Source organism: Indicator indicator, chromosome 2, assembly GCF_027791375.1.
Source record: "Indicator indicator isolate 239-I01 chromosome 2, UM_Iind_1.1, whole genome shotgun sequence".
Classification (NCBI taxonomy): Eukaryota; Metazoa; Chordata; class Aves; order Piciformes; family Indicatoridae; genus Indicator; species Indicator indicator.
Genome location: NC_072011.1, coordinates 48,428,723 through 48,500,811, shown reverse-complemented (window position 1 = coordinate 48,500,811; position 72,089 = coordinate 48,428,723).

The window sequence follows — 72,089 nt, the reverse complement described above, 5'->3', positions numbered from 1 at the left end:
TGACTCTCCAGCTGGCGAATCAAGTTTTGAATGGGCACCAAAGACTCACGGTTGGTTCTGTATTGTCTGTGATGCACAGTTTGAGAAGCAACCGGCAGCTTTATATCCTCTATCTCATGTTGTCCCACAACTGCAGATTCATCTGAAAGTTCAGGTCTAGTAGAAAACTTCAATTTTCCTCCATCAATTTCTACAGTCGCTATTCCAAAAGCCCATTTGTAACCCTTAGGGTCTTTAAAACGCCCTTCTCTCAGAAAATCAATTCCCAAAATACAAGGTGCATTAGGACCTGTTCCAATAGTATATTTCTTCCACTGCTTCCCAGTTAAACTTATGTCAACCTCTATCTTAGACAACTCTTGAGATCCACCAATGACTCCCTGAATAGTTATAGATTCTCCCCTTTGATAATTTGATGGTATTATGGTGCACTGAGCTCCTGTGTCAACCAAGTCCCTGTACTTCTGAAATTTTGAAGTGCCAAGCCACTGGATGTACACATCCCAATAGATTCTGTTATCTCCATTATCCCTTATCTCCCCCTGGCGGAAGGCAGGGCACCCCTAATGGTGGGGATTACCTCCACATGTACCGCTGGCACAACGTCCAGCATCAGAATTAGGATCACTGTTGGAGCTATCAGAGTTGTTCTGGGAAACTGAGGAAGCGACAGCTACCCTCCTGATATTGCTACCTCGGGATCTGCCCCTCTGCAGCTCCCGTAACCTCTTGAAAAGATCAGAAATTGGTTGACCATCCCATCTGTTCATGTTCTCACCAAACTGATCACGCAGAGTTATCCAGATACTGCCACGTGATTGCCTCTGCTGTCTGTTTTGGTTTGACCTATTCTGAAATGGCCTTCTTGGAGGACATCTGTTCCTAACAGCTGAAACTTGTATCCATCTGGAGGAAGAGGAATCAGCATCATTCCCCTTCATCAAGTTGGATATGGAGGTTTTAAATTCCTCCTTCAGCTCTTTCATGCAATTCTTTATTTCTCCAGGCAAAGTTTCAATGGCTGAAACCAAAGAAGTACGTGCAAGACTATCCTCCAATTGCCTCATTTGGTCAGTGAAATGGCCAACAGTAGGAGGCACTCCACCATAATTTCTTGCCACAATCCTGCTTGCCAGAATAGTAGCATAATTAGGAGGAGCAAGTTTAATGAGCTTTTTGGCAAGGCCTGTTCCAACAGGAATTTCATCAGGATTCAGAGTCTTATGATCTCCATACATTACTTCTCTCACAGCAAATTCTCTCAGACGCTTGATTCCCTCATCTATTGTGGTCCAAGGCTTAGGGTTCCATGGTAAATCATCTCTGCTTGGGTACCTCAGCGAGACTGCCAATAGGAGGCGTGCCCACAGAGAAGCTTTACCAATGCACTTGCCTAGATGCCTGTCTATGCCTGTATCCTTTGAGAGCATCCCCAACTGAGAGGCCGACTTGTCGCCTACCACCAATGCTGGGGCTCCCATATCAAAACACCTGGCTAGCCAAGACAGGACTGGCTCATTATCTCCTCTAATGTAATCCTTCCTCACATGTCTAATTTCCTGTCTGGGTGCAATAGCTGACTGTATGTCATCCTCATCATCCTCATCATCATCATCCTGAGGTTGCTGCCCCCATAATCCTATTGTAATACTCCATTGAATTTCTTTGAGTTCAGAGGCTCTGCCAGCAGTTGCTAATCTACCAGGGTCTACATCCTGACCTACATCTCCATCATCCATGTGGGGTCTCAAGAGGTCTGCCAGAGTTTTAAGGATAACCCTCTCTTCCTCACCAGAAGGATCTTTCTTAACAGAGGGACCCTGAGTAGAAGGACCCTCATCTCCATCTGCACCAGCTCCTGCAGTATCTGCATCTCCTCCTGCAGCTCCTTTACGCTTTTTGCTTACAGTGGCCACCAAATTTACTGGCTTGGTTTTCACATTCACAGCAGAGTTGGAAGAGCAAGTAGCCTTATATCTTTCTTGACACAGTGCTATCAGTAGCCATATGATTATTCCAAGAAGCAACAAAATTAAGATTAGCACAAGATGTCTAAGGTACCAAAGAACCTCTGTAGCTGTAAGAGGAGTAGCAAACTCAAATGTGTCTGCTAGCCCAAGAAAAAGTTCAAATGTATTTTCTATATACTGAATTGAAATCACCTCAAATAATGCGACTGACATGTATTGATAGGGCAGAGAATTATATACATCTAATCTTCATATTTGTTCCTAACTCTAGGCCAAATGTGGTCCTGCAGAAGGTACCTCATGGCTTCTAATCAATACATATATATATTTTGCTACAGCAAAATACCTTACATTTCCAGATAAAATTACCAGGAGGATTTATTTTAGCTGAGTAGGAATTTGATGAAGAATAATAAAATAATCAGTTAGAGGTGCAATGTACAAAAGAAACTTATACAGGTTTTAACCAGACGCCTGTTAGGTGCCAAGGCTGTGTGAGAAGAGTTGAGCACATAAGCATTAGCTTTGCAAAGTCTGGCATAGTGCCTGGAGAAGTATCAAAGTCAGGCAAAAACACCTGTTGAGCACAGAATACTAGCTTTCCCTAGAGTTATATTCATAGAATCATAGAATTGTTAGGGTTGGAGGGGACCTCAAGGATCACCCAGTTCCAACCCCCCTGCCATGGGCAGGGACACCTCCCACTAGATCAGGCTGCCCAGTGCCACATCCAGCCTGACCTTAAAAACCTCCAGGATGGGGCTTCTACCACCTCCCTGGGCAACCTGTTCCCATGTCTCACCACCCTCATGGTGAAGAACTTCTCCCTAACATCCAATCTGAACCTACCCATTTCTATTTTTTTTTCCATTCCCCCTATCCTATCACTACCTGACACCCTAAAAAGTCCCTCCCCAGCTTTCTTGTAGGCCCTGTTAAGATACTAGAAGGCCACAATAAGGTCTCCTCGGAGCCATCACCTAGGCTGATGTAGCACATAAAAGAGAAAAATCAAGCAAAGAAATGCATGAACAGGGCTTTAAAACGAGGCTTACTTGGAAGAAGAATGCTAAAGATCTATTCCCTGCTTGATTTAAAATAAAATAGTGGACTAATCATAAAAGCAGTCTGCAATATTCATCTCTTCCCTTCAGTGTCAGTTCCCTAATCTCAAGGTCAACAGTTTAACAAGAATTTAATTATTCAACTAATTCCACAGAAATATTCAGAGCCTTCCTCATCCCAGATTTCCCCAAGGCACTTTCCAGAAATTTTTGGAGAGAGATATTAAGACAGAATTCTGCTGGTCTAAGGGAAAGAAAAAAAACAAGTTTTTTTCAGTTCCCAAGGGGTTGATCTAACCACTGAGGTGCTGGGCAAAAGTATTAAGGCAAGAACAAAGCCAGTGTGCTAAGAATAGTCAAGAACTCTGTAAATCTTCAGATCTAAACTTTTCATGAAACAAATGGCTGACTGAAATATGGGGACCACAGTCCCAAAGACTCCACTGAGACTTGTGGAATGGAATTTTGAATAGCAATTCTTTTAGCTCTTCTTTTTTTTTTTTTTCTTTTTTTTTGAGAGGGGGTGGGGGGTTGGTTTTTCTTTCATTGGTGTTACTGTTGTTAAACCATTTTTATTTGTAGCTATTGTTAAACTCTCACCCATCTCTTTATTTTCTTCTTAGAACTTTATTTGTTGCAGATGATTAGTACCAGATTCATGAGATTGTCATTTCCAGAATTTCTTTTTGCTTCTTGTAATTATGTAGTCTTGTTTTTTATTTGTTATCTACAAAATTATAATGTTTTTCAGACATTCTGCAAAATTTGAAAAATGGTGAAGTTGAGGATGAAATTTCTAAGGGAGTTCTAACAGAAAAAGGACTTGCCTTGGAAACTGCGTAATTATTTACAACCAGGATATTCCCATCAAGTATTTGTCTTAACTATGTTAAGGTATAAAAACTTATCCTGAAAGAAACTTTACAGCCTGTCCAGGAGCTTTCCAGAGTGGCAGAGAAAGACTGGAAAATATGAATTCTTAGAGGAATCTGATTTACAGAAGATGCATGCTCTGTCTTCCATAGAAATCACTGGCTTTGTTTTAGGTTCCCCTCAGCTAGCTAATGGTTTTACAGAATCGTTGGTTTTCAAAATCCCTGCACCAAATAACTTGCTATTGAGTTAGTTCCATTATTTAGTTCACTCATTAATTCATTCATTAGTTAGTATCATAGCCTACAGATGAAAAAATTGCTCATGAACAACAAGTCACAAGCAGGTAAACTATGAGTTTGGAGTTACCAGTCAGTTCATTCACTCCTCTGATTTCTCTCTACAATTTCTGGCTTTTGTTAAGGCATAATGGCAGGGATGGGGCAAGCTCCTTCTTTCTAGACCTTCTCAACCATTCTGTTTTAGTTGCAAAATTATATTTTGAGAAAAACTTTTGGCAAAATGAAAATAAAAATTAAAATACTGAGCTCTGACTGTTAGTGGGATAGAGTGCATTTTTTTTCTTACTGGGCACTGAAGATGCATAATGAAGAGGACAGAGCCTAACTGTAATCTCCTTATGGCATCTCCAGTCTCAGTAATCATGGCACCTTTGCTAACTATTGTTTAACCTTATTACCAGCTATTCTCCAGTAGTAGAGCCGGCACACAGTGCATCAGCAGAAGAGAAGGTTAGAAGGATAAGTACACAGTGAATTTCCCTTTTTCTAATAGGGAGGCATGCCTGTTCTGACTACTCCAAGAAGAGGTTCTCTGCTGCTTTTAGGCGAAGGAAAAAAAATATATATAATTTCTGGGAGCTGTATGCTCTTTTGGGGACTGGAAAGCAGCAACAACCCCAGATTTACAAAAAGATAAAAAGGACAGAGAATTAGCAGCTTTTTATAATGTAACAAATAAAAAATCAATAACTCATGTGAAGTAAGTAACTAGGCACAAAGGAATGTGGAAAATAAGGAAAGGGACTAAAAAATGATAAGGCAGTATTGTAGGCTTCGTTGTGCTGTACCAGCTCTTATATAAAATAAAACACCTAAATCTAATGAGAAACTGAAAAGATACACAGAAGGGATTTCTAGAGTACATGATTTAAATAATGGGGAAGGTAAATATCACTGGGTATCATTTTAAGTGGTTTGGGGTTACACACTGGATCAGCAAAGATGCTGTTGTGTGACAATGCAGAGGTCTAGTATTTTTGCATGAACCATTTTCATCCCGGGTAATTTCTTATTCAGATCTTTTTTCTTGTTTCTCACTGCAGAGTACTGCAAGCAACCAGACAAGCTACTGTAAGTTGTGGGTACCAAGCCAAAGTTTCAGTAGCTTCTTTTATTTTTTTTTAACATTGTTGTGTGGCATCTTCCAGTATATATGAAGTGCTACAGACTGTTGTTCAGCTGGAAATTCAATTTTCTCAGCCAAAAGAAAACAGTTAAGATACTAAATGGTAGCAAGAATGAATGCCTGTGAATTTCATGATCTGGTTACTGGGGCATCTTGCCAAGCACAAACAGCTTGTGAGGAATTCCTACAGATAATGTAGGAAGCTTCATGTAAGTACTTTGTTGTTGCTTATGGCCTCATTTTTTTGAGAACAAAAAGTTGCTAATGTTACTACCTCACAGTTCAGAGCAGCACCTATTTCCTCTTCCATGGTATTGGAAGATAGGTAGCATAAATACAATACAATGCTTTTCGGTTTCTATATTTAAATTGCAGATACTGAAGTTGGGTAAGGTGAGCCAACTGGATTCTATCGTAAAAATACAAAAATTTGCTTTCTCAGGGTCTGAACTACCTGAAAGAAATCCAAGAATTTTAAATTATTAGCACTGCTAAATAGTATCAATATTCTAATATTCAAAAGTAGACTTTCCAGATACAGAGGAATGTTTGACAAAGGAAGACAACAAATTTCCTGACTACTCTGTAAAATTGAAGCAGCAAAGACATCTTGGGTTGCCTGAACAATTGTAAGAACCAAATAGTCTGGAAAGTTTCATTTAATATCTGAAAAAGTCAGACAAAAAGTTCCTATGATCCAAAGTGCTAAATCTTCAAGTACTGCTTTTCACATGTCAGAATTACAATTGAAGATTTGTAAATGAAAAAATATTTCCTCCTCTCTCCCGAGGTGAGGAGAAAGTTCTTCACAGAAAGAGTAACTGGACAGTGGAAGGTGCTGCCCAGGGAGGTGGTGGAGTCCAGATTGGACGTGGCACTTGGAGCCATGTTTAGTTTAGTTGTCAGGAGGTGCTAGGTATTAGGTAATAGGTTGGACTTGATGATCTCTGAGGTCTTTTCCAACTTGGTTGATTCTGTGTGTGATTCTGTGTTTGTAATCCAAGACTCTGGCATTGTAAAAACTTTAGAGTAGCTTTTTTTGGTTGAGGTCAAATGAACAATTACCAATGGTTTTTCTGTGGATGACTTGTTTTATTTGAAGCCCTTTTAGTTTCAGATTTTTTGTCCCTAGTAAACTGTATACTTAACTCTTTCTTGAAGTGTGTTTTTCAAAATAGTATGGTTCAATACGGATCAGCAAGTTCCCTTCCCAGTCCTTCACATCTTTCCTACTAGCTACAAGCAGTAGTTTCAAAACAAAAAACCAAAACAATACAACAAAAAAAGAAGTCTCCAAAACACAAACAGTGTGTTGCAATCTTTCTTGAGCAACACGAGCCTTACTTAAATAAGCACTAAATATACTGGCTGCACTAAAATTGAAAAAAAGATAAATAATAGAAAGCTTAGATCAACCATGGCTTAGATCTTAATCCAGTTGCCTAGAGGATAGAAAAATCATCAATTTTATGGTAAAATTAGCAGCTTCAAATATTTTATGATTCAGAAAGGAACACACACAAAAAAGTATATATATAAAGGCACTCTGTCATTGTTTAGCTTCATCTGCTTCTGCCCCCCATGGCATGATATTATATTCCAGGAAAACAGTTTTTTTCACTCTTTCCCCTTGCTTCAGTATTCCCATACCTCTGATATTTTGTTTCCACTGATGCAAGAAAAAAAGGAAAGGAAAAAAAAAAGGAAACCCCCAATTACTCATATCTAAAATTATACAGGCAAGAAGCTAACAGTTAAACAAGAAAAACAGTCTCAGCTGTCCAATATCAAAGCGTTACCTTCACACTTCAGAGCCTGAGGGAAAAGGAAAGCTTCTTCTACCCCTCTCAGAATACTGAGAGGAAAATAGACATACACACTACAGATTTCTCCAGTCCACTGAACACTAGCCAGATTGTCGGTCAGGCTTTTTCTCCTCTTAGGGTCTCAACCCAGCCTTTTCTTTAGGACTGCCATGAGCACTACACAGGAGTTCCCTTGGATCTTTGTTTCAGAAAGATCATGGCTGTAACTTACTTTTGGGAAGGAGTTAGTAGCTGCTGCTGTTTGGAGACTTGTTGTCCTTGATTTCAGCTATAATTAAATCAGCATAACCCTGATTTCACTTACAGTCAGGAGGCCAGCAAAAGCTTATTGTCAGCCTCAAAGAATAAAAAAGTTAGATAGGTAAAGGTGTGAGTTAATTCATGTACCTCCAACTTCTCTGCTAAAAAATCCCCCAACAATACTAAAGAAAGAAACTGCCTAAAGAACGTAAAGCCTGAAGTACAAAGAGAAGGAAAATATTTTGACTTCTGCATTCTGCAGTTTAAAGAGACATTCCACAGTTTCAATTTTTTTTCTACAACAACATAAGCTAGAAATTTGCATTGCCACTTTAAGGAAAATTGAAATCTTGACTGATGAGACTCAGGTGAATGAGAACTAGAGTCACATGCATGATAAATAAGCCTTCTGCAGACAAATGGAAATTTCCAAGTTCCCCACTAGAAGAAAGTCAGAGAAGTCTATGTGAACTGTGGCTTGATTAAGGAATTTGGACAAAATTACTATGGAGGGATTGATCAGAAGATTATTTGGGCATTTGTATCTTAAAAAACTAATTCACATTATATTAAGCTTAACAAAAAAAAGAAATATACATATGAGAGAAGGGCAGAAAGCACTGTACATCTGGTCTTAGGGAAGATCACATTCTCAAATAATTCAAACATGTTAAACTAGGATGGTCAGCTTTAGTTTACTGTTGTACTCTAGGAACTCTAAAGCCTGCGACGGCATGTGACACACCCGGTGTTGTGGTGGGTTGAAATTCCCTTCCCACATTAACACCACCAGACTAGCTCAGCTTGGAAGCAAATGAAGCTGTATTTACAAGCAAAAAATACAGTCTGCAATGGAATGCAATGAATATATACAAAAATACACAGTATTTACAATATTTACAGATGTATACAATTAACAGAAACAGCACAAAACCCTCCTGGACAAAGCCAGGAAAGCTGCCCCCTGCCTCCTCCTTCCCTGCCTTCCCCAGACTCCCCTGGCAAAAGGAAGACAAGCAGAGAGGTCATTAGAACTTAGCTTTCAGGGTCAGTATGCAAGTATGTTATATCTGAAACAAAGTCAGAAGAGAAACGCAGAAAGCACCCTGCTAGACTGTCTGGCAGAAAAACACCAGACAGACAGACTGAACAATGTTTTGAGTACTGACTCTTAAACCTCTCTCTCCAGTGGAAGTGTCTAGAATAATCACTATGCTTTCTTAAATCTAATCATGATTTATTTACATTCTTTTACCTTTCTGCTTGAACTGTGTGAAAAGAAATTAAAGGCATAGCCTTAAAACCATCACACCTGGAACAAGGTTTCAGTTATGTGTTCAAGTAGCCTCTTTGGATGTAGAGGTATTTCAGTATGGCATCCAGAGCTCAGGGAATTTTGCTCCATGGATAAGGGCACTAGGATGTGTATTCCTGTGTATCCACAAGTTGCAGTGAAAACACATACCTTTCCCAAACAGGACTGACTGTTTTTGAAACAAGGCAGCACCATACCTCCATGGCTGTACAAGTATGATTATTTCATACAAAAAAGAAAATTGAACCCGTCCCCTATGTTAGAGTTACACAGACAAAGCCATCTTTTTACAGATCAGCTTTACTCAAAGGAAGCAGGGCTGACAACATTTTACAAACCAGAAATCTTATATATTTGGAATTTTTTTCTTGGATTGATTTTTATTTTGGAACATTATTTAACTTCAAAAATATTCTGACCAAGCTGTACCATATGACATGTTATAAACACAGAATCCTCAAGAACTGTTTTCATTCTTTTCTAAAAGTCAGACACTTTTACTTAGTGGGCAGATGTTTCAGTGGATCTAACGATAGCAAAAAGGGAAAAAAAAGAATAAAAAAAGAAGATTTGACAGTGTGAGCCTTTAGGCTTTTAGTGTGCACTACTAGTACATAAAGCCTTGTGTTCTGACAAGGCATTGAAGTTTTGCTGTACTAACATGAAAGCAAACTCTGGTTTATAAACTACAAGGAATTGTGAGCTAAATCAGTGGGTGACCCCTAAGGCTGTAAAAAGCTATAATAATTAAAAAAAAAGTGTGAAGCAGTAACTGAACATAGAGCAGAATTAAAACAAGGATCTGTTTTCCATAGCTCCCAAAGAATTTTTGTAGTCTCATCAGTTTGTGTGGTGTCAAACAGGGCATCTCTGTTGTGGTTAGCAAACATTAATGTGTTGCCTTCATAATCCCATCCATGGCTTGAAGTAAAAGCGGTCTGATGTCAAAAGTCTTCCATATAATGCCTCTGCTGACTCTGTAGATGTGGGTTTGCTCAATTTTGAGGTCCTGGCATCCTCTTAAACATGCTTGTACTGCAACAGTACCAAAGTCAAACTGTCTGTCCCAACTGTTTCCCAAGGTATAATCTCAACTCCAGAAGCCAAGAAGGGAGTAGGAAACTCAATGAGTCCCCTTGGCCCTTGGAAGTCACTTCTTTCTTGTGTGGCATTTATGTAAGCACTTTCAGCCCAGTCTTCAGCCTTCCCCAGGTTACAGCAGATAGCTGCAGAGCATCTTCTATATTTAGTTGAACCAGAGCTATTTACAAAGCTAAGACACACTCTGAAAAAAAATAAGTCCCACGGAAAACTATTTTTTTCCTGTTGTTAACTATTTCCGTAGTTAATGAATCCACAGTGACTATGCTTCTGTTTTTAGAGAGGTGTAAAAATTTTGTCAGATTACTGGGGTGTTTTCAGCTTTTTATTCTCATTACCTAAGAAGCTTTAAGGTTAAGCCATTTTCATTTTGATCCAAATCCTTCCTGAAGACCATTTGAGCCATACCTTACTGTTACGCATTCTACATCCTTTCTTTCTTGGGAAATGTGGGCTTATCACACATAAGAAATTCCAGCGGTCAGTTCATTAGGAGCCACCTTACTCTTAACTCTGTAATACAGAGTAGAATAAATTCTCAGCAGTGTTTTGAGTGATGCTGATTTTTCAAAAACATTTACTAGGATGTTTTACTGAACATTTTTGAATATACATCTCCTTTCAGATTTTAAATGATCAACTCTGCTCATGAAAAATACAACTCCTGACGACTTTGCCATACTATATAAAAAGAAATATTAACTTCACTATTTTTGAAGCCCTGAAATACAGAATATGAATTCCTGAGATACTTTAGCTAGTCAAAACCTGACTATTTCTGCTGCAGCTGATACAGTATGAAACTTAGCAATTTATTTTTTTAAGTTTTATTCTGTCATAGTAGCTGTAAAGAAACCCTAACAAATTTTCACTACTTCTGGTTTCACTTTTCCATGTGAATGAATGCACTCTCCATTCAATGGTAGATTATCCAGTTACCAAAGCTTTAAGCATAACCTAAGGCCTTCTCAAAGTGAGGAATCTCAGGCCTGAAGTAACTGCACTGTTGTGGGCTTAAGACTGGATGTCTTAACCATACAGTCCTCCAGGGACTAGATAGCCCAGGAGGTGGACACAGGAAAATGTAATCTTTGTTATTTCATTCCCATCGTCCTACACCCCTATATAAGCGATCATCACAGGTTATTTTGCACTTTTCTCCCTCTCTCCTGCTCCCGGTGCAGACTGCTATCTCTTTTTTGGTACTCTGGGGAGGCTTTTGTCCTTGAGCAGCCTGGCCAATTTTTGCTGTGCAATTTGGGCCTGGGTAGGGAGGTATTGGGCAGGGGTGAAGCACTGAGGCCTGGTTTTTGGCCTGGTTGGAGGGAAAGGTTTGGAAACTGTTGGCCTAGTGAGGTTTTGGTAAAGCCCCAGTTGGAGACAACTGGGCCCAGGCTGAATATGAATTTGTGTAGTTTGTATGGTTTTGTATGTATTTGTGAACAGCATTTCCATTTAGCTTTCCAATTGAGCTTTTTTATTTTACTCCTTTGGGGAAGAGTAAAGTAGCTTTTGCCTGCTCGACCCAAGATATTCACTTCACTATCTGATAATGAATTCCTCTTTGTAATACAACAAAATGTGATTTGTTAAAGCAAAAAAATCCTTTCATTAGTACTCAGAAAAAGAATGGATGGTACTGAGTGGGTTTACTAAGTAGCTCTATTAAAAAACAGAAGAAAGAAAAGCACATGGTCTGGAATAACTAATATCACCAGACACTTTTTTCAAAAGGAAAAATTGTTTCCAGGGAAGTCTTAAGATCTTTTTCTGCTTTCTTTAGTGGAAATTTAATGAAGAAAAATGTATCTTTCAAAATAGTCTCTCCTGGGGATGAAAAAAAAAATGGAAGAGCATATAATTAATGAAACTATCCTATTTTAATACTTTATTAAGGTCCCATACAAACTAATGTAAATTATTTGGGAATTTGATATGCACTATATTCTGTGTAATGTTTCTTTATAAAGGTTCCTGCATGCCACAGACCAAATATAGCTTCATCTGCTGAATTCTGGAAAGTGTCCAGAGAAGGGCCACCAGGATGATTGGAGGACAGACTGAAAGAGTTGGGGCTGTTCAGTCTGGAGAAGAGAAGGCTCTGAAGTGACCTTATTGTGGCCTTCCAGTATCTAAAGCGGGCCTACAAGAAAGATGGGGAGGGATTTTTTAGGATATCAGGTAGTGATAGGACTAGGGGGAATGGAATAAAGCTGGAAGTGGGGAGATTCAGGCTGGACATGAGGAAGAAGTTCTTCACCATGAGAGTGGTGAGAGCCTGGAATGGGTTGTCCAGGGAGGTGGTTGAGGCCCCATCCCTGGAGGTGTTTAAGGCCAGGCTGGATGAGGCTCTGGCCAGCCTGATCTAGTGTGAGGTGTTCCTGCCCATGGCAGGGGGGTTGGAACTAGACATTGTGAGCCTCTCATTTTTACACCGTCACTACCCACCTGAAAGACCAGAAGTGGGTAGTAGTCTGAAGGACTCACGAGGTTGGGAATTTTCTCTACAGTGTCCTTTACCTGGGCACCAGGGAGGCAGCAGACCTCTCTATGAAGTGGGTTCAGTCTGCACATTGGGCCCTCTGCTCCCTTCAGTAGGGACCCTTCAAGGTTTCTTTCAAGGATCAGTTTTGATGGCTGCCGTAAGGCAACCTGTCATTGGTGCAACTTCTGGCCTTTTTGAATCCTCAACCTTGCTGATGACCTGTTGTTCCTGCAGAGCCTCACACCTATTCTGCAAGTGCACTGTAGGCAGTGCACTGCTTAAAGTAGGACACTTTCTCCGTTTGCATTTGTTCTGTTGGGCAGAGACCTGTTCCCATTAACCTTGCTCATGTGGGTTACTAAATGGAGGATGAGAGGCTTGCTGATGGGACGATATCAAACCCCATGCTCCACTAAGAGTTAACCTCTGTTCTGGTTTTGTGGAGATTAGATTATGGAAATAGTCAATTTCCTTTTTGCAGTCTCTTATAGTTCTTAGTCTTTCCACCTCTTCTTTTAGTTCAGCCACCATGTTCATCAGATCTCTGATCTGCTCACACCTAACACGGGTGCTGTTCCTGCCATCCTCCATATCAAGTGCCAGGTTCCAGCATTCACTGCAGCCAGCTCCCTGAACACCTACATGCTTGTGTGTGGTCTCTCTTTGGGTGCCCACTGTTTTTCTACTAGCCTTTGTCTGAGTAGTAACCATATCTTCCAGTAACCACTCTCTCCACCCCGCCTTTTTTTTTTTTTTTTTTTTTTCCCCTTTTTACTTTTTTTTTTTTTCCCTGTCAGTGAGAAGGCTAGCTGAGCTGGTCACCACTGCCTCCTCTCCTCACAGCCACTCACCAGGTTCTGTTTGGTTGTCATGCGGTTTCCGCAGCAACCCCTCTCCCTGCTAGTTCACTCCGCTCAGGCACATAGGCAACTAGAGCCTGCTGCCCCTCTTCCCCTTTTCAGGAGCTCCCGAGTGGGTAACCCTTTTTCACCTGAAAAAGAAAGGAAAGAAAAGCCAAAACAAGTGCCCAGAGCTGAGCTGGTCACTGCTTCCTTCTCTCCTCACAGCCATGCACCAGGTTCTGTTTGGTCAGGAGTGTGTACTTAGGTCAGGGTTGTGTACTATTTGATCATCTTTTTCTCTTTCTGCAGCAATAATTGGAGTAATTTTAAACATTCCTACTACTATTCCTAACTGAATTAAGATGGACTCAAAGTGAGATATCTGTGGAGGGGTGGTAGAGCACTTTTAGTCAAAAAAAAAAAAATCACTTTCAGTCTTGGCCTGCTATTTCCTGTGGCCTGAATACATTAGTCAGATTCTTAGTCATTATCATGGTAGGGCCATGACATGGCCCAGTACAAACCCAGAGAAGCCTTAAGATGTCTAGACATCTTTTCTCCCCTCCTTCCTGCAGGAAAACATGGCAATGGGAAAAAGAACAAAGGGGACAGGACTCCTGCCTGTCTGGTAAACAAGATGTTTATCTGGGGTGAAAGCACGTAAGCTGACCACTGCTCCCGCAGAAACAAGGTCTTTGCTTCTGCCTTTTGTGGTTATAGCCTGGCAGAATGCCTTTCCATTGGGCAGCTATACATTAGCTTCAGTGCCCCGTTGGACCAATCAATCTCTGGCAATTTGTATATATACAAGTGACTTGGTAGTCAGCCTTGCCTTGCTTCAAACCTTGCTTCAAGCATACTTGGACCCGTCTCGTAGAAGCTGGCTTGAGTTGCCCTGCCTGCCTCGAGTGCCTGGCCCAGAGCCTTGGATAAAGCCACGAGCCATACACATGCAAGCTGGAGAAGCCACAAGACTAGAAGCCGGATCCACCTAGCCTGCTTCCCCTTGCTACTAGAATCGTGCCAGGCCTCAGTTTACCCAGAAAACAAGCAAGCACCCATTGCAAAGAGTGTCATTAACTGCCTACCATCTGCTGAAGCCAGATCAGCCTGGGACCACGCGGTAAACTCTCACACAGCAGCAGCAGCAGCAGCATTCCCGTGTGGGTAAAACTAGCTGTGAGTAATTAATTCATTGCCCTTTGGGTTTAAAGGTTCTTATCAAGGCTCCCCCCCACTATAATTGAGCACTATCTGCTCTTGGGGACTTTCTCTTTCCAAGTTATTGCCACCTAATTTGCATTGAATTGTTTATATTTGCCCTAAGACTGCATATTCTCATTGTAAATATATATTCCAACTGTACAACAATCCTATTTAATGAGTTTTGGCATATTTTATTAATAAAGGGTTACTATTTTTATTAATACCCATTTGCCATATCGTTTATTAATTGTTGTGAGGGTAATAATAATTCCCCCTTTGACCACAACAGTCATGTTGGAAAAAATTTCTAAGGAACAGAAACGAATCAGCCAAACAAGAACTGGAAAGGGGGAAAACAAGGAGTTTCCTCTGTTTCTGAGAATGCAATATTTCTATCTCTCACACATTATTCTACTGAGTTTTATTTGTATTATCACATGTTTCCAGAGAACAAGTCAACTTAAATTTAGTTTTAAATGGAAAATGGGGAAAACTTTCTCTCTCTGTACATATATAACATGAAATACAAAATTTGGTCAATTGAATACAGTATAGAAATAAAAATATTTGAAAACACATGGGTATTTTGCAATCTGCTTGGCTTGAAACAATACCCCTACACTATCTTGCATGATACCTGAAGAGTTTTTCCTACAGTGTCTCTCCACTTCTTGATGATCTGAAGTATGTCTCAGAAGTACAGATCAGAGCTTTATCTGGCACGTTAGCTTCCGTTTGTTCCCAAATCGTTTGAAATGTTGATAGGAAGCCCAGTCACACATCGTCCTTCCCTACGCAGGTAATCAAGCTTCTTTTCTGAATAGATGCCTCTGTAAACTTAAACTTACTGAGCAATTTCTACTAATAAAAAGGTAATTGTCAAGTTCTATGGGAAAAGTGAAGACAAAAGGCAAGGAAACTTCTGACAGGAATACAATATTGTATTTTACGTTATGATCCAGATCCCTCTCTGGTTTGATAATGAGAACAGTAGTTAGTTTATTTACAAATGATGAGTGAAAATTCTCCTTTCTGGTCCTGAGCTATTGGTTAGCAAAACAGAGTAGTTTTTCCAGTAAGCTCAACATAAGCTGAGTGGACTAGAGAGAAAGCTTACACCAATCAAAGGTGTGTGGTACAACACAGAGCAGATCAAAAGGCTGCTATACATTTTGTTTGCATCATGTCACTTCAGACTCCTGCATCTATAATATTACAATGTTCTAGGAAGAACTCATACATCTGCTGTTGAATTGAAAATGGTATTTTCACACAGCTGTAATGAACAGCTTAGAAAACTTAATTATATGCCTTATATGCATTCGATTCTTCCTTTCTCTATATTTTTTATTTTGTTTGGGGGTTTTGGGTGTTTTTTTTTTCCTGGGCTTATTTTGATAACAGTACAGAAAATCTTCTATCATTCAAGAATTCAACTTCAAACCATGTGCAAGCACAAAAGCTGTAGTTTTCAAGCTTACAGAAATATGCCTTCATCTGTTTTTACTACACAGGTGTTAAAAATGCTTTAAAACTCAGCCTTTATCGTTCTGGATCATTAGAGTATGTCAAATAATGCGTGATGTAGAAGTTGCTATAGCAACTATTCACTTTGGTTCGAAAAGTGAAATAAACAGTTGGCATCATATTTCACATGCTAGACAAGGCTGTGATATTAATGTATTTATGGAAACTAAGCAATGCTCAGACAGTTATATATGACATAGATTAGGTTGAGAATAACTGAGAATAGAATATTAAAAGTATATTAGTCAGCTTCTGTTTAACTGTCATTAAATACTACACATAATTATGCTGAATTAATCTAATTATACTTCCAACTTAAAAGGATTTCCAGTTGGCTGAAGTTTTACAGAACCCATTTTGTACATTCCAGTAACCATTAAATTTTTCTCTAAGAAGGTGACCCTTTAAAAGATGCCCCACTAATATCACATACATTATAGTCTAACCATAATCTGCACTCCTGAAAGGTCAAGAATTTCCATCATCTTTCAATGTTACTAATATCTTGGGCAGACTTTGCATTTTTCAAGCAAAAACATGTTTGATGAGCTGCTGCTTCCTTCTTTGTTTCTGTTTTCTGAATCTTGAATTATTAATTGCTTATGTAGTAAAGATGAAGGAAGTCCAAGAAGATATTCTACACTTCAGACAGGATTTAACTTCTTCCAGACAAATGGTATTCTCAGAGCCAACTTCTGTGGTGTCCAGTGGGAATATTGCCCATCAATAAAAAATATACACATATGTCTGTATAGGTGTAGAGACCATATTCTAGAAGTCTGTGTGAAAGTTCATTTTAAAGAGCTGTTTAGAAATTAAAATAATCAGTTATTTTGTTTATCATAAGACTGTTCAAAATTCTTCTACAAACAAAGACTTTTAAATTGATTTTTATAGTTAAACTCTCAAGCCTCTTTTTAGATCAAACAATTTTTATTTCATAGTCCAACAACAGAATTTCGTTTTCTTTCCAGTCCAACAACAGAATGATGCAGGAAGTGTAAGATTGCCTAAATAATTTCTCAAGTCAGGAAGATGGGATACTGTGTACATGAACTGTCTAAGCATTCAAAATGCAGGACCTTTAATCTGTATAGAGATCTGATCTTAGCCTATGATATGTACCTTCTGATTTTATTCAGGCTGCAATTATCATAAGGCTGATTGCAAGAGAAAACTTTGGGGCTTTTCATTGCATGGAGAATTACTTGAACAAAGCGGTGCCAGTTCAGCACATTGCTCTTCTGTAGCAGTGGAGTTTACTAGTAGCATTTACCAATAGCCTGCTCACTGTGGAAACTAGTGTTTCCCAGCTGACTTACAAGCAACTATATTGTTCATAACATCATACGGTTGGCCACGTACTACTCTCTGCTGTGCTTTTACTCTATTCTATTTTTTTTACACCATTGAATTTAGGTTGTAGAAAATATTTTTTAAATCAAGGATGTACTATATACTATATGATTTGATATATGACTGAGGCAACAGCAGAGTGGCTAATATTAACGAAAATTTACCTTTGTAAAAATTTGAGATTCCACTTACCCATTCCTCCCACTGTTTACTTCCAATGGCTAAATAAACCTGAAACTCTGCTTGCAGAAAATCTGAGATATAGCAACACATTGCATCTCTTTCTCCCATCCCCTCAGTAGGCTACATTTGGTAGAATTATTCCTCTGAGTTCCCATTAGTCATTCTGGAAAACAGAGAGAAAAAAATTAAGGGGAAATTGTAGAAAGTACAGTCCCAGGGATAGCCCAAAATCAAAATAAAACAGTATGCTAAATATAAATTACATTTTGGAATCTTTCAATTTCCTTTATATGAAAAACAAAAATCATCAAGATACAGGTATGCAAATGAATGAAGAAGAAATACTTTCCTGATGACTATTCACACCTTCACTGGGTGGAAAGCTGTAGCTAGCTTTTACTTCCACCTGCTTTCTTTTTCCTAGTGTCCAACCTCCTTCTTAAAGTATACTGAACTTTGAGATCAGATCAGGTTACTTAGGGCTTTATTCAAACAGATACTGAAAACTTCCAAGGACAGAGACTGTATCTTTTCTATACTGGGGGTGGGGCAAAACCACACTGGAGCTCCTGCTTGAGTATTCTGCTTAGACAATCTGGTCTAGTTCTCTTTCTGTGTATTGGGATGGATCGCTCCTGTAATTGAGGATACTGACATTAAGGATCTGTGAACTTTTCTGAGTCCCTTCACTCTTCGGAGTTTCCACCACCCCTTCCCTCTTATCCCCCTCCTCCTCCATGTGATCTCATCTACAAGTTTGCAGAATAAGCCTAAATTTGCTCTCTTGAAGTTCAGGGTTTGTAATCTGTTACTCTCCTTCCTCAGGTTCTTGAACTCCTGTTTCATGGTCACTAACGCCAAGGCTATCACTGATTACTACGTATCAATAGTTCTGCCTTGTTAGTGAATAGCACATAGAGTTCTGTGTCATCACTGTTTGGTTCACACCGTACCTGCTTATGTCCTACCTTGCTGCCCTTCTGTCAGATGACAGAAAAAGCAAAAGCCCCCCATAAGAACCAGGGTCTGTGAGAGAAGGCTTCACCAACATCCTTATCCTAATGAGGTAGTCAGTAAGACAATTCCAACACAGTGTCACTTTTGCTGCCTTCTCCTTTGGCTGTTACCCATAAGCTCTCAGCTAGATTGTCATCCATCTCATAGAGGAGCTCCATATATCCAAGTTTTCAGTGCACTTAAAGGGTGACACCCCCATTGTTTTCCTTGTCTCTTTGTACTGAATATTGTGTATCCATCCATAATAATGTTTCAGCCATGTGAGCTGTCCCACCACAGTTATTCCAGTGATAACATAGTTTGGTAACAATAACTAGAGCACTACTTCCTCCTGCCTTTTTCCCTGGCTGTAGGCATTTGCATACACAACCTGGAAATGGGCCTCTTTTTGTCCTGTTTCATTGTTCCTGAGGTCTGTATCACCTTAAGGAGTCAGCTCATCATTAAAACTAAGCAAGGTGGCTAGACGAAAGCTGTAGCATAGGTTAAATACATGTACAGATGATACAGCTATGGACAGACACAGACGTTGCAGATTTAGATAGTTGTGTGCATAAGTGCAAATGAACACCTTTGGAAGACAAATTCAGCTGTATGCCAAAGGCTATCATGACTGAGAACTCTCTGAATGTGCAGATATTGTGGAATGCACTGAGAACAGAAAATGGAAAACTCTATTTCAAAACATGTAAGTGGAGTGTGATACCTTCATGTACTGTTTCTCAGTTAGGAGATACTTTTTTAATAATACTAGCCACTACAATAAATTCACCTGTTAGATGGTTTGGTGGATGTGGCAGAAAGTAATTTCTTTTAAATCATATGTATAAAGTATCACAGAATTACAGAATCTCAGAAGGTAGTGGCCAGAAGGGACCCAGAAAGATCATCTAGTCCATCTCATCCTGCCAGATCACACAGGAACTTATCCCAGTGAGTTTTCAATATCTTCAGAGAGGGAGACTCCACAACCTTCTGGGCAGCCTGTTCCAGTGTTCCATCACCCTCACAGTGAAAAATTTTTTCCTCATGTTTACATGGAACTTCCTGTTCCTCAACTTCTACCCATTGCCTATTGCTCTGTCATTGGGCATCACAAAGAAAATCCTGACTCCATCCTCTTGGCAATCACCATTTACGTATTTATAAACATTGATGAGGTCACCCCTTAGTCTCCTTTTTTCCAAACTAAAGAAACCCAGCTCCCTCAGTCTCTCCTCATAAGGGAGATGTTCTACTCCCTTAATAATTTTTGTGACCTGCACTGGACTCTTTCAAGCACTTCCCTGAGGTCTTTCTTGAACTGAGGGGCCCAAAACTGGACACAACATTCCAGATGCAGCCTCACCAGGGCAGAGTAGAGGGGGAGGAGAAGCATTCTTGACCTACTAACAACACCCTTTCTAATACATCCCAGAAAGGCAGTGGCCTTCTTGGCCACAAGAGTACATTGCTGGCTCGTGGTGAACCTTCCATCCACTAGGACTCCCAGGTCTTTTTCCCCTTCACTGATCTCCAACAGGTCAGTCCCCCCATCTATACTGATCCATGGGGTTGTTATTTCCCAGGTGCAAGATTCTACACTTGCCCTTGTTGAATTTCATTCAATTTCTTCCGGCCCAACTCTCCAGCCTGTCTATGTCTCACTGAATAGCAGCACAACTCTCTGGTGCGTCAGCCACTACATCCAGTTTTGTGTCATCAACAAACTTGCTGATAGTACAGTGTTCCTTCATCCAGGTTGTTGATGAATATATTTAATAGCACTGGTCCCAGTACTGACCCCTGAGGGACTCCACTAGATACAGGCCTCCAACTAGATTCTGTCCCATTAGCCACAACTCTCTGACTTCTTCCTTTCAACCAGTTCACATTCCACCACACATCCTCAGTTTAGTTGCAAAGATGCTGTGTGAGATGGTGTTAAATGCTTTACTGAAATCAAGATAAATCACATCCACTGCTCTACCATCATCCATCCACCTGGTTATATCTTCTTAAAAGACTATCAGGTTGGTCAAACCTGACTTCCCCTTGGTAAAACCATGTTGACTGCTCCTAATGATCCTCTTGTCCTTGATATGCCTAAGGACAGCCCCAAGGAAAAGTTGCTCCATTACCTTTCAGGGATGGAGGTGAGGCTGACCAGTATATAGTTACTGGGGTTCTCCTTCTTACCCTTTTTGAAGATTGCCTTCTTTGAGTCCCAGGCACCTCTCCAGCCCGCCATGACTTACTAAAGATGGTGGAGAGTGGTCTGGCAATAACCTCCACCAGTTCCCTCAGCACCCATGGATTTATCTCAGCACCTATGGATTTATGGATGCCCATATTACTTAACTGTTCCTTAACACAGTCCTCATCAACCAAGGAAAGCAGACCTCTTAATGGTATTTGAGTTTTCTACTTATTTTCCTCCTTTTTACCTTACAAATGTTACAAAGTCCATTTTGTGTCCTAATTAAAAAGCTATGACAGCTTTTCCATGTTTTAAAATATTACTGAGACTAGTACTGTTGAAAATATTTAATCATTGAGTTAATTACAATTATTGCAGTTTCCTAAAAATAATTCATCAAAATAAATCTCTAATATGTTGTTATCATGCACATAATTGTAGCTGCTTGGCCTATATATCCTCAGCTTTACATTTAAACTTCATACATTTACTTCTTTCACAGTCACCTGTAGTTGATTTCTTTTGGCTGATAATAGGTTTGTGTGCAAGATTTAACATATTAGGGAATAATTTGCTCCATTAACGGTTCTACATTAAAATAATTTCAAGGATCTGATTATCTTATCAGGCAAGAAGAGAAGACACTTCTGGCACAAGTATTCCTAACAAAAGTTAGTGATCAGCTAAATTTAGTTAATCTGCACTTGGGACAGACACTTGGAGTTGGAATGGGGTAAAATAGAATAATAAGAGATGACTTTTTGAGGTCATACCCTCCCTTTGGGTTCACTTTTATATTATCTAATAATATAGTGGCAGTCTTTTTGAGTTTGAGAATATAACATGACTCTTCTGCACTAAAATCTCTACATGATCAAACATGAAAAGTTTGCAGATATTAATTTGGCTTGTAATCTATTTGCAGCACTGGATTTGCTAGCATTCTTGCTATATTTTACAACACTCTTCAAGGCTAAACAGCTGAAATTATTGTCTTTTGTCTGCCTGTCTTTACTGCTCACACAATGAAGTCACTAAGTGCGAAATTAAGTCTACAAGTAAAGCTCTCAAGCAGAGGATGTGAGCAACATGAATAATGTATTGCTCAGAACTTAAACTGAATCAAGTGCACTGTCTATCAATATGACTGCAGAAAAAGTGCAGTAAGAATAGGAAATTCTTACAGTGGCCACTTTCACTATTAATGGAATTAAAATTGTCATCAGACATGGTAGTTTCATTATTGCATTTCTGAGTTATTCCCATTCCCAAATAGTGAGTGTAAACTGAATATTACACATTATGGAAGCATTTAATCACTTAATGAGAGTGAAGAGTGTTCAGTATTATTGCAATCTGGTATGAATGCCAAATGCTTTTAAAGTTTTCTACAAAATTTTTAACTAATCCTCTACCAAAGTAATGGCTATCCCTGTTCTGTTTCATAATCTCAGCTACTGAAGAAAAAAAAATCTCAGGCTACCCAAGAAATGGGTGCTGATAGCAAAGTTTCAGTTGCCTCTGGCTTTCTGTTGCTTTTGTAGGCCTTTGGACTACTGAAGTAGTCCACAAAGGAATTTACTCAGAATCAAAAGGTTTTCCCAAAATTATCAAGACAGGATGATTACTGAAATATTTTAATGCCTGTTCAAACCACAGAGCAACATGGGTCTTGGAACACAAAGTGTATCATCTCATACATCATAAAACTGCCAGCACAGTCAGCTATCAGTGCTGACCATTGTGCATGATTACAGTATAAAAACAAATTAGGATAAAAATTGTAATAGTAATAGTTAAAAGGCAACTCTGAAATTCTTGCCACTTTAACTTTGTAAACTAGGAGACCTAGATGTGCAATGTAGAAGTGGGAAATGGCAAATAAATATCTATATCTTGCCATTATTATCTTCTCTATTTATCAAAAGCAAAAAATACTGCAGATCACGTGTTTTGTATTTTGATCTTACTGTGATTCATTAGAGGATTGTTTTGAAAACCATCCATATAAAAAATTCATGCTGCCTAGCTGAGTTTCTTTTGTTACTAATAGGTATAATGTTACTTTTCATGTCTTTAAGTATCTCATCTTAAGAGATCTTAACCTTTTTAGAAGGGCCAGTAAAAGATGAATAGAAGTGGGGTCTGTTTCAAAAACCATAACCTCATTATAACACTGACCTGATATTCATGCTGTCTTCCCAGTGCTTATTTATTTCCCAGTGTTTTTATTACTAGTGTGTTGGGTTGAGCAGACAGAAGCTCTTCTACCTCTCCGCAAAGGAGCAAAAGAAAATGCTCTATACAGGATTGGAAATAAATGGAAATTTAAATGGAAATACTATTCACAACTATATACAACAGTACCAAAATACACAAAATGCACTGATTCATATCGCCTTTGCCCAGTTCTCTTCAATCTGGGCTTTATGAGGACGGTGAGAGGCCTCAAACACAAACCATACAAGGAGAGGCTGAAGGAGCTGGGATTGTTTAGCCTGAAGAAGAAGAGGCTCAGGGGTGACCTGGTTGCTGTATACAACTACCTGAAGGGAGGTTGTAGCCAGGAGGGGGTTGGTCTCTTCTCCCATGCAATCAGCACTAGAACAAGAGGAAACAGTCTCAAGCTGCACCAGGGGAGGTTTAGGCTCAAGGTGAGGAGAAAGTTCTTCATGGAAAGAGTTGTTAGCCATTGGAATATGCTGCCCAGGGAGGTGGTGGAGTCACCATCCCTGGAGATGTTCAGGAGGGGATTGGACATGGCACTTGGTGACATGTTTTAGTGGTCATGAAGTCTTGGGTGACAGGTTGGACTTTGATGATCCTTGGGATCTTTTCCAACCTTATTGATTCTGTGGTTCTGTGATTTACCAAGATCTCATTAAGCCAGAACCTTGCCAAAACCTTCCCCCTGAAACAGGCTTCAATGCCAGGCCTCAATGCCTCCCCCCCCCCACACCTCCCTACCCAGGCCCAAATGACACAGTAAAAATTCTCTCTGCCAAGGCCACAAACCTCTCCCACAAGAGAAAAGGTCTGGATGATGTAGGGGATTGTCCAGAGTCAGGACACAGACTCAATATGAGTCAAAGTCCTGCTCAGCCAGAGTCAAGACATAGACCCAATATGAGCTCAGAATCTTGCTCCTTTATTATTAAAAAAGTATATTTTCTCTGCAGGTGAGCTATTTTTGGGGGGGTTTTCAAATTAATTTTTCCCTCTCTTCCTTTTCCCTCCCCTGTGATAGAAGATAGATCTCAAGGCACTCAGAAGAGAAGAAGTTTATCAGGAGTAGTCAGCATGGACTTACCAAGGGGAAATCATATTTGACTGATCTGATAGCATGCTATGATGCCATAACTGAATGGGTAAATTCAGGGAAACCAGTGGATGTAGTCGACCTTGGCCTTAGCAAGGCCATTGACATCATCTCCCATGACATCCTAGTGAGCAAGCTCAGGAAGTGTGGGATGGAAGAGCAGACATTGAGGGGGATTAGGAACTGGTTACAAGATAGAGTTCAGAGTGGTAATCAATGGTACCAGGTCCAGCTCGAGAGCTGTAACTAGTGGAGTCCCCCAGGGATCAGTGCTGGGTCTGGTCCTGTTCAACATCTTCATCATTGACATTGATGAGGGGACAAAGCGTCTGCTCAGCAAGTTTGCTGATGATACCAAACTGGGAGGTTTGGCTGATATGTCTGAGGGCTGTGCGGCCATCCAGCGAGACTTGGACAGACTGGAGAGCTGGGCAAAGAGGAACCAAATGAGGTTCAACAAGGACAAGTGCATAGTCCTGCATCTGGGGAGGAATAATAAACTGCACCAGTATAGATTGAGAGGTGGTCTGCTGGAGAGCAGCCCCATGAAGAGGGACCTGAGAGTCCTGGTGGATAGCAAGTTATCCATGGGACAGCAATGTGCCCTTGGTGGCCAAGAAGGCCAATGGGATCCTGGCATGTATTAAGAAGAGTATGTCCAGCAGATCAAGGGAGGTTCTCCTTCACCACTGCTCTGATGAGACCTCGTCTTGAGTCCTGTGCTCAGTTCTGGGCTCCCCAGTTTAGGAGGGACAGAGACCTCCTGGAGAGGGTCCAGGAGAGCAGAGGGATACAAGGATGATTAGGGGACTGGAGCATGTGCCTTATGACAAGAGGCTGAGGGACCTGGCGGTTTTTAGTCTGGAAAAGAGAAGACTTAGAGGGGATTTAATAAATGTTTATAAGTATCTGAGGGCTGGGTGTCAGGAAGGAGGGGTCAGGTTCTTCTCACTTGCTCCTTGTGATAGGACAAGGAGCAATGGATGTAAGCTGCAGCACAGGAGGTTCCATCTCAACACAAGGGGGAATTTCTTTACTGTAAGGGTCAAAGACCACTGGAAGAGGCTCTCCAGAGAGGTTATGGAGCTTCCTTCTCTGGAGACTTTCAAGACCCATCTGGATATGTTCCTCTGTGACCTGAGCTAGATTGTATGGTCCTGCTCTGCAGGGGGTTTGGACTCAATGATCTCTTTGGGTCCCTTCCAATGCCTGACATCCTGTGATCCTGTGATCCTGTGAACTCAAATCAGCCATTCTTTCCTATCATGCATACCCTCCCTTCCTTTTTGTTTGTTTTTTTTTTTCCTGTGTTGTTCTCCAGCCAATGGCTATGTGTAAACAGGATGTAGGAGCTGTACTGAAATGTATTCAAGTCCTGTACACGTCTGTCCTCACCTCTGGCTTCAGTGTGCATCCTACCTGGAACGTCTGCTTCAGACAAATATAGGGAGAGTTCAAGCTGTGCAAAGAAGGGCATGCCCTAGAGTACTTCATCCAGTTTTCTCTTGTCATCCTTATTTTTTTAACTTTTTTTAAATATGGAAAAGCATTTTACTTCTAACTGGATATTCCTAAAATATCACTGTTGACTATTTGTATGTAACATACCGTCCTACATTTAATAATTGAAAGCTATTCTAAGTCCTCTAAGAATAATATAACTTGTTTGTTTATTTATGAGTTCTAATAGTGATAAGTTAAAGGTGAACAATCATATGCTATTGATACCCTTGGTATAACATGGATTTTTATGGGTGACAGTGCAGTTTTTTAAAAACTGACTTTGATGATAATACAGCTAAAATAGATCATAGGGGTTTCTAGTGCATTCACACAAAAAGGGAACTTGACAGATTGAAAACCAAAATGTTTGCTACTTTTCAGTAGATTTCAGGCACTCTGGGAGATCCATCCAAACTACCATGCAGGTTGTCTTGATCCTCTGTTCATCCAAACTACTTTCCCCTCTGCAGAGGAGGGCAGCTCTGTTAGGGGGTTATTTATGTGACTGCCAGCTCAGTCTGGGACATCTCTGAACACGAGAACAAATCTGTATTTAGATGTCTTGGCTATTCTGCAGTTTAAAAGGGCAGCTTGGAGTTTCTATAACCAGGTAGCCTAAGGTCATCTGCCCTTGGCAGAATTTAGACATGTTTATCAATGGCCTTCATCACAGACATCTAAGTAGGCAGCCTGATTTTTAATATTAAATCTTCTGATATAGAAAAACCAAACAAAAAGGCAAAAAAGTCAAAATGGTTCAATGTTACAAAAAGGTATAATATCCTTATTTATTCCAAGAGTAACAAAGAAAGCAGTATATCAGGACTAAAAATACCTGTATGGCCATACTTGACATGTCCATGAGAACATAGACACATACATTCAGCAGGATAGCTCCAGTACCAGCAAGAATGATCACTGGGGCAATTGCTGCAACTGAGAGGTGCATAAAGGTACACCCTCATTTACAACTGAGAAAGAAAAGTGGATTAAACCCTTTTTCTCAGCTACATGTCAACAGTTCCCCTCCTCTTCTGGCCTGATGTTTAACCCTTCTTGCTGTCCCAACCATGGAGCATAAGAAATCAGTTCTGTCCCCATCCCATTAGTACTGCCTCTACACACATGTACACACACATACACACACATGCACAGATGGACACAAACAAGAACAGGGCTGTTATGACTATGATTTATGAAAAATTAGAAAGGCAAATATGATATTAATAAAAATGCTAATTATTATTTTATTAATATGGAAAATGGTCCAAAACTTACTAATAGGTTTGATATACACTGGAATATATATTTACAATGTGAATGTACAATCTTTAGGCAATATTTAACAATTTAAACAATTTTAAGCAAACCAGAAAAATAACTAGGAAAGAGAATTCACAGTGGAATATGGTGCTTGACCAGTAGGGGAGACTCGACAAGAATCTTGCAAAACAGTGAGTCAGACAGACAGAACTGTTAACAAAGAGGTGAGATAAACTAATTACTGACAATATAATTTCTCTGGAATTCTCTCCAGGGCTGCAATATAGACCAGATTACACAGGTTCCACCCAAATGGAGAGGTGCTGCTGCTATGTGTTATCCAGTAAGGCTTTTGAGGTGCTCTTGGACTCCTTGTATGGCAAGAGACTGGTGCTGGTTGCTGTCAGGGATGCCACGCTGTCTCGATGGCCGGGCTGGCCTCAGCACAACGGCGGTCAGCTCTTGAAGCTTCTTCCCAGGATTTCACAGGCTGTCCTGGGGTTTCAGACTCATAGACGAATAGCCTGTTTTGATGTCTTCACAACAAGGTCTGGTTTTGCAAAGTGAGAGATTAGGCTTGTCGTGAAGGCATCACATGCCCAGAATTCTGCCACCAGATACCAGTTAACTTGTCCCAACATGTTCTGGGAAGTCCCCCCCTTCCACCCTCCTTTCAGGAGAGGAGGAACAAAAGGCTCAGGTGCCAGCCTGTCTCCTAAGGAGCAAACAACTGCAGACACCCATCTCAATGGCATGCCTATGCTCTTGCCATCTACGGGCATAATTCTAGCTTCACTTTTTCTATAGGTGGAAGCAGGTTGTTGGCGAGTGTGCCCATTGGCCAGCTCCAGCCTTGAGAATCTATAAGTATTACTCCATTTGTCTGCCATGTTGCTCTCTCCTTTTGCTTTCACTCATCATGCAACTTGCGATTGCGTAAGCTATGAGCCTTCCCACACGCAAGCATACTGGAAGCCTCTGCGAACATGGAAGCCAGCCCACTGAGTGTGCATCGAGAACCAGCAAAGGATGATCCCGTTGCCGAAGGCACCGTAGACCCAGTCAAAAGGGACTAAGGGAAGCCCCCAAAGAGGGTAAGCTGTAATCCAAAGGGGGAAGGACTAGCCCATGCCCGGCAGTCCACATTTGCTGCAAGCTAATTAAGTAGCCACAAGCAGCCATAAGCAGAAACGCATCTTGTGTAACCCCGCCGTCCATGATAGAGAAAGGGAGCCGCCCACTGTAGCCGCTCCGCAGCCCGTATCAGGGCAAAACACCTGGGATTTCCCCGAGGAAAATGAGAGAGCAAAAGATTAGCCTCTCCATTGAAGTCAAGGCAATGACTGTACCATTATAATTTAAATAGAAGCAGTCGCCTAGAGAAGCAGCAGTCATCTCACCTCAAGCCAAGCCGAGGGGGGGGAAGCATCGCGTCACCGCACCCGCACTGAAACCTGCCTACTGGAAAACTGCCCTCTAGCGTAGGGCCGACCACTGAAAGGACCTGGCTCTCCTGAGCCGATCCTCTGGTCTGGGAGCCAGCCCTTCCCCGCAGACCGCAGGAGGAGAAAGCCAACCTTGCCTCCCCCCCCCCAGAGCCAGGAGGGAGAGAGAAAGCCGCCTCCTGAATGGGGCCAACCTCGGGCAGAAGCAGATACCCAGCGAGCCCGCGTGATCCGGCAGTTTGTCTCACTGCATGTATCTTTCATGTGTATAACATTTAGTAATGTTCTATCCAAAGCGCCTGTGCGTAGCCGCGTGATATTTCCAGCTTAACCTGCCTCGTGATAACATTATAAATATCTCTATACCTAGCTAGCAGCTGCAAGGGCCTTGTCGAGTCTCCATCTGGTGGACAAGAGGCAGAACTGCACCCTTTCGTTCCCTTAATTAGAAATTGACTGTAAATATTATCATTGGGGTATGATTGTAAATACTAAATCAGTTATGGTCTATATTTTTACAACAGTGCATCCAAATCAATATATATAAAGTTATTAATCGAATATCAATAATAATAAACAACAATAATTTCATAACTCATATTTTCATAATTCATAATTAATAATCACCATCCTCCATCCCTATTCCCTCTCTCCACAACAAGGTTGTAAGTGGTTTATTGTTGCAGGGCACGATAAACTCACCCTGGCTTTGTCCCTTCTGCCTGGCCAGACATTTCTGTCTGTTCCTGGGCTTTTACAATGCACTACTGTGAAGGGCACTTGCGTCTTTCTGGGTAAACTGAGGGATGGCACAGATTCTGATTTGCAGGGCAAGGTAATACTTGGCTTCGCTGAGCTGCAAGGCAAGGCTTGGCTTCTCAGGTTTGCAAGGTAAGGCTCGTGGCTTCTTTCCCAATCTTAGACAAGGCAATTCAAGGAAAGGCAAGACAAGGTGAATACAATTTGGCCTGCATTTATGACTTCCCTGAGATTCAATTTGGCCAATAGGGCAACTGAAGCAAACAGAACAGTTAACCAATAAAATGGGATTCTGCCAGGCCATGACCATAAAAGGCAAAAACATAGGCCTAGTCTAGGAGAGGCATGGCTAGTACCTGTGCTGTTTTACCATAAAGGGAGAACATATCCCTTGTTTACCAGATTTTCTGGTGCCTGGCTCATTTGTCTTTTCCCTACGTTTCCCTGGACACCTGCAGGAGGGAGGGGGAGAAGGGGACCATGCCTGGACATACCAGGACTTTTTCTGGGATTGTTTTGGGCCCGTTTGGCCCCATCACCACAAGGCCTCCATACAGAAGGGAAACAAAGACTCAATTAGAAAAGAAGTAGAAAATAACAAACAAGAACAAATCCCCATTTAGAATTTGACTGACTTAAGGATAGACATTTCCAGAGATAATAAAGGATGACTAGAGACTTCAGCAGGCTTTTGATTCAAGCCTTAATTTAACTTTTCGCACTGTCCCTTAGACATTTATTGTCTGAAGCTCCTGTACAAGTATTTTAGTCAATTCATCTGATCCAACACTGACATCTATAACATCACTGTCTACATTTGGATTAACCATCTTCCTTTCCTTTGTAATGAATGGACACAAATAGTTTTTCTGATGTACCATTCATCTCCTCTTAAAATAGATCTCAAATAAGTCCAGTGAACATCAAACTAAATAAGCCTAGCCTTAAGGTACTATTTTTTTCAGGGACAAAAGCCACACTTAGGTAGCTACACTGGAAATGTCTTGAAATATTTGAGATGTCTCTCACAGTTTGTGACAGCACCAGAGACCACCCAATGCCACTGGAGAGGACTCTGTTCCCCAGCTGTCTAGGGAAAGCTGCAGCCCATACTCTCCTCTGTCCTCTTGACTGTGGAGTCTCCGTCTTTCTCCTCTTTTGAGTGACTCAACATAACCCTAGTCCATGCTTTTTGTTTGCAAACAGATCGGATCTAGTTGCTCAGCTGAGGTCAGCCAAGGCATTCATTAGGCACAAACAGGAGACAGAGACAGTAAAACTGTGATGGTACTACCACGGCATGATGATAAAGAATGAAACTGGGACACGGCATGCTACAGAGATTTATTTCTGGCTCTTACATAGTTTTCCCAGATTTACATTCAAAGTCAACTGACTTGGACCCTCTGGTTTCTGAACGCTATTACAGCTGCAGTGGCTTATGAGGATTATGACACAAGGATGTGTAAAGAAGTCAGAGGAAGGCAGATGAGACGTGGAAGAAAGAACTAGCACTGGGACAATAGAATTGAAGATAAGGAGAAAAATAACAGAAAAAAGAAAAGTGGGAGGTGGAAGGGGCAGGATATACCGTCCAGAGTAAAAGCTTAAAATGTTGTCGGAATTTCACTCTAATTTCAGGTGAGAACCTAATGTAAATGACAGCAGTAATTTCAGGAAAGTGTAAATGTTACTGTGCAGTCCTGGATTTAGAAGGGCCATTTTGGAGCCTCAGATTTTATATTTCATCCTGTGCAATATATAATGTTTCCCTTTTTAAAACACTCTGTAAACTTCACCATTTTTTAAAACAGAGCTCAACATGCAAAGGATTGTTGCTCTGTCCTACAAGAACACTGTGTAAACAGTACTGGAGATGATGGTGTTTATAGCACCACTGCTAGAATCAGAGTTACTGAAACACATGTTGAAAGAGAGAAGTGGTTGAAGAAGCATTAGAAAGTGAACCTGTATAGAAACAGATGCAAAACATAGCTGCAAGAGCTTTTTGGTTAGTTTTGTTTATACATAGTCAGTTAGGAATAAGACTTATGAACCTATGCATTGTACTACTCAACATGTACTGATGTACGCTAATGCTTCTGGAATTTCAAGGAATTAATTCCAACACTCTTCATGCACACTGGGACAATGACAGTGATTTTGGATGGAAGGATATGGGAGAGAAAGTTTTCTTCTATTTTAACCTGCCACAATCCTTACAACGGCAAATTGTTATTTGAAAGCCTGTCAGGCAAGCTTTTTTGAGAGTTGCTTCATCTTTTGCAAACATTGCTCTCTTTCATAAGAAAAAAACCCCACAACTGTAGTTTCTTCTATTTTTAAATTTAGGGTTTTTACTCTTAGAATTTTAAAACAGAAGTGTTTATTTGCAATTGAGTATCCAAATGACTGTTAGAAATATATCAGGTGACATCATGCTGCAACTCTACAGTACAACAGATTAACTAATAGTAAATACTTCTGTTCTTTGATATTGTCCTTTTATAGATCCCATCACTTGCAGAGTAAGTCAAGCCATGTCTTTCAAACCTGCTGATATGAAATGTTGCTTTGCCATCATGTTCATATGTTCATATTGTTTCTATTGAATAACAACAGGATTTCATTAAAATATCATAAAAAAGAGTACATGATTGAAAGATAGCCAGCAAAAAGATACATGCTATTGCACACAGTGGATTTATTGTTTAAACTTCTCTAGTTGTGTGAGATACTCACTGAGTGACACTTTTTTTGAAGTTAGCTGAATATAAAGAAACAAAGCTTTGCTGCATATTCACAGGATGCAATTCACAGGATTTTGAATGTTATTAGGTGTTAGACACCAAAAAATAATTACATTTTTCCAGTGTTGTTCTCTGTTTCTCATAACCAAATAATGACATGAAAATTGCAGGTTGTAACCTGTAGTAAGTCATGTTATTCCACTGCACTTGAAGAATAGCTTATAAATCATAGACCAAATGAAATATCAAATAGAATCATAGAATTGTCAGGGTGTGGTGGTTTGTGCTCTGACTGGAGTTTAGGAGCTCGAATGATAATAGATTGAAATTCCTCCCCCTGCCCCTCTCCCTTTCTCTCGGCAAGGTGGAGAGAGAGAGGAAAGAAAAAAAAATGGGTAGGGGAGAGGGGAAGTAAATTTGTGAAAGAAATAGTCTGAAGTTGGTTTGGAAGTAGGAGAAGTAATTTTTCTTTTTTACAAAAAAGGGAAAGAAAGAATAATTTTGTATATATATATATATCAGTAATCGGGGGGAGGTGGGGGTTCACAGAGGTGAGGGATGAGGGTAAGTGGGAAAAATATACAAAACCAAGCCTGGATGGCCTTGTGTTCCCTTGGATGTCAGTGGATTCAGTTGGGAGAAAAGAGGCCCCAGCCACGTAGTCGAGTGCAGGAGGTAGCCGCATCAGGAAGTGATCTTCTCGAGAGGACGAGGCAGGAAAGAGCATGAGCAGCAAGATGTCTGCCCTTTTTATAGGCTTGCTGGAAGGGGGAGTGGAATAGACCACCTTTGAGTCAGGGGACCACCTTGTCCCAGCAGGTGAGAGGCCAAGTCCCCCCCCCTGCCCTGGATTAAGTTTCTTTTGTCCACCTGGGGCTGGGTTCTTTTCAGACCCATCCAGGATGGGTGTGCCCCAGCACTCAGGGCTAGAAGGGATCTCAAAGATCATCCAATTCCAACCCCTCTGCCATGAGCATGGACACCTCACACCAGATGAGGTTGGTCAAAGCTCCATCCAGCCTGGCCTTAAAAACCTCCAGGGATGGGGCTTCTACCACCTCCCTGGGCAACCTATTCCAGTGTCTCACCACCTTCATGATGAAGAATTTCTTCCTAACACCCAGTCTAAATCTGCTCCATTCCCCCTAGTGCTATCACTACCTGACATCCTAAAAAGTCCCTCACTAGCTTTCTTGTAGGCCCCCTTAAGATACTGGAAGGTCTCCTCGGAGCTTTCTCCTCTCCAGACTGAACAGACCCAAATCTCTGAGTCTGTTTCCATAAAAGAAGTGCTCCAGCCCACTGATCATCCTTGTGGCCCTTCTCTGGACATGGTCCAGCACATCCATATCCTTCTTGTAACAGGGGCTCCAGAACTGAACACAGTTCTCCAAGTGCGGTCTCATCAGAGTGGAATAGAGTGGGAGAATCACCTCCCTTGACCTGCTGGCTACACTTCTCTTGATGCAGCCCAGAATACAGTTGGCTTTCCAGGCTGCAAGCAGACACTGATGGCTCATGTTGAGCTTCTCATCAACCAGTATCCCCATGTCCTTTTCTTCAAGGCTGCTTTCAAGCCAGTCACTGCCCAGCCTATATTGGCACTTGGAATTGCCCAAACCCAGATGCAGGAATAAGAGCATTGCTTATTTCAATTAATACAGCTTTTGTGGGTTCTAATTTATCCATAAATCCGACTTTAATACCTTCTGCACCCTTACCCCCTGGAGGAAGGTAAACTTTCTTGAGATAGTGCTTGGTGTAGCTGGACTGGTCATCTACACGCAGAACCTCATGGGTACCCCAACAAGGTAAGGGTGGGCACAATGACCAAGGGATGCTTCCCAGTTGCTCTATATCATACTCCTTCCCTGCCAGCCTCAGCCATGTTAGAGGCTGTGCCAGCTGGTTTCTTGAACTGTCCTGCTCCCCACTTTGCAGACAGAGAGGAAACTTGGAGCTGCCTTCCCCTCAGTTGATACTGAGGGCCTGCAAGCAGTTTGCCATGTTGTTCCACATGCCTGGCCTGCTTGTGAGGAGACTGTCAAAACATAACATGCCAGTGATCCAGTATGCTCCACATCCTGACAAACTGTTTCATTCCTATACACACAGCCATATCTTGCAGTGTTCAGAAAACAATCTGGAATCTACATTAGCACTGGGTACCATTGCTGCTGTGGCAGTTTAACAGGCTGGGGTGGAGGGCACTGTTTCTAGCACATTTCAACTGACAATGGCTGGGATGCCTCCACTCTAGCAGCTGCTTTTGCTGTGCCCCCAGCATCACCTTTCTGTATGGAAAGCTTTGTTTTGGCTAGGAATGGGTTTGTTGAGCTTTCTTGCCCATGGCATGTGACCCTGACAACCTATAGGCTTGTATCCTCAATAAAAAACGGCAGTTAAAAAAAAAAAAGAGAGAGAAGAAAACGTAAAGGTTAATTAACCTCAGGTCTGTTCCCAGCAAAGCAAGGCTGCCATGGATAAGTAATAAAAATAGCTTTTCAATGGTTCTTGTGTCTGTCAGAGTCCTACTCTGTGATTTTTCAGTCAAAACCATGAAAGCTGGAAGGGGAGGAGAGGCTGATTCGCTACTGTCCTTTTCTTGTGCTTGTGTTCCCAAGGCTGCCCTGGTCTGTCCTTCATAATCATCTCCACCAGTAAATCATTTAGCTCAATCTGTCACCCTCTGCCATTGTGAGAAGACAAAAGCTTCTCATTTAACCCCAAGCATCGCTGATTCACACGGCAGGGAAGACAGCCTTACTAGAAGGCTAGCAGGGAAGGTGGCAGTTGGGTTGGATTTCATGTAGACTGGTGCTGGTTTCCCTCTCTCTCTTTTATTTATTTTTTTCTCCCCCTCTGTTATTTTAAATTATTAGCACCTTTCGTACTGGGATTGCTTTTTCAAAAATCACATTTGTCAACAGAGCTGTTCTGCTTGATTAATTTGACCCCATCCTGGCTTCAAATGTTTGAAATGGCAAGAAATACATGTACTCATATCAGCATACACCTATTACATACCCTTTCACCTGGGCAGCTTTTTGGACAATTTTTGTTGCTATGAAAACAAGTGGCAACAAAACACCCAATTAGTCACAGGGAACCAGAGCTATTACAGTCAACCGTGTATTTCAGGAAATCTGCACTTCAATTATCAGGTTCATTTCACCTGAAGTATTGCTTTAAACCATAAGCTAAAAGTCTGCTACCTTGGATCATAACATCTACCCAAAGTCTGAACCTCAGATGGACATCTCTTTTGTTGCAACAGGTTGTTCTCTTTGCCCTGATATTTTAAAATTTAAAGTTAGTCCTCTGACATAGAAATCATCTGTTAAGACATCTTTTCCATAATTACTGTGGCTAGCATTCATGTATTATATCCTACCTCCAAACAATCAGACCCTTAAAGAACTAAACAGGCCACCAGGGACCAACAATTACACATGCTGCAGATAGTAAAATGAAATGTACAGAGAAACAAGCAGTAGTGCAGATAGTTTCATGATTTGTTCCTTTCCCCCACCAAATTCCAGAATACCTGCAGTGATCACAGAATCTGCCATGAAGAAAATTGCAATTTATATATGAAATATACCTGCAGATATCTACATTTTTTTTTATTTCTAATGATATAGTCATTAATCCACAGGATAATTCTTCAGTAATTATGAACCAACTGTACTGGTAAGGTTTAAGAACCAAGCACTGCAGGTGGGCAAGACTCACATGTGCAAAATGCACATCTATGCTTCTTTAGGGTTATTTCTGATTTTTTTCTTATGCATGTGAGACCCATAAAATGTCTATGTACTACACATTTTTGTAATCTTTTTAATGTACCTTTTAACAATAAGCAGTTCAAGGTGTACTTATTGCTTAATGTATTAAACATATTTACTGTCCTCTTGGCTATTTAAAATGCCTGAAGTTCTCTTTTCACCATGAATTGTGTATCAAAATGTTGGTTTGGATATCAAATCCTCTCCTAACCCTGTGATTAGGAAGATTTTTTGTCTGCTTGAGTCACTATTTTCATTCTTTTAGCTTTTGTATTCCCCTGACAGGTCTATCCTGCACCTTTCTAGCTAGCTAGCAGAGCAAAGTGGAGTCAGGAAAACATGTTTTGCACTATTGAGTTTCCTGTCTCACCATACGCTTTCTCACATATTCATCTTCAAAGAAGGGTGGAGGGCTGGAGGAGAAAACATGCTTTTCCCTGAGACTGCGGGATATGTGAATTGCCTTCTCTTTCAGCCTATGGGGCAGCCTTCACAGATTTCAGCACAAATGGTAAAAATATCTGATTTTCTGTTCCATCTGGATTCAGTCTCTTTCTTCCTCTTTGTATAGTTTCTTAGAGACATTATGTAGCTCACTGGAGGGGCTGTTTACGCATGACTATGGCAGCACTGGGCATAGTGCCAGAATTTCACTCCAGGAGGCTGCAACAGGAATCTTTGATTTACTTGAACCAAAACTGAATGGCAAAGAGCAAAAGAGTGGGGGTGGAGAAGGAGAGGAGGGAGGGAGCAGAAAATAATGTTTCCCATACTAGAATGTCCATTTTAAGGCATGATGTGACATGATCATAATGTTGCCCCTTATATGTATTTACTAGAGCATAGGTATTAATTTCTAACTTTTGTCTTATTTCGTAAATTTTGCCTTTCTTTTTATTCATTAAATTAATATCTGTGATTGCCTCTTGCACAACATAGTGACCATTATTCCTTTGACTCTTATGTTAACATGCAGTTTGAGTCTATATAGCTTCTAAAATTTACAAGATTCTAAATACAAGATGACTGCATTGCCAGCATCTTGAACACTGCAAAACTACACTGTAGTGCTGCAACAGTGTCTAGCCTTTCCAGACATTGAACAAAATCCTACTCTGCTTGGCATAGTACTAGTATGGTATGCCCCTGTTCTCTAAAGTTTACATTCTAAGCATAAGCAAGAAATAGGTATAGGCAGATGAATAACAGAACTACATAATGAAATAGCATTTTTCATTGTTGTGAAATGATTTTTAAAAAAGAATGGATAATATTTCACACTCATTTTGCAGAAATATGCAAAATGCAAGACAGTAGAAAATCAGGCCTGAAATACCTTTCTCACTTGAGCTCAAGGGAATGAGTTGACCTGTCCATTTCCTGGTTAAACATGTTACAGTATAATTATTCTAAATGCAAAACTAATGGTGATTTCATGCATATTCATTCAAGTGAGTTTACGATGAAGGTTCTGATACTGTTCTAACTAATGAGGCTCAGTCTCTCAAACATCTGTAAAAACAAACATAGAAAGGACTTGTAAATGCTCAACATGAACTTATTTACACATTCAAAAGAATATTCAAGCATGAATCAATTTGCCACTTGGTGGTTTGGAGTGTATTAGGTTTGCATCTTTGGCTTAATGACATCCTTAAAAGAATCCAGTTTGTGGTATCTCTGATGTGAACCAACACATGGTAGCTGTTGACAAGCAAGAGATTCACTTTGAAAACACAGTCCTGATCCACAATGAAATGCTAATATGGACAAACCCAAATTCCAAGGAATTATTTTGTTCTCCTATCCTTAATTTCCAAAACAAATTAAATCAAAAAAGTATTCTTGATTTCCTGTTTTAATCTGATGTTCGGTACTCCTTCCTAAAAAATTATGACAAAGAAATTATACTTCACTGCACGGTAAGAAATCATGTACTTGTGAAGTATAGTGCAAAAACCTGACATAGAGACAAGCTCCAGAATTCCCTCAAAACTGAAAAGTTTTCACAGAGGCCTGGGGTTGTGTCTTCCTCAAGTCAGTTCCTCAAGTTAGGAGTTGCTGACAAAGAATTTAAGAATTGTTTAATTCGTACATAAGTAATAGGTAGGTGAATATATATACAGGGAGACATTACCAAAACACAGTCAGTGAGAAATTGAGCATATTTACTGAAACCTGCGAAGAGTGAGCATGATAAAATTGTTCTCCACCTACTTATTAGCATGCTGGCTCATTCTGTATTACATATATAATAGTAACTGTTTTAAACATATTAAGATGTTACATATTTCACGTCAACTTTCTGTTAGAATTTAGAAATTCTCTTTTCTATTGAAAAGAAGTCTATTTTGAACAGTAAATGACTATTAGAAAAATATGAATACATCTAGTCCCAACAAAAATGCAGTAATCATCACTAGAAATGTGAAAATCATAAAATCCCTTGAGTTGAAAGAGATTAATTTATGGGAAGACTCACAGACATTTTTTTCACAAGCTGACATCCCCATGCTCTGCAAGCTTTCATTCCATGGGAGCTGGTCATGGGTGTGCCAGTACTGCTTTACAGATTGTTTATTCTAATAAATAAATAAATAAATAAATAAATAAATAAATAGTATATCTGAGAATTCTCACAGAACAGAATTCAAATTAAATCTCCTTATTAATGATGTATGGATTTCTTCCATTGTTTAGGAGGCCTGTGAGCAGTTGAAAGAAATGAGAGTGTTCAGCAATGGGCACTAACAGCACCATTGTGCTTGCATGGAAGCTCCTGGCCATTCAGTGTCACAGGGTCAAAAACAATCTAAGTCCCCACACCAAAGCAGTCTGTAGAAGGTTGCACAGACCTCAGAATACTGATCCTTTTGAGTTTGGTTGGGGTTTTGTGAGTAGTATGTTAAGTTCAGCACTGGGTGTTAAAAAAGAAATTAATTTTTATTCAAGTTCAAACTTCCCAAGTCTATTTTTGATTTTCTGAGTTAGTGAAGAAGTTAAAGTATGAATTAGAATTGTTACTAGACAGCCCTCTTTTCTCACCCTTTTTCTTCTGCTCGTCAGGCACCTCTTTCTTTCAAGTATTGGGCATAGTGTTACTGCCTTGCAAATAACAGCTATATAAATCATAGAGGTATATAAAGCAGAGGGAGTGGGGAGAGGAAACAGGGCTAGAAAAAGAATTTATTTGACTTCATGAACCTTATGAACCAACATATTTAATTGCCAAAAAAAAAAATAGATGAGCCCCTTTTTTATCCATTCCTCCTCTACTTTACCTACATTTTGCAATGTATGACCTCTTTAAGTTGCAGATGGAAATCAAAGAAGTCTCGTGTGCTTCAGAGGGAAGCTGACTACATATTCCCTACATAACTACTAAATTCTCAGCAAATTCTCTGTTTTTCTTTGTATTATCAGGCACAGATTACAGATGTATATTGATTATATACATACAGCTCTACCATCTGTACAAGTATGAAATTGTTGTGCTGTTAAAAAGCACACAATTTATAATGATTTGTTGTGTCAGTGAAAAGAATCTGATAACCTGCAGGTCCCAAATATTGCCAAAATAGCAATATATTATAAAACGTTCTTTTCTTTTCAAAAATCTACAATCAATATTCCTGTTCCAAATGAATGTGCAGCACGTTGAATTTTTTTCTGAAGTTTATAATTTCATTCATGAAGAAGTGTTACTTGCCTCTTGGCTTCACAATTTTGGCAAGAATTTGCTATTACCCTAATGCAGTCTCTAACACAGGAGTTTGAGAAAATATTTTTTATTTCGAGGTATTCAGAGGTATTACATTAAAAAAAAAAAGTTTCAAACTCACGACTGAACAGTAGGCATTCAGAAGCATAGCGACCAAAGTTAGTAACTGAAGACTTCTGTTTCTGACTAATTGTTTAAAGAATGTTTACCTTGTAATTTGAGTGAAACTAATGGTAAACTACAGTAGATCTGTTAGTGTTTTGTACAGTGATGTTCCTAGATTAGAAGAAAAATTTCTCTGTGAGGGGCTAACAATACTGCTTCACTGAACTGGAACATCCAGTCTTTTCAGAGCACTTACACATTAGGTCATGAGATTACTTTCACTATAGCAACCTCTCTTCTTCTTTCTCTTTTTTTTTTTTTTTTTTTTTTTTTTTTTTTTTTTTTTTTTTTGTCTTAAAAAGAAGGCACTATAAATTAGATGTGACACTAACTATTCTTTTCCCCAACACCTTCTCTGCTTTTTGTTCCTAAACTTCCTCCACTATCATACCCAATTTCAGTTCAATTTTATTCAGGGTTTGGCTTCTGCATTTCAGTTCATAGAAAACGTTGATATTTTGCATAACTGAGCAAGGACAAGAATGTGATGCTCTTTATCTTGCAATAGCAGTAAATGTTAAATTAGAAAATCCAAGGCTTTTCCTGATCACTTTGGTAGTTTCTCTGAAAACTGGGCTTTGTCTAGTGCTGGGGAAGTTGTGACTGAAAAGTAGATATTCTATAAAAAGGTTTGAATTTTATGTACCTGATGAAGATACTGTACTATTGCAGGTGTCAGAGTAAAATTAATCAGCTGGTTTCTCTGTTTTTCCACATAAGAAGACCTTAAATGATGGCATAACTAAAGACTAGGGAGTGAAAAAAGGTAAATCTGCAAGAAGTCTTTGAAAGGCCAAAGAGTCTGACCAGACACAGAGAAGATTCAAGGCTCATAGATCCAGTACTAGTATCCAAATTCATCTGCCTGCTGACTGGGGAAGAGGAGCCTCATCTGTGATCTTGTATAAATACTTACTTGCAGTTTGTCAGTGACCAGATCCATAGGGACAATGACCTGTACCTGTCCTGAATATACCTGTTCCTGAATATTAGTAATCCTTTGTCTACAGAGATTCTTCAAAGGGAGAAAACAGGATAGAATGTAATTTATATCACTGTTTCTACTTTTGACACAGACTCAGAAACCAAGAAACCTGATAATTTTTATGGCTCTTCACTGGACCTTCTCTAACAGTTCCATGTTCTTCTTGTGTTGATGGTGCCAGAGCTAGACACGATACACTAGGTGGGGTCTCATGAGAGTGGAGTAGAGGGAGACAATCACCTCCCTTCAACCTGCTGGCCATACTTCTGTTGGCTTTCTGGACTGCAAGACTGTATTGCCAGTTCATATTGAGTTTCTCATCAACCAGTATCCAAATTCCTTCTCTTTAGGACTGCTCTCTGTCCATTCTCTGCCCAGCCTGCATTTGCACTTGGGGTTGCTGCAATCTAAGTTCAGGACCTTACACTTAGCTTTGTTGAACTTCAGAAGTCTGTCACTGGCTACCTCTCAAGCCTGTCAAGGTCCCTCTGGATGGCATCCCTTCCCTCTATCATGCTAATTGCACCACACATCTTAGAGTTGTTAGGAAACTTGCTGAGGGTGCATTCAATCCCACTGTCTGTGTTGCCAATGAAAATGTTAAACAGCACCCTGCTTTGCTGTTGCTGCTGCTGCCTAGATCATACATTTGATCTAGATCATAACTTTTACCTAGATCATAAATTTGAGTTGTTTATAACTTAGAGATGCAAAACACCATTAGTAATGGAAGTTTTCTTGACACAGAACTCTAAGGGATTGTTTTGCCACACTCTTCATATCCCCTCTCGTAATGATGTGGCTCTATGATTTGAAAAAAATAAAATAAAATATGACCATAGTAGAAATATTGTTGCATTTCAATAGGATCTACAAAATGATTTACAGCTAGGTTGAGAATATTTTAGGGTTTAACTGTCAGAAATTATTCCATGCTCTGAGCCTAAAGTCTTATAAGAGTCTTATAAGAGTCTGATTGCATGCACTTGAGAACATGTAGTCGGTCACTTAGAAGCACAGAAACTGCAGCCTCTGGTAATGCTCCAGCACTCTTACAAATGATCTATTGTACTTCCTACTGTTTACAAACAGAGCACATGTGATGAAGATGTTATTAGTTTATGAATTATGAGTTATGAGTTATGAAAAATATTTTTATTATTACAATATTGATTAACCAATTAATCACTATTTTATATATTGATCCCATAACTGGTGTAGTATGTAGGATTTGACCCAATTAGAATATTTACAGAATTAGCTTCTAATTAAGGGAATGAAGGGTGCAGTTCTGCCCCTTGTCCACCAGACGGTGACTTTAGGCAGCTTTAACTATATACAAAGAAATTTACAATGCTATTAAGACGCAATTCAAGCTGGAATATCACGTGGCTAGGTGTGGCTGCTTTGAACCGAATGTTAGTGAGTGTTGCACATGTTAAAAGATACACCGTGTCTTTGTTTGTAGCAAAGCAAGTTGCTGGGTTATGCTGGCTGGCTGCTGTCTGTCTGCCCGGGGCTGGCTGCTGTCTGTCTGCCCGGGGCTGGCCCAGGGCTGGACGGGGGGCAAGGGTCCCAGGGCTGAGGCTGCGGCTGAGTTACTGGTGGGCTGCGGGGGGGGCTTTCCTCTGGACAGTGACTTTCTTTCTCCTCCCGCTTCTGTGGGAGGAGCAAGGCTTTTTGCCAATTGGAGGCTTCCCGTGGCAGGGTGATCCCACAGCACAACTGCGGCAGATGGGGGCTGGAAGGACCCGTGCTGGGGGTGGTCCTGCATGGCAGGGCCAGGTCCTTCGGGGTCGGCCCACACAGTGGGGCAGGGCGATGGTTCCCAGTAGCCAGGGTCAGTTGCCTCCAATCCCGAAGATGATGGGCTTCTGGGAAGGGGCACAGCTACGCAGAGCAGCAGTTCCCCTTGGCTCAGCTCAGATTAGCTGACAATACCGACTCTTGGTGACTGCTTCCTTGTTTAAAGTTACGATGCAGTCCTTAGCTTGAACTCAAAGGAGAGGGTGTCTCTCTCTCTTTCTCTTGGGAAGTCTCGAGTTATATTACCCTGACAACACAGGGCTGCGGAGCTGTGATATTGGGACTCTGTCTCCTGCGAACAACGGTGTCACTCAGGGCGCGTGGCTGCTTGGTCTGCTGCTTATAGCTGTAGCTGATGTTGGATTGCCAGGCTTGGGCTAGTCCCTCCCCCGTGGGCTAAAGCTTACCCTGGGGAGTACAGGTCTCCTTAAAATGTGACTGAGCTTACGACACTGGTTTTCGTAGCTTCAGTGAAGGGATCTCCTTTGCTGGTTCCTTGGGCAAACTGAGGCACAGCAGCCTTCCCGGGGCACTGGCTTCTTCTCCATTGCAGAGGCCTCTAGTATGCATACATGTGGGAGTGAGAAGACTTACATGCAACGGGCTTACAAGTTTGGGCAAAAGGAAAGAGCAAAAGGAGAGAGCAATTTGTAAACAAGTGAAGTAATCTTATAAGTTTCTCAAGGCTGGATTTGGCCAATGGGCACACTTGTCAACAACCTGCTTTAATCTATAGAAAGCATGAAGCTATAATTATGCCCTTAAATGGAAGGAGCATGAGCATGCGATGCGATGGGTGCATGTGGATGATTACCCCTTAGGAGACAGGTTAGCGCCTAGGCTTTTGTCCCCCCTCTCCAGAAAGGAGGATGGAAGGTGGGAACTTGCCAAAACATAATGGGACAAGTTTTCTAGTATTTGGGACCATAATTCTGAGATATGGTGCCTTCACCACAGCACATTGAACAAGCCAGGTTTAAGCCCGTATGGAGACACAGACTGGTAAAAAATATTCCTAAGATTGTGCTCTGGTATTTGTGGGAGTATCTGAATGAGCAGCTCTTGCAGTTTCTTGAGGGAAACTCTTGCAGTTATATCTGCCTGATGGTTGTGGTGTTATTCCTCAGTAGCTTTACTCTTAGGAATGTGAGCATCAATGTGTCTCACTTTCACTGGGATTCTTTCAATGCGAGCAGCAATGTCTTGCCACAGATCTGCAGCCCAGATAGGCTTTCCTTTTCTGCCATCCATTCTTTTTTCAGTCTTTCAGCCAACCCCACAAGGCATTGGCTACCATCCATCAGTTGGTGTAGAGATAAAGCTTTGGCCATCTCTCACGTTCAGCTACGTCAAGAGCTAGCTGGACAGCTTTTACCTCTGCAAATTGACTGGATTCCCCTTCTCCATCTTTTGCCTCTACAACTCTGCGTGTTAGAGTCCACAATGCAGACTTCCATCTTCGCTTGTTTCCAACAAGATGACAGGAAACATCTGTGAACAAAGCATATTTCTTTTCATCATCGGACAGATCACTGTAAGGTGGAGCTTCCTCAGCATGAGTTACTCTCTCCTCTGGAGGTTTTGCACAGCTTGTGCCTTCTGGCCACTTTGTGATCACCTCCACCAAACCACGTCCTTCAAGATTTCCCATTCGAGCTCCCTGTGTTATCAGAGCCATCCACTTAGACCAGGTAGCATCTGTTGCATGATGTGGTGAAGAACCTTTGCCTTTGAACATCCAATTCAGAACTGGCAATCTAGGAGCTAGAAGAAGTTGTGACTCAGTTCCAATTACTTCAGAAGCAGCTTTTACTCCTTCATAAACAGATAAAATCTCTTTCTCTGTTGGAGTATAGTTTGCTTCTGAGCCTCTGTAGCCACGACCCCAGAAACCAAGAGGATGTCCACGTGTCATAAACACCAGGTTGGACCATTGTCACTTGTAGCCACGTACAGAATGTTCTTAATGTCTGGACTAGTTTGGACCAGACCCATTGCTTGGACTACTTCTTGCTTTATCTTGTCAAAGGCTGCTTGTTGCTCAGGACCCCATTGGAAACTGTTTTTCTTCCGAGTCACATCATAAAGAGGTTTCACAGTATGACTGTGCCCAGAAATGTGCCATCTCCAAAATCCCATTGTACCTAATAAATGTAGTTTCTTTCTTATTGATGGGATTTGCCATGGTGGAGACTCTGTTCATCACATCCATAGGAATGTGACAGTGACCATCTTGCCACCACACTCCCAGAAACTGGATTTCTCTGGCAGGTCCTTTCACCTTGTCTTGCTTGATAGTGAAAGCAGATTTCAAGAGAATGTCAATGATTTTTTACCTTTCTTGAAGACTTCTTCAGCAGTTTCACCCCAGACGATGATATCATTAATGAACTGAATGTGTTCTGGAGCTCCACCTTTCTCCAAAGCATCATGGAGCACTGCATGGCAGATGGTTGAACTGTGAATCCAACCCTGGGGCAAGCAATTGAATGTGTACTGTATGCCTCTCCAGGTGAAGGCAAACTGAGACCTCCTTCCCTCTGCTATGGGAATAGAGAAGGAAGTATTAGCAATATCTATGATAGCATACCATTTGGCCTCCTTGTATTACAGCTCATATTGGAGTTCCATCATGTCTGGTACAGCTGCACTCATGGTTGGAGTTACCTCATTCAAGGCACAGAAGTCAACTCTTAGACACCACTCTCCATTCTGCTTTCGCACAGGCCAGATTGGACTGTTGAAAGGTGAATGACTTTTGCTGATGACCTTCTGACTTTCTAACTGATGAATCGAGTTTTGAATGGGCACCAAAGAGTCATGGTTGGTTCTGTATTGTCTGTGATGCACAATTTGAGAAGCAACCAGCAACTTCACATTCTCTATCTTATGTTGTCCCACAACAGCAGATTAATCTGAAAGCTCAGGTCTAGTAGACAACTTCAATTTTCTTTCATTAGTTTCAACAGTTGCTATTCCAAAAACCCATTTGTAATCCTTAGGGTCTTTAAAACGCCCTTCTCTCAGAAAATCAATTCCCAAAATACAAGGTGCATTAGGTCCTGTTACAATAGTATGTTTCGTCCACTGTTTCCCAGTTAAACTTGTATCAACCTCTATCTTAGACAACTGTTGAGATCCACCAGTGACTCCCTGAATAGTTATAGGTTCTGTCCCTTGATAATTTGATGGTATTATGGTGCACTGAGCTCCTGTGTCAACCAAGGCCCTGTACTTCTGAAATTTTGAAGTGCCAGGCCATTGAATGTACACATCCCAATTGATTCTGTTATCTCCATTATCCCTTACCTCCCTCTGGCGGAAGGCAGGGCACCCCTAATTGTGGGGATTACATCCACACATGCAGCCGGCACAATGTCCAGTGGTAGAGTTAGAATCACTGTTGGAACTATTACAGATGTCCTGAGAGACTGAGCAAGTGACAGCTACCCTTCTGGTATTGTTACCTCGGGATCTGCCCCTCTGCAGCTCCCGTAACCTCTTGAAAAGATCAGAAGTTGGTTGACCATCCCATCTGTTCATGTTCTCACCAAACTGATCACGCAGAGTTATCCAGATACTCCCACGTGATTGCCTTTGCTGTCTGTTTTGGTTTGACCTCTTTTGGCATGGCCTTCTTGGAGGACATCTGTTCCTGACAGCTGAAACTTGTATCTATCTGGAGGAAGAGGAACGGGCATCATCCCCCTTCATCAAGTTGGATATGGAGGTTTTAAAGTCCTCCTTCAGCTCTTTCATGAAACTTTTTATCTCTCCAGGTAGAGTTTCAGTGGCTGAAACCAAAGAAACACATGTGAGACTATCCTCCAATTGCCTCATCTGGTCAGTGATATGGCCAACAGTAGGAGGTGCTCCACCATAATTTCTTGCCACAATTCTGCTTGCCAGAATAGTAGCATAATTAGGAGGAGCAAGCTTAATGAGCTTTTTAGTAAGGCCTGTTCCAACAGGAATTTCATCAGGATTCAGAGTCTTATGATCTCCATACATTATTTCTCTCACAGCAAATTCTCTCAGACACTTGATTCCCTCATCTATTGTGGTCCAAGGCTTAGGCTTCCAGGTAAATCACCTCTGCTATGGTACCTCATAAGGACTGCCAGTAGGAGGCATGCAGAGAAACCTTGCGAAGGTACCTGCCTAGGTGCCTGTCTACGACTTTGTCCTTCGAAAGTGTCCCAAGCTGCGATGTGGACTTGTCACCTACCACCAAGGCTGGAGCTCCCGTATCAAAGCACCTTCCTAGCCAACTCAGGATTGGCTCAGTATCTCCTCTAGTGTAATCTTTCCTTACATGTCTAATTTCCTGTCTGGGTGTATTAGCTGACTGTATGTCATCTTCCTCATCATCATCTTCCTGAACCTGCTGTCCCCATGCTCCTGCTGCAAGCCTCTGTGCAATTTCCTAGAGTTCAGAGGCACTTCCAACAGTTCCTAATTTACCAGAGCTCATATCCCATCCTGCATCTCCACCATCCATCGGTGGTCTCATGAAGTCTGCCAGACTTTTAAGGCTAACCTTCTCTTCCTCATCAGAAGCATCTTTCTTAACCGAGGGTCCCTGAACAGAAAGATCCTGACCTCCATCTGCACCTTCTGCAGCCTCTGCTCATTCTCCTGTGGCTCCCTTGCACTTTTTGGTAAGAGAAGCAATTAAATTCATTGGTTTAGTTTTCACATTACCATCAGAGTCAGCAGAAACAGAGTCTGCTCAGATACAGCAGGTGCTCTTTGAGACCCTGTAGCCACTGCTGCTTTCGTTTTGGCAGCAGGGGGAAGAAGGGACTGCGCTTCATTCATGGCATCTGCCTGCGTAACCACAGTAGCTATCTCAGGTCCTGGCAGTGTTCCTGCAGCTACCAGCTCAGAGCCAAAACTTCCGCTATCGGCATTGAGAGCCATTCTGGCCTGTCTGCATTTGATTGTCAGCTCCTGTATGCTGTAATTTGAATCCAAACCTATTTCAGGATCTATCTGGGCTCTTCTGTGTTTTCTTTTGTGTCTGTGCAGGCTGCTAGAACAAGTAGCTCCAGGTCTCTCTTGACACAGCGCTATCAGCAGGCATATAATTATTACCACAAACACCAGATTCAAGCATAACATATAAATTATTTTAGGGTTCCATTTGTTCACATAACCTTCTGCAATAGGAATAGCAAATTCATATGCTTCTGCTGGCAGATTTACAGTTGAGTTGCCACAACTCCTTACTCCTATAAACCCAAAACAATACTCAACAACTGTCTGTAACTTGTCCTTACCCCAAAGAAATATTTTATATGCCACATATCTTACAATTTTATCTATCATAGCAGAAACAACCTATTTATAAATTACCATAGTCAGAACAGAATATATAACATGCCACAGTGTGATGGTTTGAAACTGTCTCTTTAATTTTTTCTTTGCAAAGTTCAAAACAGAGAAAGTGAAAGACTGTAAACAAGACACTATTGGGTGTAAGAAAGCAAAATAATGATTGTTCTAAACATTTCCATTGGATAGATAGAAATGTTTAAGAACTGTTACCCAAAACAAAGTGGGGCACTCTCTGCATTCTGCAGTCGGGGCAGTTGCTGGGCTGTCTGGCTGCTGTTTTCTTCTTTTCTTCTGGCAGAAGATAACACACTGACCTTAGCAGCTAAATTAACAACTTTCTGCTTAACTAACTCTGCTTTTTCTGTCCAGGGTGGTCTGGGGAGGAAGCTCCTGGGAGAGAGGCCCCTTTGGGAAGGGTCCCCTTTGGGAGGAAGCAAAGGGAGATTGGTTGTGCTTTTCTGTTGATTGTATATATTTGTAAATGTTGGCAATTTTGTATATTTGTACATATTCATTGCATTTCATCATAGATTGTTGATTCTGCTTTGTAAATACAGCTTTCATTTGCTTCCAGACTGGGGCTAGCCTGGTTATTGTTGGTGGGGGGAGGGGAAATTTCAGCTCACACTGACACACACAGGATCCAAAGCAGCTTCATTTTGCTACCTAATCTGAGCAGAAATAAATCATACAAGAAATTGCCTCACGTTGGAGCTCCAAAATATTAGTTGTTGTGGTGTGAGGAGCTAGAATCTTCCTCCCACGTTAACAATAACCAGGCTAATTCAGTTTGGAAGCAATTGAAGCTGTATTTACAGGCAAAACTACAATCTATGATGAAATGCAATGAATATGTACAAATATACACTGTTCACAACATTTACAATATGTGCAATTAACAGAAAAACAGAACAAAACCCCCTGGCCCCAGAGGAGCCCTGCTTTTCAAGATCAGTACGCCAGTATGTTACCTGCAGAAGAGAAACACAGGACAGACTGAGAGAGACTGCCCGTACCTTGAGTACTGACTCTTAAACATTTCTATCTCTCAAATGGAAGTGTTTAGAATAATGATCATTTTGCTTTCTTACACCCAATTGTGATTTATTTACATTCTTTTACCTTTCTGCTCGAACTCTATGACAAAAAATGTAAAGGTATAGCCTTAAAACCATCACAGTTAGTCACAAATGCTAATGAAGTCACCAAGGATGTCTAGTACAGTACACTATCCTAAAGAGAATGAAGCCCATAAAAAGTGCAGTTAGGACTCTAAATTTTAGGAAAGCAAGCTTCCATTTTTTCAAGGAGTTAGTAAATAGGACCCCATGGGAAACGGCCATCAGGGACAAGGTAATGGAACAGAGTCAGCAGATTTTTAAGGATGCCCTCTATAGAGCACAAAATATCTCAATCCCCACAGGTAGGAAATTGGGTAAGGAGGGCAAGAGACCACCATGGTTCAGCCATGACCTGCTGATCAAACTAAAGGGCAAGTTGGGACTACACAGGAAATGGAAGAAGGGACAGGCATCCTGGGAAGAGTATAGGCACATTGCCCATCTGTGTAGGGATGAAGTCAGGAAGGCCAAGGCACAGCTGGAACTGAACTTGGCAAGGGATGTAAAAAAAACCAAGAAAGGCCTCTACATGTACATTAACCAGAAAAGGAAGGTTAAAGAAAGCATCACCCACAATGAGCAATACTGGCAACTTATATCAATGGACAAGGAAAAGGCTGAGATTCTCAACAACATTTTTGCCTCAGTCTTCACTGGCAACCCCTCTCCTCATTTCTCGAGTTGATGGACCACAAGTTGGAGACCAGGGTGACATGGTCCCTCCCACTGTAAGTGAAGACAAAGTGCGTGATCAGCTGAGGAATGTGAAGATATACAAGTCCACGGGATCTGATGAAATGCATCCCAGAGTCCTGAGGGAACTGACTGATGTGGTTGCCAGGCCACTCTCCATGATATTTGAGAAGTCCTGGCAGTCAGGTGAGGTCCCCGGTGGCTAGAAAAAAATGAAACATCACAATCATTTTTAAAAAGAGTAGAAAGGAGGACCCTGGGAACTACCAACCTGTCAGCCTCACCTCAATGCCTGGGAAGATCACGGAACAGATCCTCCTAGATGCCATGCTGAGGCACATGGAGCACAGGGAACTGATTCAAGACAACCAATGTGACTTTATTAGGGGCAGGTCCTGCCTGACTAAACTTGTGCCTTTCTATGACAAAATGACTATGTCAGTAGATAAGGGACGACCTCTGGATGTGATCTATCTGGACTTCTTCAAGGCCTTTGACACAGTCCCCCACGACATCCTACTCGCCAGGTTGGAAAGAGACAGATTTTATAGGTGGACCGTTCAGTGGATAACGAATTGGCTAGATGGTCACGTCCAGAGGGTGGTACTCAATGGCTTGAAGTCCCGATGGAGAGCAGTGACAAGTGGTGTCCCTCAGGGATTTGTACTTGGACCTGTACTGTTTAATATTTTTATCAATGACATAGATAGTGAGATTGAACGCACACCATCAGCAGGTTTGTAGATGACACCAAGCTGAGTGGTGTTGTCAATACACCAGAGGGATGGGATGTCATCCAGAAGGACCTGGACAAGCTGGAGAGGTGGGCCCAGGTGTACCTCATGAAGTTCCACATGAGCAAGTGCAAAGTTCTGCACCTGGACTGGAATAATCACAGGATCACAGGATGTTAGGGGTTGGAAGGGACCTCTGGAGACCATCTAGTCCAACCCCCCTGGCAGAGCAGGACCATAGAATCTAGCGTAGGTTGCACAGGAATTCACCCAGATAGGTCTTGAAAGTCTCCAGAGAAGGAGACTCCACAACCTCTCTGGGGAGCCTCTTCTGGTGCTATATGACCCTCACAGGGAAGAAGGTCCTCCTCATTTTGAGGTGGAACCTCTTGTGCCGTAGTTTATATTCATTGCCCCATGTCCTATCACAGGGTGGAACTGAGCAGAGCCTGTCCCCTCCCTCTTGACACCCAGCCCTCAGATATTTATAAACATTTATTAAATCCCCTTTCAGTCTTCTCTTCACCAGACTAAAAAGCCCTAAATCTCTCAGTTTCTCTTCATAGGGCATGTGCGACAGTCCCTTAATCATCCTCGCAGTCCTTCATTGGACTCTCTCAAGTAGATTCCTTTCTCTCTTGAACTGGGGAACCCAGGTAAGGTCTCACAAGGGCAGAGTAGAGGGGGAGGATAACCTCCCTTGATCTGCTGGACACACTCCTCTTAATGCATCCCAGGATACCATTGTCTCTCTTGGCCACAAGGGCACATTGCTCTCCCATGGATAACTCGCTATCCACCAGGACTCCCAGGTCCTTCTCTCTAAGAGATTGCATCCTAACCTATACTGTGCAATTTATTATTCTTACCCAGATGCAGGACTCTGTAGAGAAATGGCTAGAAGATAAAAGGCCATGACCTGCACAATCCAAACTAACTAACTATAAACAGGCTGACATGTCCTTGAGAGGCTGATAAGAGAAAGCTTGGCAAAGCAGTAAACAGGAGATGAAGCCAGGTGTTGAAGCTGTGTCGCGGAGAGGGTGAATAGGGATGGAAGACGGTGATTATTAATTATGAATTATGAAAGTATGAGTTATGAAATTATTGTTTATTATTATTGTTGATATTCTATTAATAACTTTATATATATTGATTCGGATGCACGGTTGTAATAATATAGACCATAACTGATTTAGTATTTACAATTACACCCAATTATAATATTTACAGTCAATTTCTAATTAAGGGAACGAAAGGGTGCAGTTCCGCCACTTGTCCACTAGATGGAGACTCGACAAAGCGCTTACGGCTGCTAGCTATGTAAGAGATATTTATAATGTTATCACGAGGCAGGTTAAGCTGGAAATATCACGCGGCTATGCGCGGACGCTTTGAATAGAACGTTACTAAATGTTATACACATGAAAGATATATGCAGCGAGACAAATTGCCGGATCACGCGGGCTCGCTGGGTGTCTGCTTGTGCCGGAAGATGGCCCTGTTCGGGCGGCGCTTTCTTTCTCCCTCCCGGCTCTGGGGGGGGGGGGGCCAAGGTTGGCTTTCTCCTCCCGCGGTCTGCGGGAAGGGCAGTTCACTTCTTTGTCCTCCCACGGTCTGCAATGGCGGGGTGGGGACTGGCTCCCTGACTGGAGGACGGCTCAGGAGGGCCAGGTCTTTTCGGTGCTCGGCCCTACGATCGAGGACGGTTTTCCCGTAGGCAGGTCTCCAGTGGTGGGTGCGGTGACACAATGCTTCCCCCCCTTGGCTCGGCTCGAGGTGAGCTGACTGCCGCTTCTCTGGGCGACTGCTTCCATTTAAATTATAATGGTACAGTTATTGCCTTGACTTCAATGGAGAGGTTAATCTTTTGCACTCTCTTTTCCCTCGGGGAAACCCCGGGTGTTTCGCCCTGATACGGGCTGCGGAGCAGCAACAGAGGGCGGCTCCTTTCACTCCCGCGGTCTGCGGGGGCCATGCAAGATGCGTTTCTGCTTATTTGGCTGCTCAGTTAGCTAGCAGCGTTTCTGGACAGCCAGGCTTGGGCTAGTCCTTCCCCCTTTGGGTTACAGCTTACCCTCTTTGGGGGCTTCCCTCAGTCCTTTTCAACTGGGTCTACGGTGCCTCTGGCGATGGGGTCATCCTTTGTGGGTCCTCGATGCACACTCCATGGGTTGGCTTCCATGTTCACAGAGGCTTCCAATAATGCTTGTGTGAAAGGCTTATAGCTTACTCAATCGTGAGTTGCATGATGGATGAAAGCAAAAGGACAGAGCAATGTGGCACCAAAATGAAGCAATGCTTATAGAGACTCGACGCTGGACTTAGCCAATGGGCACACTTGCCAACAACCTGCTTCCACCTATAGAAAGGTGAAGCTAGAATTATGCCCGTAGATAGACAGAGCATAGGCATCCCATTGAGATGGGTGCCTGCAGTTGTTTGCCCCTTAGGAGACAGGCTGGCACCTGAGCCTTTTGTCTTCCCTTCCTGAAAGGAGGGTGGAAGGGGGACTTCCCAGAACATGTTGGGACAAGTTAGCTGGTATCTGGGGGCATAATTCTGGGCATGTGATGCCTTCACGACAAGTTGCAAGGCAGAAAAACATTGTTGATATCATATTCCAATCAGCGTCCAGTAACAGGCACGTGAACAATGTATTTTAGCCAATAGCGAGCTAATGGTATTCATGTGGACAGCACATAATACTATAAAAGCCTGTGTCTTTTAATAGTAAATGAGCAAGATCCTGAACTCATATTGGGTCTGTGTCTTGACTCTGGCTGAGCAGGATTTTAACTCATATTGAGTCCGTGTCCTGACTCTGGTCAATCTCCTACAGGACTCTGCACTTATCCTTGTTGAACCTCATTAGATTCTTCTTTGTCCAGCTCTCCAGTCTGTCCAAGTCTCACTAAATGGCCGCTCAGCCATCAGACATCTCAGCCAAACCTCCCAGTTTGGTATCATCAGCAAACACTGTCCCTTCTTTGTCGTCATTGATGAAGATGTTCAACAGGACTGGACCCAGCACTGATCCCTGGGGGACTCCACTAGTTACAGCTCTCCAGCTGGACTTAACACCACTGACCACCACTCTCTGGACTCTATTTTGTAATCAGTTCCTGATCCATCTCACTGTCTGTTCTTCTATTGCACACTTCCTGAACTTGCTCACAAGGATGTTATGGGAGACAGTGTCAAAAGCCTTACTAAGGTCAAGGTAGACTACATCTACTGGTCTCCCTGCATTTACCCATTCAGTTATGACATCACTGAATGCTATCAGATTAGTCACATGATTTCCCCTTGGTAAATCCATGCTGACTATTCCTGATCATCCTCCTCTTTTCCAAATGCCTAGAGATGACCTCCAGGATGAGCCACCCCATCATTTTTCCAGGGATGGAAAATCCTCGCTATCAATACAGACTGGGGAATGAGGCATTAGAAAGCAGCCCTGTGGAAAAGGATTTGGGGGTGCTGATAGATGAGAAGCTGGACATGAGAAGACAGTGTGTGCTTGCAGCCCAGAAGGCCAATCACATCTTGGGCTGAATTAAAAGATGAGTTGCCAACAGATCCAGAGAGGTGATTCTACCACTTTGCTCTGGTACCTGAAATACTGTGTACAGGTCTGGTGCCCTTAGTATAGGAAGGACATGGATCTGTCGGAGAGGCTCCAGAGGAGGGACATGAAAATAATCAGGGGGTTGTAGTAACTCTGCTACGAAGGCAGGCTAAGGGAGCTGGAGAAGAGGAGGCTCGGGGGAGACCTAATAGCAGCATTCCGGTACCTGAAGGGGGCCTACAAAAAGAATGGAGAGAGACTGTTTACAAAGGCTTGCAGTGATAGGACAAGGGGCAATAGCTTCAAACTACAGAAGGGCAGATTTAGATTGGATATCAGGAAGATGTTCTTCACTATGAGGGTGGTGGAACACTGGAACAGGTTGCCCAGGGAGGTGTTTGAGGTCCCTTCTCAGGAGATATTCAAAGTAAGACTTGACAAGGCCCTTCGCAACCTGGTCTGGTTGAGGATGACTCTGTTGACTCTGGGGAGTTCGGATTAGATGGCCTTTAGAAGTCCCTTCTGGCCTGGACCGTTCTATGATTTTATGATTGTATGAATATTAGGAATCCATTAATGTCTCTGTGTGTAGTGCATCCTAACACCTTCCTTTAACTCTCCCATTGCTGACATAGAGACAGAGAGAGAGACTTTCCTTTTAATTTGCTTTGCACTCTGATGGTTGAAGACAAGAGATAAACCTTTCTGGCTCTTTGAATGAATGGTCAAAGGTACTTCTTTGGCCCCTTCACAGAGTGAACTAATCTGTGACAACTGTAGCTAATCTGATAGGAAGGCCCACATGTGTGCTAATGTGCTAATATGAGGGGATTCAGAGCAGTCAGCAGTTGGGAAAATCCACTGTTCCTTAATGGGCCTCATATGAAACAGTCCTGGCAAATATGTACATTTTAACATCTGCTTAACAGGAAGACAATGCACTGGCCTTTGTTGTGCAGCACAGAGGCGAGAATCGATTCTCGTGGTGGGAATTTCTGCCTCACAGGCAACATTCTTTCAGATGTGATGCTGGGAGCTGGTGGCCTGGACACAGCCTGAAGCCCCGGCTGCACCGTCTTGGCAGAAAGGCTACATGTACTTGTGCAAAATTAAAACCCCTCCACTTAATCTTTCACTGAGAGGCTGAAAACCTGGGTAATTCTTGTATGTGTGTATGGGATGGAGGGAGGGACATACAGGGAGGAATCAGCTCAAACGTGTTGGTTCAGGTGTCTAGCCAGGAGTATGGGTGTAGAGTATGAGTGTTTTAGCTAACAGAGCTTTAATGAGGTTGATAGCAGTTTGTCATGTTGTGATGTGATTGGGGTTGTTTTTTTAATGTTTTGTCCCTGGAGGGGAATTATTAAGTTGTTCTGTGGTCTTGTTTTGTTTTGTTTTGTTTTTTCTTTTTCCCCACTGGAAAGACTAAATGACATCTTCATACCCCCTTGGTTGTTTTACTTGCACTATCAGGAAAATCAATCTGAGAGAGGATAGACAACTTACTTGTTAGTATGGACTGTGCAATAGGGAAGAAGACTTCACAGACACTGAAACTTCAAGAGTCAACACTTGCAATTGTTGTGATGCCTCTCCTGGACACAGATGTGCCCTCCAGACTGCTCTGGACCCTGGTCAGTTCCCAACATTCCTTCACAGGTGTCCCAAAGCTTAATGCAAAATGGATGTAAAAGTGTGAGACAATACCTATCAGGAGACAAAATTTACTTACCTAAGAGAAAAAAAGTTTACTAACCACTTCTGATGAGTAGGGAGCAGGCCAGAGTTTACTAATCACTCATAAGTGTGTCTTTGTCCAGTTGGTGCTCAGCCTCTTGCCAGTCAAAACAACACAGTTACTGTGAGCTTGATGAAAACACATGGACAATGGGCACAAACTGAAATACAGACAATTCCATTTAAACATAAGAAAAAACTTTTTTACCAAGAGGGTGATCGAACATTGGAGTAGGTTGCTCAGGGAGGTTGTGAAATGTCCACTCTCTGGAGGTACTCAAAACCGACTGGAAAATGTTCTAGGCAAGCTGCTGTAGCTGACTCTGCCTGAACATGGGGTTGAGATGACTGCAGAGGAATCTTCCAACCTCAGCCATTCTGTCAATCTGTTATTCAAGACCTCAGTGCATTCCTCACCTACAAGTGTTTTCTAGTTATTTCATTTGACTGACAACACAATGGCAATGGCAAAGGGAAAGCACCAGCAGTATTAGCTCTTTTATCTCAAACGATACTCCTTGTTTAACACATTAAAAAAAAACAACAAAAAAACCCCAAATAACAACAATGAAAAAACCTCAAGTAACATCTAAACTGTAAATAGAGCTTCAGAAAATGTTCACCCAGAGCAATTCAGATTCAGAGCAGTTTGTTCAGAGGCACAGACCAAACTTGGCCATGTATTCCCAACAGAGCATCATTCCAATTTTAAAGATGCAGTCTTTTTAGCCTTCTTGCATTTAAAACATATTCCCATATCAGCCACAGAGAAGTAGTAGAGCTCCAAAAAAAAAAAAAAAAAAAGGTGAGATTCATCAAATACTGAGAAGCATTTTGTATTCTTGTAAAGTAGTATTCTAGCTACTCGACTTGTATGATTTTTCTCAGCTCTCTTGGAAGTATTAACAAGAAGGAATAAGTGCTATAAGTATTTCTGAATATGCAAATGGAGAAACTGTATTTATTCCTTCCCATTTTGTTGCATCCAGTGATACTGTTTTATGTTTGAGTTTTGAATGCAAAACAACTGATCCCTACTGAATAGCAATAATGTTTCCTCTCAGAGGAAGTCCTGAGGGAAGGAAGGTCCCACATAAACAAACTGCCACTCAGTACAATAGAGTAGACCATAAATGTGACCATTTTTTCAGGGCATGGGTGAGGCTGACACTCTCTTCCTGCTCACGCAATTCAGGGTTTATCGCAGTCCCATTTCTCTGTAATTTAAATGTTTGCACAGCTTCTAGTTAATTTCTATTTTTCTTCACAGAGTGCAGATGTATCCCATTTCCCTGCTGCTGTGGAATACAGCCACAATTTCTAGCAGTGTTGCATAAATGACCATCTGTGGTTAAAAAAAGTGATGATGCACAGGATTGCAGTGTGAGAATTTTAGCTAGCTGGCAAAAAATATGCTATTAATATTTTTAACACTTCCTGACAGTAAAGGCAAAATGCAGTAATCCTTCAGTTTTAGCATATGCTGGGTGTGGGGAAGAACCTCCAAGGAAAAGTAAAACCTAGTTGCATACACCTAGCTTTCCTTAAGCTTGTCAGGATATTAAAGTCAGGTTAAGATAATGAAAATTATACTGATCATGAGAGCAGCATCTAATTGCATGGAAATAAAGAAGAGTACTAAGATTTCATGAGCAAATTTTTGGCATCTTTGCATTCACTGACCCCCAGAATCAGCAGCACTGGAAACACTGAAATATGTCTCATAGAACTCTGTGACAAGCACAACAGTGACCATAGTAGATGGTGGTAGTGCTCGTGTGGATGGGAATAAGAATAAATAAAGATCTTCAGTGACTTTCACAGCCACTTGGCACAGTTCCAAGAGCTAGAGGGGCAGAAAGATTGGGTTTTTCTGATCAGCCCAACACTGCTGCCTTGTCCTCTTCAAAATACTGCTGTAGCAATCTTTCCTTTTCCCTGCCTCTGACTCCTCATCCTGTGGTAACTCATCTCTCACAGGGGGTCCCTCTTCTTTTCTTAGGGGTCACCATGTCAAGACAGTCCTGGCTACCTACTGGTTCCATAACAGATTTCATTTCCCGCCACCTTTCTGATTTAAGTTCTCCTAGTTAATTTCATAATTCCCCTCAATCCATTTTGCTGTTCCAAAAATCCTAAAACCCACAGTGACACAATTAAAACTTTTCCAGGATGTCTGATTAAGATTTAAACAATATGTATTTTCTTAGTTGTTTGGTTGTGGTTTTATTTTTTCCCCTTTTTTAGCAAACATTGAACTACTATGTTATAATTTGAAAGAAAAAAAAGAAAAAAGAAGTGCAGGCAGACATATATCATGTAAAGCCTGCACACAAGCATCAGATAGGTTTGGGCAACCTTAATAACTTGGGTTGAGAGGCACACGCAGTCATATATACACACATTTTGTTTTTTCTAACAATCATGCCTAAAGTGCACTCACGAATGAAGTATATTCTTACATTAACAAGCAAATGTGCATAGAAAACAGAATTCTGAATACTGCATGTATCTGTATGTATTATGCTGTCAGTTTTCTCAGATGTGCATTTTGCACATATGCTTATTTTCCTGTTCTTGCAAACCACACTGAAAATACCTGTCTCATTCATATGGAACTTATGAATTCTTTTATTTGTAGAATTTGAGAACCTAGCAGTTTGCAAGCCTCCAATAGAAAATTATTCTCTTTTTACTGTCTACAGATTTCTATGACCTGTGGAATGTGATTTTGTTCATTCATAAAGAACAGCAACGGGCAGACATGTCCATTAATGATAGATTAATAAATAATAATAAATAATAACAGACAAACAATATGAGAACGAGAGAGATCTTCTGTAGATGTATAGAGAAAAAGAATAAAAACTCTGAGGTTTTTCTTTACCAGTGAGATCCAAAGTTTGTCTAATTTCTTTCTCTTTTTCTCCCTCATTTTTTCCTGTAGACAAGAAGCTTTTGGTTTGTGGTCCAAGGAAAACAATGTGAATGAAAAGTAAACAATTCTCATAAACACATGTGCTCACAGATGAAAGACAAATAGCATGAGTTTCTCAAAATTTCAGGTGCATCTCCTCCTTGCAATGTTAAGCCAACTTTCCTTCTAATTTTACAGTAGTGGTTATTCAACTCTCTCCATTTTTTCTCAGTAGCTGCTGTAAACTGCTTGTCATAATCTTAAGAGACTCTAAGAAATCAAAGAACCTACCAAATCTTTGCTTCTGGACTAATTTGAGTAAAATTGAATATCCTCACTATGCAGTTCTGGAAAAACAATGAATATAAATGTCACATTCAGCCATTCACTTTTGATTCAGAATGCATGTTTTTCTGCCAAAGGACTATATATGGTATATAAACCTTAGCTCCTTCAGGATTTTAATCTGATGTGAAGCATATGGTAAAGAGGTAAGTGTTCTACAGAATCATTATCTTGCCTAAAGTAATGTAGATGTTCTTTATTTCTTTATTGAAAGACAAAGAGCATCTGAATGTAGTTAACAGCCCAAAACCTATAGTTTGTTGAGGCAGCAAAAAATAATCATGAATATGTTCCTGTGTGGCTCAGTTTCATGTTAATTAGTCAGTTCCCAGGGCAATACTTGTTGACAAGATCAGGCTATTGTTATGTTTTCTCAGTTAGTACCAAGAATATAAGAGAACAACATACAAATACATTTATTCATCAGCACCAAGAACATCAGGGAGATTGTGTTATATCAAAGCTACCGTAGACAGAAAAGTTGCAGAAACCTCAATTCTGATCTCACTGCAGTAAGAGAAGAGAATTGCTCTTTTAATGTAATAACAGTCATTGTAAAGAGACTTCTTTCGGAATATCAAAAGCCTTAGGTCAAACTTTACCTTGCAAAAAGCCCGTTTAGTGCCAGTTATGAAGCATGGGACTTTTAGAAGTGCTGGACTCAACCAGCTCTTCATGCTGTGGAAACGCAAGACAAAATCCAGCTGGTGGATAGTCACAAGTGGTGTTCCTCAGGGCTCAGTGTTGGGATCACTTCTGTTTAATATCTTTATTGATGACCTTAATGAAGACATACAGTGTGTCATCAGTAAGTTTGCAAATGACACCAAGTTAGGTGGGAATGTTGATCTTCATGAGGATAGGGAGACTCTGCAGAGGGACTTGGATACATTGGATAAATGGGCCAATATTAATGGGATGAGCTTCAATGAGGCCAAATGCCATGTCCTGCACTCGAGTCACAACAACCCCAAGCAACACTACAGGCCTGGAGAAGTGTGACTGAAAAGCTGTCTGGCAGAAAGGGACCTGGGGGTTCTAATCAACAAGCAATTGAATATGAGCAAGCAGTGTGCCCAGGTGGCCAAGAAAGCCAATGGCATCCTGGCTTGTATAAGAAATGCTGTGTCCATTAGGAGTAAGAAGGTGATTGTCCCCTTGTACTCAGCTCTGGTGAGGCCACACCTTGAGTATTGTGTCCAGTTTTGGGCACCTCAATACAAGAGAGAAGTCAAGGTACTGGAGCGAGTGCAGAGGAGGTCAACAACACTGGTGAAGGGCTTGGAGAATAAATCTTATGAAGAGCAACTGAAGGAGCTGGGGCTATTTAATTTGGAAAAGAGGAGGCTGAGGGAAGACCCTGTTGCTCTCTACAACTACCTGAAAGGATGCTACAGAGAGGATGGTGATGGTCTCTCCTCACAGGTAATTAGTGATAGAACAAGAGGAAATGGCCTCAAGCTTCGACTGGGTAGGTTTAGACTGGACATTAGGAAAAAAATTTTCACAGGAAGAATAGTCAGGCATTGGAATGTGCTGCTCAGGGAGGTGGTTGAGTCACTGACCCTGGATGTGTTTAAAGGTCATTTGGATGTGGTGCTTGGGGATATCGTTTAGGGGGTGAACTTTGTAGAGCAGGGTTATTGGTTGGACTTGGTGATCCTGAGGGTCTTTCCCAACCTTCATGTTTCTGTGATTCTGTGAATACTACCAGAAAGCAGTCCAGAAGAAAAGTAGCCAAGGATTTCCCTTCTCCTAAGATACTTGTGGAGTAGCTCAGCCTGAGCTACTTGTTCCCTCTATCCCAGCCTGGATGATAGGGTTCAAAGCAGTGTTCAAACAAGGTCAGCCAGGCTCTGGAGAAGCAAAGTCTGGTACAGGACTGGCACCTTTGTGTTTTCTCATCCAGGCTCAGTGAGGCTGGCTCCTGGAAACACTCATGTATGAGATTTTAAACACACAGAAGAGAACTCACAGAAGACATCATGAACTCCTTATAATTCTATTGCTTAGCCTTCTTCAAATGTGTTTAGTGTTGTGATCAACTCACATACTGAACATGGTTAGGAGAAATGAGAAACCACAAAAAGTGTTCCAGAGTAAACCCAGATGAAAACAGAGAAACTTCATGGAAAAAAAGGTTACTTTGGGATAAGGGTTGACAGAGACCTCCCTTCTGCTAAACCTGTGGCATGTTAATGTGTCCAGAACCACTCTCTGGCTCTGTGGACAAGTGGTATTAGTACAGTCTGGACTCACACAACCAACTCTCCTCTTTGTACTCTTAAATTCAGTTGCCACATCCATTCTACCTCCTGAGAAGAGCCTTTTGTCTGCAATAGTCTCGCAGGTGATGTCTTCTCATTAACTGGAAGATGGTCAGTCCAGGCCAAAATTGGGCCAAAAGAAGTGTAAAGAAAGAAATAGATTGTGTGATAGTTCTGAAACCTGTGAGTTTGCCATGATGGGTACAGTCAGCATGGGTTTACCAAGGGCAAATCCTGCCTGACAAACCTGGTGGCCTTCTATGACAAGGTCACAACATTAATAGATGAGGGGAGAGCAACTGATGTCATTTACCTGGACCTGAGCAAAGCCTTCAACACTGTCCCACACCACATCCTGGTCTCCAAACTGGTGACACATGGGTTTGATGGGTGGACCACGAGATGGATAAAGAACTGGCTTGATGGCCACACCCAAAGAGTGGCTGTCAAGGGGTCCATGTCCCAGTGGAGGCCAGTGACAAGCAGAGTCCCTCAGGGATCAGTCCTGGGACCACTCTTGTTCAACATCTTTGTCGGTGACATGGACAGTGGCACTGAGTGCACCTTCAGCAAGTTTGCTGATGACACCAAGCTGTGTGGTGCAGCAGACACACTGGAGGGAAGGGATGCCATCCAGAGGAACCTTGACAGGCTGGAGAGATAGGCACAAGCCAACCTCATCAGGATCAACAAGACCAAGTGCAGGGTCCTGCATCTGGGTGGAGGAAATCCCAAGCACAAATACAGGCTGGGCAGTGACTGGCTGGAAAGCAGCCCTGAGGAGAGGGACTTGGGGGTGCTGGTGGATGAGAAGCTCAACATGAGCTGTGAATGTGCACTTGCAGCCCAGAAAGCCAACCAGATCCTGGGCTGCATCAAGAGAAGTGTGGCCAGCACGTCAAGGGAGGTAATTCTCCCCCTCTACTCAGCTCTGGTGAGACCCCACCTGGAGTACTGCATCCAATTCTGGAGCCCCTATTACAAGAGGGATATGGACATGCTGGAACGTGTCCAGAGAAGGGCCAGGAGGATGATCAGAGGGATGGAGTACCTCTCCTTTTAGGACAGACTGAAAGAGTTGGGGCTGTTCAGACTGGAGAAGAGAAGGCTCCGAGGTGACCTTATTGTGGCATTTCAATATCTGAAAGGGGCCTACAAGAAAGCTGGGGAGGGACTTTTTAGGATGTCAGGTTCTGATAGGACTATGGGGAATGGAATAAAGCTGGAAGTGGGGAGATTCAGGCTGGACGTGAGGAGGAAATTCTTCACCATGAGAGTGGTGAGAGCCTGGAATGGGTTGTCCAGGGAGGTGGTTGAGGCCCCATCCCTGGAGGTGTTTAAGGCCAGGCTGGATGAGGCTCTGGCCAGCCTGATCTAGTGTGAGGTGTCCCTGTCCATGGCAGGAGGGTTGGAACTAGATGATCCTTGTGGTCCCTTCCAACCCCGACTGATTCTATGATTCTATAAACAGCGTATTTGGATCAGCATAATGAGATAAGTTTCAGCCAGTCACATGTATTATGTCCAGGGCCCATTTCAGAAAGGGCCTGTTTCAAAATTGTTTGTAGTTTTCCCAGTGGTTTCAAAGGGCTTTGCAACCTAGTATTCAACATTTGAAAATAATCAGCATTTTCCCTACAACATACCATTTAAATGCACAGAAATTGAAAAAAAGTGTTCTCATAATTTTGAAGTCCTCATATGGATCTGTTTCTGATTTAAGAAAAATAATCAGATTCATTCTTATTTTGCTCAAAAGAATACATTCATCTCTGGTTAAATAACAGAAAGAAGAAAAATATTTTTTTGAAATGATATTTCTAGTGATGAATTACAATTTTTTTGGAGAGGAGCACAGAAGAATGGGGTGGGATTTTTTTTTTTTTTAACTAAAATGACACTTAATACAATTCGAATATTAATTGTGCTAACATTTTTTTTTTTCAGTCTGAGACTTTCTAATATACGTACTTTGAGCTTGGGTGCAATATTTAAACGTTTATTATAAAACTCTTGCTTGAAGATTATTACACAACCCAGAACTCCAGCTATGTAGCCTGTCTTGTCAGTATGTTTCTTTCATATATTAAATAATAAAAGAGCCACTTTCCACAGAAAAGTAACATACAATATTTATGTAATTTTAACAAAATTTTCTTTCAACCACAGACTTTCTTGTACTCATACTTTTCTGGGATAAAATTTTCAGATGAACTAAATTCCTTAAAAAGTAATTATTCATCTGGTTCTGGTTACACCAATTCTGTGACCTTCAAACCTCCCTCCCTCTCAAAGAAAGCAATAAGAATGTAAAGCACTGAGAGGCAGACTTTCAGAGGTATTGCGGCTCTGATTCCTGCTGACTGGTAAAACAATGTCTTCCTGAACAATTCACAGAATCTGTGCTATGGCGTACTGCAGTGGGCCCTTCGTTTCATCCTGCATTTTGTTTTTCCTTTTATTAACAGGTACAGGTCCTTTGTCATTTTACTTCTACATTCTTTACTTGTGATACAAGCAAGCTTTAGAGTATAGTCTCAAAATTCCCAGTTATCAGATTAAAATTTGCAAATCAACATTTACCAAATACATCTTAAGAGCTGCATGCGTTGTTTGTGAATATAAATGCAGTAGCAATGTATTACATGGCGCTTCACACATAACCGATTTTTCTACTATGCTAGTGATTTTTTGCATACAGATTTCATCTGCTACACAAATTCTCACTGCAGTAGAGTGCTGATGGACGTCATGAATACAATAGTACAGCACGGTGACTAACTTTCTGTTATATGACCCAATGCAAAGAACCACCAGACAGATAATGTTGTTCTCCAAGAAGTAGTGGAAGACAAGTTCAGGATGTGATTTACTCACTAGTGATGACAACAATTGGTCCCACATTTGGTCCCAACAAGGTGAAGCTTTCAGTACAGCTCTACAGGGAAGATTCAGACATTACCAAAGCAGCCTGCAGCCATTACCAATGACAGCCTTAACATGGGAGCCAGGCTTAAATGCTGGTGAGCCAAACAGTTTGGTTTCCAAGAGGAGTAATCAGAAAATGTATTGCCTTTCCCCACAAAAAGTACTGCTCACATATAAACACTAAATATTTTGCATGAGAAGAAAGGTTTTCAAATAGTCCTGCTCCCTGGGTATGCTGGATACAAACAACTACTGAAGGAGTCATGGAGCTTAATTCAATATAAATTTTATGGATTTGTATTTTCCAGTGGGAGAACAAACATTTACAATCAGTTTGGTGCTACAATGTCAATTAACAGTCATAGTCAATTAACAGTTCCTAACTCAAGAAGTTTTAAAAGAGCAAAAATTTCTACACTGTAAGAACTTTTTAGACTAGTCTAAACCAGACTCAAATAAGAATTTTTGGTCACCATTTCCTTGACAGAGGATTGAAATACAGGTAATGTAAGTCACTTACTCAATGATCACATGACAACTGACTGACTCCTGCAAGAGTTGAACTTAGATCTTGTTTTTCTTAAATTAGTCCCTTACCTACAAGGCCATGTTTCAAATTCCAACAAAGTGCTATGAACTAACTGATCTTTCAGAGGAGTTCTACATATCTACTCAGTAGCTGTTCAATCTGCAGTTACAGGTTTTAATTTTTCATTAAATTAAATCCCATCACTATTGTGTAAATATTTTACTGCTCTCACATGTACTTGGCCTTAAACAAAGGGCCTTATGTGAATTATAGATACAAGATGTATAAAAGCAGGATGACACCAACAGCTTTATTATTGCCTCTTGTGTAACACATTCCTTTTCCTCCTTTTTTTTTTTTTTTCCTTTATATATTCCCTAAGTGAATTCATGCAGAGCTAAATTACTTCTTTGGGAACATGTATTTTAAAAAGTCTCCTCTTGATATGTAGCGTGCATCTTCTTTCCAATGTCCATATCGTTCTCTAGTCATTCTGTAGACTCTTTTTTGGCAGTACTAGGCCTGTGCTTTCTCAGAAGTTGTGGCATGCTTAAGTGTGGCTGGCTGCCTTATTGTTTATATTAGTCACTCTTGGACTATTTTAAGGAGTTGATGTATATTTTCTGTACATTTTCAATAAACTTCATTTATTTTCTGATGATTGATGCTGACCAGTTATTTGGCTAATTGCTGCAGAATCTGAAAAGCATTCAGAATGAACAAAGCTTTTCTTGCTTGATTTTTACTTTTCTTTTTTTTTTTTCCTTTGAGAAGGAGGAGGGGAGCTTTTGTAATAAAGCTAACAAAACTCAGCTGAACTACAGCCTTATAATAAAGCTTGTGACAAGTTCTGGGATCTAAGCCAAAGCCAAAGCAAGTGTACAGTTTATGAGGGTGTAAGGTTTTACTGGCCAGTCTGGTTCTCTTCCAAAATTCCTTTGTTTCATACGTAAATGCTAATAGAAACAAACAATGGTAGTACCATTAACTTCTATTTTCACCTTACCATCTCTGTGTCATGCAATAAGCCAAAGAAAGAAATCACAAGTAGAAAATCAGGGAAGAGGGGAAAAACAGAAGAAAAAAAGAATGAAATGAAATTCCGTTAGATCTCTCTTTCCAAATTCCATCTGAGACTTCCTCACAATTATTGGTAAAATGTGTTATTATTTTGGAAGGAAGAGTGGAAGTTAAAAGAAGGAAATCGGAGGGCTCAGGCTCACTAAGAAATATCTATAATTATGAAAAACTGCGGTCTTTGTTCCTCCCAAGCTTTGCTTTTCTTTGCAACACTGAGCCATCATAATGGGAAGCACATTGATTCATTTGTACATACCTGATCATCATTTTATGACAAGCCCAAATTTCCCTTCTTGATTCAGCTTAAAACAAAACTGTTTCTGACGTCTATGGGAGTTGCTCCTAAATAAGCCACAACATGAAACAGGAGACTTCCAGGGCCTGCCTTGCTCACTAGACACAGCATGTCTATGAATGAGTGTGTTATTTAGTTTGATTGAAATTGACCAAGAAATTGAGAAAATTTTGATGCTGGAGATGGTGCCAGCCTCAACTCTACTCCTGACTTGCTAAATGTGCAACCTCATATTTACATCTAGCTTCCTTTGAAGGAAAATTGGACTGACCATAATGGATCAGACCCAAAACATAAAGAGTTTAGCACTAGATTTCTAAAGGCTATCAATACCAGACCACTCACAGCAGTTAAAGAGATCAAGAGTAGAAAAAGTGGAGACTAACTCTTTTCCCTTCTACCCCACCACAGTACTGATTTCAGCGAAATATACTCGGACATTCAAATGAGCTTAATGCTGCTGCAGTTACAGTAGTTATTGGAGGTAGTTAAACTGACAGCACGTTGACATGTTTTTTGATGTTTCCAAATGACAGTGTAGACTCCCTCTTTAACAACTGAGGACTGGTCCAAGCCACAAAACAGAATTATTGGTCTAGCCAATGGTATTATAAGGGGAAATATGCTTGTTACCAATTTAAACAGCTGTTCAGATTTCCATTGCTCCAAGGTATGAGTAGTCATTATCCTCCTGCTTGTATCCTCTGGTGAGTTAATGAATTTTGTATCCCCTTTCTATACAATAATTCCAGTTTAATAGAATGATTCACCTCTAAATCTTCTGGCTTTGAAGTTAAGAATTCTCATTTTGAACTCTTATTCTGTGCCAATGTTTACTATACAAAAAAATAGATGGGAACAGATTGCTGCACCATAACTTCAGTGAGGAACACCTGACTTTGCAGAGACACACTTAGCAAAGTGGTGAGTTTTCAGAAACAACCCTCTCTTCTGCATATTTTCTGGATGACCTGTGATTCTCAAGAGCCTCTGAGTAAAGCAACTTAATACCAAATAGTGCTCATAGGTATTTAGTTCTGGGGTGTAAATATGACCCTGTGACCAAAGTACTTAACCTCTTTAATAGATACAGACCCAGCAGTTCTTGTCTATCTACTCAGAGGGATCTAATTTGCTTTAATAAAAAAATACGCCTCCATTAGCTCTTCTGGGACCTGTCCATGGCTATTAAACTAGGCTTTCTGTATAGACCTATCTGTATATATTCTTTGCATTATGAGGGACATGATTGTGCCTTTATTTAAGAAAAAAGATAAGTTCACTTTCAGTGCTACATGTGCAAAAGGATACTATTGCAGCAGTTTTCCATGCTCAGAAGCCATCTTAGGCCCTGCTCTTAAAAGGTCTTAGAATCCATAGCTCTGCTTAAATATAGCGAGAGTGATTGCAAACCGCACAAGTTTCTTCTAATTCTGTAAAGCATACTGAAAATAAAAAAGAAATACGGGCAACTTGACAAGGTGTCAAAATATTAACGTCCTGTTCATTCAGTTCGTTAATGTCACTTTTTTTTTCTTGGACATCTCAATTCTTCCATCCTACTGCAATGCTTTCTCAACTGTGCTGGACTCCTAAAAAAATTACATTTCTGAATCCTGATTGCACCATGCGCATTCAATGCCAACAATACCCTGAGGGAGCAACAAAAAATATTTGAAAAGCAAGGCATCCCATGATCTTGTCTCATCAAGGAATCTAGGCAGCAAAATGATGCCAGAAAGATTTAAAAGAGAGACAGAAAGTAATAAGGAACGAAACATACAAGTGACCAATATCCAGTCTGAAGTATTAAGCTCAGTGAATCTGGAACATTTTGTTTCAAGGTTTTGTTCAAAAAAAAAGTCCTGAAAAATACATTTATTTGGTGGTAGGCTATGGGAACGATTTTTATCAACATTCATTTTTCTTCTTTTCTACATTAGGGAGACATTCTTCACCTCCCTGGGGTATCAGCCCAATTGGCTGATTATTTCAGGTCCTTCTATGGATATTCTGCTGACAGCTGTAGTGTAGATTCCCACGCCAGATACTTGACTTAATTAGCTTGTATGCTGCTAGCATCAGACTTGTTTAGTGAGTGGGGAAAATAGCTGACAATGAATCATCTGTGTGAAGTCTTGATTATTGTTTGGATGCAAACAGAAACATGCTGGCACTGCCTTACAAGTGTTTTCAATAACAGAAGGATGTTCTAATGATAACACAATTATGCTGCACTTATTTAGGAGAAATGGTTTGGGTCATTGATGGTTCCCAGTCTAGCACACTTACTTGCTATTTAGTCAAATTTAATTTAGGTGGTCCTGCCTTCTTCTGTGTGGTCATAGGGTTGAAGGCCCTGTTCCTCAGTTTTTAAAGGACTCTCTAAACCCATTGCAGAACACAGGGATGACCTCTAAGGATACAAGATGTGCAGATACAATGAGTCCATACTCACACAAATGTTACACACATGCATTTATTTGCTTAGAGAGAACAAACACAAGAGATCTCCTCCTTTATAAGTGTCTCTCTGAATTAAGGCCTTTTCCCATGCTGATCAGTTTCCACCGAAAGTGCTACTGTTTGAAAAAATATGTATTGCTTATTGCAAGTATCCTTGTTTTAGACCTGTCCTCAATACAGATAAGTGTTATATCAGAATGTCTTTCCCCCTGAAGTATAGATGAGAGAAGTTCAAAGTTTGCTAGGTACAGATTGTAATGACAGTTCAAGGCAAGAATTTTCTGCAGTTCATCCATTAGAAATGTTTCCAGCTTTGAGGTGAATTTTGCAATACTGCAGCGTCTTTAGATAATTTAAGATGTTTCTGTGTTGTTTAAGATGCTTCTGTGGTATTAAGATCAATGAGATGTATACAAAGATTTATATTTGTGTTTGCACTTTGGTCTAGATGTTTCTGCAGTTCTTTGTTGCCTCACTGTAAGTGTTGTGATATTTAGATTCCAGGCAGTAAGCCAAAATGACAATTATCCCTGAAATGTAGTGTAAATTATGTTTTTTCAGCTTCATCAGGCTATCCTGTTGAAAATTCTTTCATCTTTTTTTTCCCTCATATGAAGCCATTATTTAGTAACAGGAACTATCCAAACTTCTAATAAAATGTACTAGTACTGAGATAATCTCAATGATTGCAACAAAAATACATAGAAAAGGTGGTTCTCCTATGTATACTTTTCACTAGTGTTCCACAACTTTCGTGGTGTAACCAGGAAAACATAGGGAGGTCATGAATTTGAACCTAGAACAGAAATCTAGCTGAGTCAGGATATAACCTAAGCCTCTGAGGATAATTCAGTGACCCGTTTTGACCATAGCAAAAGTTGCTTCTTAATCATCAAACCTCAGTAGGTTGATAGCTGTATAGTCATATTATAGATAAAGGAGGTTCTGCACTTCGCAAACTTAAACAGCAAAAGCAACTCTAACCATGTTGTTGTTCTTCTTCTCCCCCCGATTCGGGCTGCCATTGGGTGAAGAATGAAGGCATGAACCCAATTGCCATATAGCAACAAGATTCCAGAATTGCAGAGAGCAGAGAATCTCAGAAGTCCTCCCAGAAGTCCTTTATTGCTGCACCGTGGAATCCCTTGCATTCCAGAATCTCAAAGTCTCACTTACAGAAGTCCCGGAAGCCCTTAACAGACAAAGCAGCTAACAGAAGTCCCGAGCATATCCCTCGCAGAGTCCCTACACTGAAGCCCTAGCCAGAAGTAGCTAACAGAAGCAGAAGTCCCTAGCAGCCCTAACTGAAGTCCCTAACCAAAGAACCTTGAGAAGCCCTAAGTGAAGTGCCTATGGCTCAGTGGCTGGTTTTTATACTCTTTGTTATGTAACCCTTAACCAGTAAAACCCAACCACATATATAAGCTAAAATCTTTTCCCAATAAGAAGTGCCAGCATGTCAAGGTGAGGTGGCTACTGCAGCATGTTCCAATCCAAGGGTGCCCATGTGAGGGTGTTGCTCTTGGCACACATGGAATGTTACTGTTTTGCTTTATACAATGTGCTAAGGAATTGGTCAGCTAAGGAATCATGCACTCTGCATTGTCCAGCAGCTGCCCACAAAACAGTGGCTGCAACACATGTAACTAGTTTCTTTATATGCAATTACTTCAATTCATAATTGGAGTTAATTACACAACATACATGCCTGAATTTATTCCACGAGTAGCAATTTGTGCATAGGTTGTATACCTTGAATCTGTAAATAAAAGAGGGTTTGGCGATGAAGCATATCTATAAGTATGTAAATAGATGGGAAAGGAGACTTAGGACACCAGTATATCTTTTAGGGAAAACAGAAAATGGCAGATTGTATGAGATCTGCAAATGTAATGCAAAATGAAATGCCGCTATCAATCTATTCTTACAAGACTCAAAGACATGATAAAACTATAATAGGAGAGCAATCAATGTTAAAATAATTTTAACTGTGATTTGCTTGAAAAGATCCTGATACAGAGCCTTTATAAATTGCAGTGTTAACCAGACAGAGCTTTCCCTGTTAATTTTTAAGCCTCATACATAATTTGAAATATACATCCAAATTTAACCTCTTCATGCTGAATGAAATGAAGATGCTCACTGAAAAGATTATTAGTGTACTTTCAACAGTTAATATTCCTTCTAAAACTTAACTATTTCATCTTGGGATTGGTGTATCTGGGTTGCTAAACAGTACCATGGGGTAATTTTATTTCTTCAAATCACTTGGAAATTTGTGGGGAATGTAAAGAGCTGGGGAATCGAGAAGAGTTTGAATTATTCATTGCATTTAGTCTATCAGTTTAATTAGATTACAAGGATGTAGCCAAACAGATGTGACCAGGCAGTTGGACAGGAGAAAATGAGACTTTTTTAAAATACCAATTTGTCAAGTGCACCTTCTGGACTGATTTTCTGTCATACAGTGTGATTGCTTGTGCCAGCTCATCACTATGACCACTCAAAAGTGTCTGAAAAGAAGTTGCTGATTCCAGACTAGATTCCAAGACTCATATTGCAAAAATGGCTGTAAGCCTTCAAAGGGATCCTTACATGTCAGGCCAGTGTCAGATGTTACACTGATAGTGTTAAACCCAGTGATGGAAAATATCTTCTCAGAATAGCACAAATGCTTGTGAGTGTTTTTTACCTGGACTGTAGTAAAGCAGTTTCTGGAGAAACTGGCTTCTCATGACTCTGGTGGGTCAACACTTCCTTTGGTAAAAAAACTGGCTGATGGCCAGGCCCAAAGTGCAGTTGTGAATGGACTTGAATATAGTTGTCAGCCAGTCATAAGAGTGTTTCCCAGGGTTGAGTATTTGGGCTGGTTCTCTTTAATAGCTTTATCCAATGATCTAGATGACAGGATTGAGTGCAGCCTCAGTAGGTCTGCAGATGACACTAAGCTGGGAGGAAGTGTTGATCTGCCTGAAGGTAGGAAGGCTCCGCAGAGGGACCTGGACAGCCTGGATTGATGAACTGAGGCCAGCCGTATGAGATTCAACAAGGTCCTGCACTTGAGTCACAACAACCCCATGAAATGCTAGAAGCTTGGAGGAGAGTGACTGGAAAATTGCCCTGTGAAGAAAGACCTGGAGGTGTGGACTAACAGCCATCTGAATATAAGTCAGCAGCATGCCCAGGTGGCCAACAAAGCTAACAGCATCCTGGCCTGCATCAGGAATAGCATGATCAGCAGGACCAGGGAAGTGTCTGCCCCCTGTACTCAGCACTGGTGAGGCCACACCTTGAGTACTGTGTTCAGTTTTGGAACCCTCACTACAATAAGGACATTCAGGTGCTGGTATGGGTCCAAAGAAGGGCAAAAATGTGGCAAAGAGTCTGGAGAAAAGTCTTATGAGGAGCAGCTGAGGGAAATGCGATTGTTTAGTCTGGAGAAAAGAAGAAGAGAGGAGACCATCTTTGCTCTTTACAACTATCTGAAAGGAGGTTGTAGTGAAGTGGGGGGGTAAGTCTCTTCTCCCTAGTTAACAAGTGACAGCATGAGAAGAAATGGTCTCAAGTTGCACCAGGGGAGTTTTAGATTGTGTATTAGATAAAATTCTTCATTGAAAGGATCCTCAAACACTGGAACAGGCTCCCAAGGGAGGTGATTTTAATCAACATCCCAGACAGAGATGTGGTGCTAAGGGACATAGCTTAGCACCAGACTTGGCAGAGTTAGGTAATGGTTGGACTTGATGACTTTAAAGGTCTTTTCCAACCAAAATGACTCTATGATTGTAAAACCAAACTCAGGCCACAAAAAGGGGAAATTGTTTTTATCATTGGAAGCTGTGCAGAAGTCCAGAGTTTATTCTGAAGAACTCTGTTTAACTTTTTCCTCTTATACTTTTGAGAGGAACAATGAATAAATCAGAAAGTTATATACGAGGTCACCAGGAAAC